General features: G+C 37.5%; 1 protein-coding gene across 2 annotated transcripts; it reads left to right on the top strand.

Moving 5' to 3' along the window:
* The first annotated feature begins 12,962 nt into the window (after window positions 1-12,962).
* On the top strand, window positions 12,963-39,973 carry LOC130923848 (COUP transcription factor 2-like). 2 transcript variants are annotated; one of them, XM_057849921.1, is made up of 3 exons: window positions 12,963-13,662; window positions 16,612-17,142; window positions 36,936-39,973. In XM_057849921.1, exons 1-3 carry the CDS (start codon window positions 13,251-13,253, stop codon window positions 37,208-37,210), a joined length of 1,218 nt encoding a protein of 405 aa, XP_057705904.1. In that variant the 5' UTR covers window positions 12,963-13,250; the 3' UTR covers window positions 37,211-39,973. The 2 variants fall into 2 exon arrangements, with proteins under 2 accessions (XP_057705904.1, XP_057705911.1); XM_057849928.1 differs by having other exon boundaries at window positions 16,573-17,142.
* The last annotated feature ends 12,234 nt before the right edge of the window (window positions 39,974-52,207 follow it).

The following is a 52,207-nucleotide window of genomic DNA, read 5'->3' as shown; positions in this document are numbered from 1 at the left end:
GGTTTTAATATAACATTTCTATAACTTGTACTAACTTTTATGTTTTAAGAACTACAAGTTTTTCTATCCATGGATCGCTTTAAGAGAATGTTAATAATGTTAATGCCATCTTGTAGATTTATTGTTATAATAAACAAATACAGTACTTATGTACCATATGTTGAATGTATATATCCATCTTGTTTCTTATCTTTTCATTCCAACAATAATTTACAGAAAAATACGGCATATTTTATAGATGGTTTGAATTGCGATTAATTACAATTATTTAATTTTCTTAGCTGTAATTAACTCGATTAAAAATTTCAATCGTTTGATAGCCCTAGTTTTTTCTAATGATCTAATGATTGTAATAACCATCTTCTAGTGTAGTATTGGGATTAATCGGGATCGAATAGAATCGTGACCTGTGTAATGTGATACTAATCGTATCGCCAGATATGAGGCAATCCACACCCCTGGTCAGACACTGCTTAACTCATCGGTTGCCATAGACGGTGCTAGAGGGCTGGCAACGAATGAAATTTCGTTCACCACCCTCCCACATCAAATTAGTTGGACATCTACAAGTGATAAACTCATTGAAATTCATAGCAGAGAATGATTAGACGCCAAACGATTGGACATCTATCATCATCTTGGGAAGGGCGACAAGCACTGAAATGAATAAAAATTGCATTAACACATTAGCTTTAATTGAGAGAAATAGAAAACTACATTTTATGTTAGCGTGTGTTATCTGTGTTGCATTTGTTGCCAGCCTCTCCCAGTTAAAATGCATTGGACGTCTATCGCCGTCAATGGTCGAGAATGAGTTAATGGAGAATAAGCTGTGCATGGGAGCGTGTATTTGATGTCATCATTAAATGGACTCTACTCCGCTCGGAGGAAAATGTTTTCTGTCGAAACAGCAAGTCGATCTGTTGTGACAGCTCTTTCATCCAAAAGCGCAGGTTCTACGCCACAATCTCATTTGGATCATCACCGGGGTCTAGCGGAAGACAGGTCGGAGACCGGTCGAGCCAGGTTGCGACGTGTCTTGGACGGGGGCGTTCGGGGGAGCGGTCGGGCGGAAAGCACGCCATTCTCTGTCGCCAGTGACTCCGAGAGGTCATGTCGCTGTTTGGGCGATTGACTCGATGACTCGGGACTGGATGCCAAAGACGAGGCTGACAGACAAATGTGTCTTCCACTTGTCTTCACTTTTCAAGCGCTCTGGCCTTGGCAACCCGCGGATCACCTCGCTGTGACCTTGCCATCTGTCACGCACCACTGCCTGGCCAATAACATTCGGAGTGTCATCATTAAAGATGGCAGCACGGTGTCTGCCTCACACAGCAATAGTATAATACTAGCCCTGTGAAAACTAGAAGAATTATAGTAGTGGATGGTAATAGTTGAAAAAATACTTTAGACACAGTTTATTATCATAGTTTACTCAAAAAAGTATATACGTAAAATGATTTTTTTTTTTTTTCATAGCGAACGATATATATATATATATATATATATATATATATATATATATTTTTTTTTTTTTTTTTTTTTTTTTTTTACTGGAATAAAACGTTTTTGTTTAAAATAAGTTAGTCTACAATGAAAAAAAAACTAGAGAGTTGTTAACCTTTTTCTCATATATGAAGTATTTACATCAAATTAGTCACATAAAACAGTAGACTAAATTAAAAACACAAAGTCAGTAAAAGAAATAAATTTAGGGCTGTCAAAATTATCGCGTTAACGGGCGGTAATTAATTTTTTAAATTAATCACGTTAAAATATTTGACGCAGTTAACACACAAATGCCCCGCTCAAACAGATTAAAATGACAGCACAATGAAAGGTGTACTTGTTGTGTTTTTCGGAGTTTTGCTGCCCTCTGCTGGCGCTTGGGTGCAACTGATTTTATAGGCTTCAGCACACATGAGCATTGTGTAAGTAATTATTGACATCAACAATAACGGGTTACTAGTTTATTTTTTGATTGAAAATTTTACAAATTTTATTAAAACGAAAACATGAAGAGGGATTTTAATATAAAATTATATAACTTGTACTAACATTTATCTTTTAAGAACTAAAAGTCTTTCTATCCATGGATCGCTTTAACAGAATGTTAATAATGGTAATGCCATCTTGTTGATTTATTGTTATAATAAAGAAATACAGTACTTATGTACCGTATGTTGAATGTATATATCCATCTTGGGTCTTATCTTTCCATTACAACAATAATTTACAGAAAAATATGGCATATTTTATAGATGGTTTGAATTGTGATTAATTGCAATTAATTACGATTAATTAATTTTTAAGCTGTAATTAACTCGATTAAAAATTTGAATCGTTTGACACCCCTAGAAATAATGTAAATCAAATGGAATAAATATATTCAAATATAATAAAATGATAAGAAAGAAAATAAAAAGTGGCACTTCACAAAGAAGCACTGACTGTTACATAGGGTAGTAAAAGAAGTGCCTTCTTCGTCTGGGCTTTCGGTTGCGGGGGCTAGGGGAAGGGGGATGGTGGTGGTGGTGGTGGTGGTGGGGGGGTGGGGGCTCCAGTCCAGCACCGCCCTGCAGCAACTTCTCGACCCCTTCCCTTTCTTTTCTGCCCGGGTATCCTTCTTGGGCTCCGGCACGGGTCGCTGGCTTAGTGCCAGTGGGTCGACAGGGTGTCGCCCACTCCACGTGGGGGCCCTGTCCTGCCCCGGGCCTATCGGGCCGTGGGGGTCCCGCGGTGTGCTGTGTCGGTTGGGGGGTTGTGGCGGTGGCTGGTGGGCCAGATGGACGGGCAGTGGTGGGCTGTCCCCTCAAACCTTTCAGAAGGCAGGTTAATGGGGGCACGGATGGTCCAAGAGACCACCCTGGATCCCGGGGGGATGACGACGGCCCTCTTGCTGGAGCTGTGAGAGGAGGGGTGGGCTGCGCTGGCTCACCCCCCAGATTTGCCGAGGAGTGGCCGTGACTCTGGGGCAACCCCTGCGCAGAATTTCCTCTTGCCTGCAGGACTATCACGTTTCACGCATGACTGGGTGCAATTCGACACACTCAAGTACAGAAACTATAATTGCCAGGATTGGCGTTTAGGCAGCATAGAATAGGATGTCAACATATCCGCACTTATGATTTACATAATACTAGGTTCTACACCTTACATTGCTGATTTGTGTACACTACACCCCACCTTATCACCTCATTCTGACTCTCCCCCTTCCTTTTTCTATTGCTTGGTATACCAGACTCACCGCTGTTCCAGGGATTGAGTCTGGCGACCGTCCGGCGGATCAAATTCCGAGGGCGGAGCAAGCCTTAGAATACAGACAGCAGAGTGGACCAATCAGTGACGGGCAGACGTGACGTTGTTAAAGTGACAAGTAATTAGCGTGAGTGGAGAATGGAGAAGTTTATTCAACATGGCTAGCGCGAGCCATGTTGACTGTTGTCAATGACTTGTTCCGATGTGTTTTTGGTAATTTAAAACTGGTTTTACCGTGGATTGGAACATATTCTTGGCTCTCCCGTTTGCCATCTGTGTTGTTGTAGACACAACTTTCGGCACGCAAGAGTGACGTTTCTCGTTAAGAACACGTCACGCCAATAAACGAATCTGATGGGATGATTGATTTTGTACCTTGCTCGACAGGCCGTTAATGGGCTGGGTCCCAGACTATTTCTCACAGTGTTTGAAAAATACAGGGAGAATAGTCTGGCTGTGCCAGGCAACTTTTTCTCCGCTGTCATCAGGCCCCCCTTATGGTGTCAACCGGAAATATAAATAGCTAACGATAGCATTACTATATTCATAGTTAGCGTAGGCATTGAATGTATTTCTTGTTGTTGTTTGTTCTTCTCGTCTCTCCTTTTCAATTTTCCTTTCTGTCCTCCCATAACCCCTCCCTGCTTGCTGCATTCTCGTAATAGACGAAACACAATAAATAATCACAATGGTGACACATTAATGTGACACATTAAAACTGTTTAGACCAACAACAAAAAAAGAAGTGCCTTTAAAGCTTGGTTGCTATAATTTATTTTTAGCAGTATACAAAACGCATGTGCCCGTGAGAGTTTTTATATATCTATTGCTTGAATGTTTTTGAAACGTTTATGAGTGAATATTCATGTTTTAATGGTTAATTTTGATATTGCGTCAATAGCGTCTTCCATTGTTCATGACAAGCATTAAGTTAACAAGGTTTTGGGAACAGCTTTTTTAATTTTTACATTATACTTGGAGTGCCATATATGATTTGAAAAACAGCAACAATAGATTCTTTTTGAGGGACTGTTAGCGATCTTAAAAACTGTAGGCTGGCTTCATTCCCGCCATGGTCATGGCTGATCACATCTCAAGTCTTGATCATAACATAAATCAAACGATAATAAAATATTCTTTATCGTCTGCGAAGAACAACTAATATTACTAGTGAGGAATTGTGACAGCTCCTTGGTGTCCATAATCTGTGTCATAGACACAAAACACACAAACACGATTTAACCCTTGCCTTGTTCTCGGGAAAACCAGTAGTCAAGTGGGATTACACGCACCTGGCCTGCACGTCTGCCGCGAACACGCTCATGTCAGTCCCAGGGAATCACGCTCACTGCAGCTACCCGACCTTGAAAATCACCTGTGTCACTCGTGCCCGGTGGTCTCAGTGCCACCTGTCTGATCGTATGGAGCGTCCCTGCCGATAACCTATCCAAAACTTCCAGGATAGACTTCCAAAAATCCTTTGTGCTGAGAAGCCTTCAATGTGCCGTTAAGATAATGTTCACACGCATCTGAGAAAAAAACAACAACAACCATTTACAATGGTGCCATCAGGGTGTTTCTGAAATGTAAACTGACCATTATTGACGGTGGAAACTTCACGCTCGACTTTAAGGAGCTTGACTTTTGCGCTTCTCCAAGTTTCCCAAGGGCCAAAATATCCAAATGAATCGCAAATTTTAATTTTACCTGAAAAGAGGATGTGGGACCAGTGGGCCATATCATTTGCTGATGTCACAATTTTCTACTACGTAAAATATGAGAGCACCTCATTTATATTCACACAGTGTGAAACTTGAGCCTGTTCAGATGAACACAAAGCCAATATCCTGGCAGGAATTGAAGAAAATCACACACAAAGCTTTTATAGCAGTTAGGCTTGAAAAGCTCAGAATGATCAGACTGGAGGACCTTAGCAATGTCTTTAACCACATCAGGGCCGAACATCTCGCTGACTTGCAGGCAGGTAGTATTAATGTCTCTGCCACAGTATGGGACTTTTTGGATTTAGCAACAAGTTCAGCAACAAGGTACAGTGGGGCAAATAAGTATTTAGTCAACCACTAATTGTGCAAGTTCTCTCACTTGAAAATATTAGAGAGGCCCTGTAATTGTCAACATGTGTAAACCTCAACCATGAGAGACAGAATGTGGAAAAAAAAACAGAAAATCACATGGTTTGATTTTTAAAGAATTTATTAGCAAATCATGGTGGAAAATAAGTATTTGGTCAAAACCAAAAGTTCATCTCAGTACTTTGTTATGTACCCTTTGTTGGCAATAACGGAGGCCAAACGTTTTCTGTAACTCTTCACAAGCTTTTCACACACTGTTGCTGGTATTTTGGCCCATTCCTCCATGCAGATCTCCTCTAGAGCAGTGATATTTTGTGGCTGTCGTTGGGCAACAAGGACTTTCAACTTCCTCCACAGATTTTCAATGGGGTTGAGATCTGGAGACTGGCTAGGCCACTCCAGGACCTTGAAATGCTTCTTACGAAGCCACTCTTTTGTTGCCCTGGTTGTGTGTTTGGGATCATTGTCATGCTGAAAGACCCAGCCACGTCTCATCTTCAATGCCCTTGCTGATGGAAGGAGATTTTCACTCAAAATCTCTCGATACATGCCCCCGTTCATTCTTTCTTTACACAGATCAGTCGTTCTGGTCCATTTGCAGAAAAACAGCCCCAAAGCATGAGGTTTCCGCCCCCGTGCTTCACAGTGCATATAATTCAGTATTCTTTTTCCTCCAAACACGAGAACCTGTGTTTCTATCAAGAAGTCCTATTTTGTTTTCATCTGACCATAACACGTTCTCCCAGTCCTCTTCTGGATCATCCAAATGCTCTCTAGCGAACTGCAGACGGGCCTGGATGTGTACTTTCTTCAGCAGGGGGAAACGTCTGGCAGTGCAGGATTTGAGTCCCTGGCGGCGCATTGTGTTACTGATAGTAGCCTTTGTTACTGTGGTCCCAGCTCTCTTTAGGTCATTCACTAGGTCCTCCCGTGTGGGTCTGGGATTTTTGCTCACCGTTCTTGTTATCATTTTGACACCACAGGTTGAGGAGGGAGTTGAAAGTCCGTGTTGCCCAACGACAGCCCCAAAACATCAGTGCTTTAGAGGAGATCTGCATGGAGGAATGGACCAAAATACCAGCAACAGTGTGTGAAAAGCTTGTGAAGAGTTACAGAAAACGTTTGGCCTCCGTTCTTGCCAACATAGGGTACATAACAAATTATTGAGATGGACTTTTGGTATTGACCAAATACCTTTTTTCCACCATGATTTGCAAATAAAAATATATTTTCTAGTTTTTTTTCTTCCACATTCTGTCTCTCATGGTTGAGGTTTACCCATGCTGACAATTACAGGCCTCTCTAATATTTTCAAGTGGGAGAACTTGCACAATTAGTGGTTGACTAAATACTTATTTGCCCCACTGTAACTGGCTTTGAGGGCTTTCTCATTTACCTTTGTAGTTTTTCTCAAAAAAGTTGATCAAAATAGTCCATCTACTTGTTTTGAAGTGACAAGTGTTTCGTTTGGAGATGACGTTTAAGCTTGCTTGGCACCATGGTGCTGTTGGATAGCTGCTCATGTCGCGTTCAAGAACTGCTCGGATTTCTAGCCATCGGCCACCTTGCTGTCTTCGACAATGTGTTGGAATAAAACACAGGGGCAGGATTGATGGTCAGCACATATGGATAAAATGGAAAGGATACTTTCGTTGACATCGATACTTGACGAGTCTAATCAAATGATGTACAGTAGACGTAGACGTGCTGGGGTCCACATTGTCGGGGATAGCAAGGTGGCTAATGGCTACAAATCTGAGCAGTTCTTGAACGTGACACAAGCAATACCTGTCATGATCCACTGCTGGTTAGATTTTGTTTCAAAGCCAGCTGTGGGAGCATTCTCGACGTCACACCGGCAGCGAGTTCCAGCTAATCAACACTAATATATAAACGGTGGCGAACCAACACAACGGTGCCGAGAGATTAGTTTGCTGGTCGCCATTCGCACATACTGCTTTCGAGCCGCTCTGTATTTGTCATCTAGTTCGTCAGACGTCTTAGCTTTTTGATCCTCTACCTTGTGCAGGTATCGAGTGTATTTTTGTTTGTCTTTTTGGCTATCTGCCCATTGCTCAGTTTTCGTGTTTTTGATCCCCGTCGACCTATATGTCACGGACCCCTTTTGTTAGTCCCCTTTTTTCCACGTTCACGAGTTTGTTTTGATTGTGATTAATAAATCCCCGAACGCTTTCCCTCTGTTGTCTGTTTTTGGGTCCAATCTTGTTCTCCGCATTCGCGGAACATAACAATACCTCGCTCATTACCTACTCCTTCTTTCCTACTGCAACGCCGGCCAACGATAAAAAAAAATATATGGCGTTGAAAACACTCAGGTGACTTGAAGTTCCGCTCTGAGACTCGCAATTTTACAAAATTTCAAAATTGTCCTACATGCATGTGTGATACATCATTGGAAAGCTGAAAATCTCCATTTTCTGGGGGAAGAAAAATGTTGAACAGGCGGGCATTTAAAAAAAAAATGTAAACAGCAAAACCCTAACTGCAGGCGAGAGCACACAAGCGAGAGCACACAAGAGCAGAATTAGAGACGCCATGATTTTAACGAGATATTACCGCGTACTTACCTTGTTTTCGATCCAAAAACTCCATGTATCATTGAAGTGTCAAGACACAGATGTGAATGGCCACGGCTGGATTTTTGGTGGATTTTATGGGTGGAACATTGTAATTTAACTAGGGGCGCGATGCAGAAATCGCAGACAACAAGGAGTAATCGAGATTTTAATTTTCATATATTTACCATTTTAAACTTTTTTTTTTCTTTTTTTTTCAATTTTTCATTGTTTGGATCGATTATTTATCATCTAACATATTGGGGAAAATGCGACAGTAACAAAAAAATATGATTAATCGATAGTTATGAGGTAGATATCTGTGACTTTTTTACAGACGCCATTTTTTAAATTGTGACATAATTTGTTTAAAAGTTTAAAATATGCGAGTCAATCATTTTTTGTCGTTTTTTTTTTTAACGAAATATTTGACATCAATTAATGATTGTAAGCTAAAAATGACAGACATTTTGATTAATAAATAAAATTACTTCTTTTTATGATTGGGTTGAAACAAAAGTGGTTGCGCTACGTCTGTAAATGGGGGTTTCCAGGGTAAAACGGGCAAATTAAAAATAGTTTGTGGGCTTAATGCGCCATGAAACTGCTATGGCAGCATATAGACATATTGTTCTATCAAACATAACAGTTCTTATGGCTTAAAATACAGCAGTTTATTTTAAAGTGTAGTGCAAGAGCAGAAACTGCTTTTTCAGTCTTGTCTGTGTTTTCCACCATATATATATGATATTGGATGATTTCTCGTGGTACACTTGACGATCTCTCAAGGCACACCGGTTGAAAAACACTGTAATGCAGTACCTGGTTCAAAAGCTTGAAATCGCAGTATTTGATTGGCCAGCAAATATGCCTGACTTGAACCCTATTGAAAATTTTTGGAAAGAAGATAAGGGAGGAGAAACACTGAAATCCGGATGATTTACAGGAAAATATCAAATATCAATAGACATCCAATTAATTCAAAATGGGAGGACTAACTCTAAATGCTCATCGTTCAGTGCCATTAACAGCGCTAGACGTCCAATTCTTTTTTATTGGGATGGATAAATGTTCGTCCAATTAGTTAATTAATACAATAGGAGCCCAAACAATGTACTGAGAGCATATTATTGTAATGAAATGCCAACCTTACTGTGTTAAATATCCTTATTTTGTTGGTCACATTTTTTTTTTTTTTTTTTTTTTAAAGTAATGGATTTGTTCATTTTTTTGTCTTGTACCATGATCATCAAAATTGACTGAATTGATTGAAATGATTGCCTAGATGTGTTGTTAACTTATATAACATACGTTTAACGTTTTAAAACAAATCATCAAAATACTTGGACTTTCCTCTATATTCCATAACGGTACTTGACATTCCTGTGCTGTATTTTGGTACGCGGAACCCTCGTGTCACACAAAAATTTTGCATACATTTCGAAAGTGCTCCAATATGGTGACAACGGATAAGTCATTCTAACATACTGCTGCTGTTTGTCACTGTTTGACAAGGTTCGATGCATTGTTTTGACTCAAGCAAAAAACAAGATCGCACTTGCTGTCATATATGTCCATCAAAGGCAAGACATCAAGGAGAGTGAGTGATAAGCTAGACTTGTATCTCCATTAAGTCTCCATGTGTGCCCCTTGTGTCCTTTCCCCTATCTGTCCTTGCATGTGTCAGTGTGTGACAACATGTCTGGACACTAGGCCGGAGGATGTGTAGCTATGAGTCAAACAGCATTTACAAGCGACTTAGCATTAACACATGGTGCCTTCTGAGGATAAGATGTGGACAAATCATCATAGGAATGAACACAATGTACATCAAAAAAATATTTTTGGGGCTGTATGAACAGTGGTGCCTTGAAACATGAGTTCATTTTGTTACATGATTATGCTCTTAACTTAAAACACTCATTTGAAATCATTTTTCCCCATTGAAATGAATAATAATATTAAGTCATTGGATGCCAATTGATGGCGATGGAAAATGGCATTTTGTGTTTACTTGGGTTGTCTTTGTTTTGTTTTATTGGTTTTTACTTACAGTATTTTTGTTGATTTTTTTTTTTTTTTTTTTATGATCTCCGAATTTGGGGAAAATTTTATTGAATAAAAATAACACTTTTAAAATTCATTAACAGCAGTAGGAAATGGCAGTTTATTAATGCTTGGGTGAACTTTGTTACATTTTTTTTAATGTTAACTTGGCTGTCAGTGCCCTCCCAGTCAAAATGGATTAGACGCCTTTTATCATCAGTAGAAGCCAACAATTTAACAAATTTGTCTTATGATGGCAACATATTGAATCTTGAACCTTCCTTTTTTCCACATTAGAGCTGTCCCGACTAGTCGACATCATCGATGAGGTAAATGCCTCGACGAGCACACCATCCCATCGACGGTTAATGAAGGTTTAAAAAAATATATCTGCGTGAAAAGTTGAGAAACACGGACGCTCGGGATGCAAGCGTGGAAAGTGGTACAAAGCCAAAAATAGCGCATCAGTGACCAAAGCATGGACTTATTTCAACGAAACAAAGGAGGGTGTGTGTGCAGTCTCTTCAATGCCAAGCTTGCAATTGCATATCACAGCAGGACGTCAGCCGTGGATGAACATTTGAAGCTCCAGCACCCAGTTGTAATTTTGGAAGACGACAGGAGACAAAAAGCTGGCAGATCGTAAGTCCATATAATTAACTAACGATATTTTTTAATTGAAGTTGCCTTTATGTGAGTCGTATCAACGTGCATCATTAAGTTATTTTCACATACTTCACTCTAGTGATTTATCTACTCTGCTGCTGCTCCTGAAAGCTGTAGGTTGTGAAAGAATATTTTATTCATGCTTATAAAACACATAACTGCTGTGATACTACATTCATTTGTGAGACTGTATCCATCCAGGTTTGTGTGCTGTGTGCTGCACATATAGTCCTTTGAAAATATAAATGTTTTTCTGTGGACTGCCTTATCTGATTTGATTCCCTCTTGTCCAAGGATGGGCTCTGGTTCCAAGGACAGGCTCTGGATGTTTTTTCTGTGGAAGACCACCAGAGTTGGGCAATAATAACCTTCACTTATGTTTCCGTAAAAGATATCGTTTCATAGTGAGTAACACCCTTTTTTCAGTATAAAGAGGCATGACTTGTATTATCACCTTGTACTTCTGCGTGATCACAGCACTTGACTGGATCACACCATTTGTACCCTTGATATATATCTTGTTTTTTAAGTCTTCGAAGCAGAGCTCTCCTCTAGAGCAGTGATGTTTTGGGACTGTCGTTGGGCAACACGGACTTTCAACTCCCTCCTCACCCCTTGGCGTCAAAATGATAACAAGAACGGGGAGCAAAAATCCCAGAACCACACGGGAGGACCTAGTGAATGACCTAAAGAGAGCTGGGACCACAGTAACAAAGGCTACTATCAGTAACACAATGCGTCGCCAGGGACTCAAATCCTGCACTGCCAGACGTGTCCCCCTGCTGAAGAAAGTACACGTCCAGGCACGTCTGCGGTTCACTAGAGAGCATTTGGATGATCCAGAAGAGGAATGGGAGAATGTGTTATGGTCAGATGAAACCAAAATAGAACTTTTTGGTAGAAACACAGGTTCTCGTGTTTGGAGGAAAAAGAATACTGAATTGCACCATACCCACTGTGAAGCATGGGCGTGGAAACAACATGCTTTGGGGCTGTTTTTCTGCAAAGGGACCAGGACGACTGATCTGTGTAAAGGAAAGAATGAATGGGGCCATGAATCGAGAGATTTTGAGTGAAAATCTCCTTCAATCAGCAAGGGCATGAAGATGAGACGTGGCTGGGTCTTTCAGCTTGACAATGATCCCAAACACACAGCCAGGGCAACAAAGGAGTGGCTTCGTAAGAAGCATTTCAAGGTCCTGGAGTGGCCTAGCCAGTCTCCAGGTCTCAACCCTATAGAAAATCTGCGGAGAGACTGCGGAGAGAGTTCAGAGTCTGTGTTGCCCAACGACAGCCCCAAAACATCACTACTCTAGAGGAGATCTGCATGGAGGAATGGACCAAAATACCAGCAAGTGTGTGAAAACCTTGTGAAGAGTTACAGAAAACGTTTAGCCTCCGTTATTGCCAACAAAGGGTACATAACAAAGTATTGAGATGAACTTTTGGTATTGACCAAATACTTATTTTCCACCATGATTTGAAAATAAATTCTTTAAAAATCAAACAATATGATTTCCTGGGCTTTTTTTTTTTTTCATATTCTGTCTCTCACGGTTGAGGTTTACCCATGTTGACAATTACAGGCCGCTCTAATATTTTCAAGTAGGAGAACTTGCACAATTAGTGGTTGACTAAATACTTATTTGCCCCACAGTACATATAGTAGTATACTATATACTATACATACACACACACACATTTATAAGTATATATTATACTTAATGCTACATATTTTTCGTGTTTTTTATTTATTTATTTATTTTTAAGTTGTTTTGATTCATGTTGGAAAGGCGAAGTCAGTGTTCTGAATCTGTTTACATTCCATTCTTTTGCACTAGTTAATGCTCTCAGTATTTGACCACATTGTTTGTGATTTATCATTGTTATTTATGTTTATTTGTACTTTAATCAAGAATTTAAATGTTCCAAAAAGTTTTTTCGAATTAATAAGCATCAACACAAATGTAATTGCTAGATTATTATTATTATTTATTTATTTTATTTTTTTAAAGGGGGGGGGGGGAGTTATTAGAATATCGACAAATCGTTAACAAGTCTGCTGAATAATCGGGAGAAAAATAATCGTTGGGAACAGCCTTAGAACTCATATTTGAATCCATAACAAAATGTGTTCATGCAGCTTGGTAACACTAGAGAGCGTCATAACCCCCCTCTTGGATGCAATCACAGGTCACGTGGTCTCGTACATACACTACACATCCTCTCCCCTCTGTCTTTAACCACGCCCCCTGTAACTCCTTCACGGTTGATGATGTCACAACATCCTCATCCTCTTCAGTCCTGGAGCCAAAACACATCATCAGATCCATCAGAACTCAACGCGTGCGTCTCCTCCACCTCTCCTCCTTTGCGTGATACTTCTGGACCATTTGGGGGGAATAAGACCTGGTTTAACAAGCTGGACGACCAGGACTTGGATATTTCTGCTTCCTTCTTTGTTATAAGAGGATAAACTCGCTCGGTGGTCTCCATGCACGCTTCCCGTCATCCTTGGTGGATGAGCTTATTTGATTTTTTGGTCACTTCATCTTCTTAAGAGGTGGTGATAAATTGAGCGAGAAAGGGGGAAAGTTTAGTGACGGACATGGCGATGGTGGCGTGGAGGAACCCCGACGAGGGGACACTGTCCTCCCCGGTGTCGCACGTCGCTCTGCCGGTGCACGTGAACCCCTCGCCGGCCTCTCTGGAGATGCCCCCCGCCGCGGCACCACCCACGACCGCCGTCAACAATAGTTCTTCTTCGTCGTCCTCGTCGTCGTCGGACAAGCAGGCGAGCGCGCACATCGAGTGCATCGTCTGCGGCGACAAGTCCAGCGGAAAGCACTACGGCCAGTTCACCTGCGAGGGATGCAAAAGCTTCTTCAAGCGCAGCGTGCGACGCAACCTCAGCTACACTTGCCGGGCCAGCCGAACCTGCCCGGTCGACCAGCACCACCGCAACCAGTGCCAGTACTGCCGTCTTAAGAAGTGCCTCAAAGTGGGCATGCGGAGGGAAGGTACGCGGCTCAAGGCCCACTCGACTCAATTCTCTCATCATTTCTTGCATCGAAATGATATTTGTTATTAAGGTTGCTCAAAGTTCCGAAAGTCACAGCACCAATCAATTCCAAATTTGACGCATTGACCTCAGTGAGCACGTATTGACAACTATTTTTCACAATTCCCTAATGTAATAGTTTCCCACAATTATCATGAAAAAAAAATCACATAAAAAAAACTCGTAATCTTCAAACTGTTGAGCCTTGTATTTTGAAAATACGCAATTTTCTATTCATTCTGTCCTTTTTTTTCCTTTTAAACGAAAATATTCCATATTTTCTAGGTTAACAAAGCAGACAATTTATTGATGTCTTCGCTCCGCATTTTGCAATCAATTCAAACCATTTGAACTGCTACTGCTGGATGGTCACCTCGATTTACTACAAAATTGCTTAAATTGCCTTTACTTCACATTTTCGTGACAACGTTCTGAAACAAATGTAGTGAGGATTACAATTATTTGCTCCATCTCCTACATTTCTTTTCTCCGGAAATATTTCAACTTCAAAATATGCAGCTAAACCAGGACATCTTGACGACTGTACGACAATTTTTCCACAATGAGATTGTCAAAGAATTCCTATTTGAAAAAGTTTACTTACAGGTCATTTGTGAAGCAAGCTCTCACATTTATAGCAGGACAACTCCATTTTTAAATGAAAACATTGTGGGTTTTCACTTATACTGATTATTAATAATATTAATAGCGCTATTGTATTCAACATATAGTGCTGTCCATTATATATATATATATATATATATATATATATATATATATATATATACATTCTATAATATTAAAGTGAGCTTGTCACGTTCACACACACAATTTTACAAATTGATTTTATGTTCAAATGAACCTTTTGTTCTCACATTCCACTTTTAGCATGCAGAAAATCAACCTATAGCCATTTATTCTATTTGGAAATTTTTAGTTTTACCATGTTTCTAAAATAAATAAAAACAAACGTCCTTCGTCCAGAATATATTAAACTAAAATAATTCTGGGCCCTATAATATATGTTGGTGATCACTAACTTTTATTAAACTGAAATTATATTCGAAAAAAATAATAATTCGAGAACAGAATAAAAGGGTTAGGGTTTAGGATATTTGAGATTTAATTACATATAAAAATTATAATACATTTTGATAAAATAATAACATACCATAAGCAATCAAAATGGATGCAGGCAGTGGAGAACCATGTGATTTCTCTCAGCCAATCTTTGAGGACAAGAATGAATAAATATGAGGATATATAAAACTGATATTATTTACCCAGAGGTTTAAACATTTCAAAATGGATATAGATATTAAAATCAAATTTTAAGAACTTTTATATATAAAACAAACTAATATAAAATAGACGAGGTTAAAATTGAAATTTCACAAAGTTTACAAGTCAAGTCAGTCAAAAAGAAAGCTTTTTATGACCCAAATAATATCACAAATGAATCTGTTTGGAGTCCAGACTAAACGCCATTAGTGAGTTTGGGTGCAGCCAAAGTTTGTGTACGTGTGAGTGTGTTTGTGGTGGAGGGGGTGAAACCAACCGGGACGCCAAGAAGACAGCCATTCCTAAATTTAGCACCTCTCCAAAGCCCCTCTGGCGTGACGGCGCAGAGGCTCGCACGCGATCCCCAACCCGCTTTAATCCTCTCCCATTCTTAAAGTACATGCAATTTATCACCTTTAAGTATAAACAACATTTGTAGTATTACATTAATAATGTTTTTTTTTTTTTGCTTTTAGTTTTATGACAGATGAGGAAATAAATTAACTCATTGGGTGCCAAAGACGGCAATAGACATCCAATCCATGCATTTTGACTGGCAGTTGGCAGCAATTATTATTTTACCTGCTCTTATTTTTTTGTTAAAGAGGATAAAGAATATATTCCACTATAACTGCTAAGAAAAAAAAGTATAACAGTAAATGAAAGGACAGAAAAAAAACGTATTTTTTGCTGTATATTTTCTAAAGCGTGCCTTTTAAAATTAAAATTATGTTTAAAAAGAAAGCGTTGAAACCTTCAATTTTGAAGCACTGGGGCAAAAATAGTTTTTCTAAAGAGCAAAACTGTTTTGCATAAATCTTTTGAATACAGATTTTGACACATGCAGGGATGTTAAGCTATGGGCCACTCAAAATAAATAAATAAATACATACATAAATAAATTAAAATTTTAACTTGAGAAAGCAACACATATGGAGAAAATTTGTTGACTGAACTGAATTGAAACGTGGGAGCATGTAGACTTATGTGGAATTCTATAGTTTAATATTAATGTTTGGAATAATACTGAGCAGTGTGGCATGGGCAGAGTTAAATAATGTGCATGTGAAATGTAAAATTTCGCAGTTTAATGTTTCTGTTTGGAATAATGCTGTGCAGTGGCATAACAGGATTCTATATATAGTCGTCTTTTATTTCTAAGGTGCTGAGATTGACTCTTCCTTGTTAAACAATGTACAAATAAAATTATGTACTGTCCGCCATATGTGCTTGCCAGAACTGAAACTTGAGAGAAAAACTAAAAAGCTAGTATATGGTCCCTTAGTCTTGCGAGAGAACAAGAACTCAAGATCAAGTTTTTTAAAAAATCTAATTAATTATACTGTAATTTATTGTTAAAAATAAAATTATGAATAAAGCTTGTAACAGCTAAATCAAGTTCAAATGTAATATTTGATAAACGTTTTACTGTTTCCTGCATGTTGATCACGGTATAAGTACTGGCAACTATAAAATGGCCCTTTAATTTAAAAGGGTCTCTCTCGCTCTCACTTTTCGTTTTACTTGTATCTAAAAAAACAAACAAACAAACAAACTGGTAAAGCAGGCCCCTCGTATCTCAAGGCAGGACTGTCTTCTGTGTTGTGCGTGTGGTTATTTGGTTTAGCGGTGCAGAGAGGGCGGCTCCCCCCGGCGCAGTCGTTCCACGGCCAGTTCTCCCTGAGCAGCAGCGGCGAACCCCTGCAGTGCCACTCGTACCTGTCCGGTTACATCTCGTTGCTGCTGCGGGCCGAGCCGTACGCCACGTCGCGCTTCGGCTCCCAGTGCCTGCCGGGTGGCGGCGCGGTGGGCATCGAGAACATCTGCGAGCTGGCGGCGCGCATGCTCTTCAGCGCGGTGGAGTGGGCCCGCAACATCCCCTTCTTCCCTGACCTGCAGGTGTCCGACCAGGTGGCTCTGCTGCGGCTCACCTGGAGCGAGCTGTTCGTGCTCAACGCGGCCCAGTGCGCCATGCCGGTGCACGTGGCGCCGCTGTTGGCCGCCGCCGGCCTGCACGCAGCGCCCATGTCGGCCGAGCGCGTGGTAGCCTTCATGGACCACATTCGGGTCTTCCAGGAGCAGGTGGAGAAGCTCAAGACGCTGCACGTGGACTCGGCCGAGTACTCGTGCCTCAAGGCCATCGTGCTGTTCACTACAGGTACGTGACGTCATCCACACGCGCCGCTGTCACACAACTGCCACACCATTTGACGTTTTTTTTTTGTTTGTTTGTTTGTTTCATATACAACGCAATTCTGTACTTTGGAATAATATGTTAGGGGGGGCACACATCCAACACAAGCACATCCAACTTTCTTTTTTCTCAATTCGGACAAAGCTCCCACATTATTGACATACAACAGGAATATTAGTAGAGCAGTGGTATCAAAGGGTGGGGGGTGGGGGGGGGGGGGGGAGTCACGAATCCCTTTGTTTTGCAAATTAGTTGTGCAGCACAAAATAAGTTTGCAAACAAATTACGTTTAGATATATTGTTTTACAGAAATAATAATATATAACAAAAGTTGTTTTTTTTTTGTTTTTTTTTTTAACTTTTTATCCCTGTCGCTGGACATTTTCTCTCTGTTCTGCATTGTTTGTTTCAGTGGTGTAAATACGTATGTACTGCTCATATATTTTCCAATACATCTGGAATATTTTGTTTCTTGTAGGCCTTAAGTCTTTCACTTCCATTGACAGTTATCCAGTTCAACTAGCTGGCATTAAGTGATCATGTATCACTGCAATTGACAGTGCTAGACGTCCCATCCAATTTGTCTGGGGGACTGGCAGTGATTGAACGATGGATGGAAAATGGGTGGGACGTCTAACGCCAGCAATGGAAGCTAATGAGTTAATACTTAAAAATAAATATGAATAATTGTATTTTCAAACCTCAATCTTTTACACACGATACTGATCCTCTGAAAATCACTTGATCGGACACGATTTCCTATCAGATTGGAGGAATCCCTATTTACATTATACGTATACACAACAACATTAAAAAGAAAAGATAGACTGTACAGGTAAATAGAAGTAAATGTCACCATTCACTGTTGCTCTCGGTGCCATAAAGACACATTTAAAAACAAAAAACAAAAAAGTTCACCATTTAATCAATTTCTGTATTTTATTAGGGATTGGAACCTCTAGTTTGCTTGCGGTACTTTGCGTTACAAGACTCATGATCACGACCGTGCCACGATACAGCAATACAACGATTGTCGATAACCAAGTCAGGGAATCAATATACGATATTCTATGATACAACTATTAGCCCTGCCTGCAAGACCAGCACCAAAAGACAACAAATCAAGCAAAGTTCTGCTGGATTTGTTTGGTTTTGGTGCTAGTTTTGCTGGTACAGAAACCAACATATGGTGATTTTTTTTAGTAGGAAAAGAGAAAAAGAAGATATATAAAATAAAATTAACACTTCATATTTTGCACCTGAATGGGCGATCAGTCCAAAACTATATACAGTATTATGATGTAACATTTATGCAAACAAATACGATGTATTCTTAACAGTTACACTATATCTTTGCAAAATTATTGTAAACCAATTAGCTTCCTTAACAGATATACTAGTGGAAAATTCTATCGAGCAACCATTGGTTCCTTTATCTTAAAGGGACATCTTTTGAAACAAAATATTGATTCTTGGCGGTAGCATATCAATAATCTATTGAGATACAAAGTATCGGAATATATCACCATATTGAAAAGTATCGCAATATATCACCATATTGAGAAAATTTTCATACAGCTAAATTTTTTAAATGTAATTTTACAAGGAATTCAACATGCCCTTTACTGTTGTTTTTATCTTTATTTATTCATCTTGTTATAGAAACCTGTTTTATTAGTATATTTCAATAAACTAACCAATCAGCAAATCCAAAGAACAATCTTGCCAAAAAACACCTGAGAACAAACCAAATTAGCAACTTCAAAAAGTACAAATATTTTTAGATATTCATTGACTGATTTCGAGCAGTAATGAAGAAACACAACAAGAGGGGGGGAAAGCAATAATAACAGTAATCATGATTATAACAAAATAAGAGCAAAATACATATGTAGCTTGAAAAGGGGTGAAAAGAAACTAAGCTTTTTTTTTTTTTTTTTTTTTTTTTTTTAAAGAGTTTTAGAGTTACACAATTCACACCTTAAAATTTCCATGACAATACAGTCACTTCTTTATATCGTCATCCTCACCATCACTACTGCCATTACTACCACCGCCATCATCACCACTGCCTTCATATATTGATCGTACATTCAAGAGTAATCATATACAGTATATAATAACAACTTTACTGGTGTTCAAGATGACAACCATTGTTCATGAGATGTGTATTATTCATTATCCAATGTTATATGTGGACCTGCTGCCAGAAGGGAAGCAACCCCCATGCAACACGACCACCCATTGCTAAATGTCCTAACTGTGCATTAAAAACAAGATTTAGGAGCCTGTGCCAAGGGGTTATCCTCCAGCATCAGAGCCCCCCCTTGCCAGCCCTATACTCCAAGCTACCGGTATATTGAATGTGTAGACATATAAACTTGTTCGTATAGTAGTTTTCATCTATATACGTGGATATGTATAACCATTTATTTTAACTATCACCATCAGCAACAGCATTTTATCTTGCTCAATGTATATTTGAATAACGGTGACAATGAAGATGACAGCAATAGCCACAACAACCATAATAATAGTGATGACATCAGCGATAACAGCAAGACACTTATACAACAACTATACTAATCATGATGATTACACCGATAATAGTTACAATAATCTTAAGAACACCAATATATTTTTATTAGGGCTGTCAAACGATTAAAATTTTTAATCGAGTTAAGTACATCTTAAAAATTAAGTAATCGCAATTAATCGCAATTCAAACCATCTCTAAAATATGCCATATTTTTCTGTAAATTATTGTTGGAATGGAAAGATAAGACACACGACGGAATATACATACAACACACTGTACATAAGTACTGTATTTGTTTATTGTAACAATAAATCCACAAATGGCATTATTAACATTCTTTCTGTTAAAGTGATCCACGGATAGAAAGACTTGTAGTTCTTAAACGATAAATGTTATAGTTACAAGTTATAGTAATTTTATATTAAAACCCCTCTTCATGTTTTCGTTTTAATAAAATTTGTAAAATTTTCAATCAAAAGTGGGGTTAATATAATAATAATAAGAATAAAAATAACAATAATAAAAACAGGGTGACCAAAGTCTAAGTTTTACGTGTATTTTGCATAGCTATTTTGATATGGAATGCCAGTTCATTTTGCATTGTTGTTTAACCGTGTGTCACAATAAGGCCTCATTACTATAGACTGAAGTGCTTTTCTTTTAGTGAACATTTTTTTTGTTTTTTTGGAGAGATAGGAATATTATTTTTGTTGTGCTTTCACTAAACGATACTTATGTTTGTTGTGAAGGAGTTGCCGAAGCTTATTCCAATAAACGGCGCGGTCCAAAGAACGCCTGTGTCCACTCGCCTTTACTGCATAACATATATCTGTACATATCTTACCCAAAATACAACAAGAGACACATAATTGCCACTAAAAGAAAGAAAACTTACCGAAATATGTGTGGAGCACAAATAGCAATTTGCATTGCATTGTGAATACAACATAAACATCTCACAACTACTAATTCTCCCACGTTTAGAGGAAATAACATGAGTATGGAACGGCGCTGCCCTCAAGCGGCCGGTATCATTCTCTTCACTCTTAATGTCCATAAACGGTCTCATTGTAATCTGTTTGAGGCAATATGCGAGCGGGTCATTCAGTGCATGCGTTAATTGCGTCAATATTTTAACGTGATTAATTAAAAAAATTAATTAACACCCGTTAACGCGATAATTTTGACAGCCCTAATTTTTATATATAATATATACAGCATATCGATTATCTATCATCTAAAATATCGGGGAAAATGCGACAGTAACAAAAAAAAATACAATCAAGCGATAGTTATGAGGTAGATATCCGTGACCTATTTACGACACTATTTTTTTTCACTGTCACGTAATTTGTTTAAAAGTTTAAAATATGCGAGTGAATAATTTTTAAAAATCGTTTTTTGAAAACTAAATATTAGACATCAATTAATGATTTTAAGCTAAAAATGATAGGCATTTGGAATAATAAGTCTTATTACTTACCTTCTCTTTACGGCTGGGTTGAAACAAAAGCGGTTGTGCGGTGTCTGTAAACGGGGGTCTCCAGGGTAAAACAGACAAATTAAAAATAGTTTGGGGGCTTAATGCGCCATGAAACTGCTATAGCGGCATATGAACATCTTGTTCTATCAAACACAATAGTTCTTTTGGCTTGAAATACAGCAGTTTATTTTAAAGAGGGGTGCAAGAGCAGAAACTGCTTTTTCAGCCTTGTCTGTGTTTTCCACCATAGAGTAATTAAATGTTTTACACACAAGACATTTAGGTCCCTCTTTCTTTATATTGTGACCAAACCTGATGTTTATAAAGCAGTTTGAATATCTGAATACTTACCTAATACAGACACACAGAATCCTTTACGAGTAGTATGAAATTTTGGTCGTGAAAAGTTGGCAAATCCCCTCAAAATATGAGATTGCTGTAGTACTGTAAAAAGAAATTATAAGTTGAGGGGTCATAATTTATGAAATGCTTTAAATATAAACATAGATATATATTTTTTTCAAATAAATTACACATTAAAAACTATAAATGTTTTCATAATTATAGGGAAAAACATCATTTAGGAAATTGCGTGAATTGTTATTTTTTATTTGGCCGGTTAACAAAAACATCACAGAAAATATTTTCTCTGTTAAAAATAAGTCTTTAAAATGTTATCTCACACGTTCAAATTCCTATGTATTGCATTTTATTTGACTATATGTTGGTGAAGGTTTAAGTGTCATCATTCTAGAGTTAAGCAATATTCCTACGGGAATCATTTAAAAAGGACAAACAATTATGTTATGCATTAAAAATGAATTGGTATTTCAAAAAGCAGCAGCAACTTATGTAAGTTCAGTCACCTCGCTTGACCTGGTTGAAAAAGGCCGCCCTTAAAGGGACAGGCTGTGTTTAATCTGTCAAGGGGAATAGAAATAACTCGACATCAATTATGTAGCGTGAAGGGAGAATCATAACCACATCCTTCATTTTTATATTCTAGCTTAACCCTGTCATGCACGAATCATAATTTTTTAAAACTCTTACAGAGCACCCATATAACTCATTGGCTGCCGTTGACAGTGCCAGACGTCCAATCCATTTTGACTGAGAGGTTGAAAAGTTTTTTTTTTTTTTGTATTTATTTCAAATATCGTTTTATTTTAGATTTTCCCTACTTGAAGGGGAAGTCAAGGATTTTTTACATGAGTCTTAATCTTCGAGTTATCGAGGGTTTCATTAGTCGATGGCATTGATTTCAACAAATTCCGTGTCATTTGTTAATTATTTGTTAGTTTTAGGGTTTTTGGTGGCTAAGCTAGCGCGAGTCAATTGGACCATCTTAGCACGCCAATAAAAAACAATAATTATGCAGACATGAAAATCATCGATGACCCACGTAATCAATAATGTTGGCTATGTTTTCAGGGTAAAGTTATTAAAATTTACCATTGCATGTCAATAATTGCAGTATGAACAGCAACATTTGTCATCCAGAATCTCTGCAGAGGAGCAGGGTGGAGTTAGCCTGGAACTCCACACTCACCGCTGTTCCAGCAATAGAGTCTGGGACCCAGCTCCTTATTGGCCTTTCGAGCCCGAACGAAATCGTCCGTGCAATCGGATTCGTTTATTTGCGTGACGTGCTCTTAACGAGCAACGTCACTCTTGCGAGTCGGAAGTTGTCTCCACAACAACACAGAATATGAATCCTGTCCTATCCTATATGTTCCTATCCACGGTAAATTCAGTTTTAAATGACCTAAAACACATTGAGTCGCTAAAACCACCAGTCTGTCTCGCGCTAGCCATGTTGAATATACTTCTCCCTTCTCCGCTCTCCTCATATGTTTACGTCCTCGCGCTAGTTTCTTGTCGCTTTACCAACGTCACGTCCGCCCGTCGCTGATTGGCCCACTTTGCTGCCGGTTTGCTGTGGCTTGCTCCAACCTGGGAATTTGATCCGCGGAACAGTCGCCAGACTCTATAGCTGGAACAGATTTTTTTATGTCGTAGCCAGCAGCAAGTAACCAGTTTATATTGTTCCTTGTTCTTCATAAGAAATTTGTAGAAAAGTTCCTTTGCCTGTTTCTTCTGTCTGTTTCCACAGCCTTTAAATGCAAATTTCACCATGTTGCGGCCATCAGTTAACTCAGCAGACTGATGCTGCATTCGAGGAAGGTGCAAAGTCAGAGTTTCCAACCTCCGATTTGAAGAAATATCATTGGAACGCCTCCATTATTTGATCACTTACGTTTACATTCTCTTGGAATGCTTTGAGGTTGCAATTGGTACCCTCCGAGCGGGATACGTCAGACTTCCCACCTTCCTCGAATGCTGCGTGAGCACAAGTGGCCGAAGCACTCCTCTTTATTGTGGTCGTATTACGCATCTAAAGAAAATAGTCCTGCAGAATGAAATTAATTACGGCAGTTTGGTGTGACAATGTTTTGGCCGCATGGGTGTTTTGGAACAGTGATCTGTGTTTTGAATTTATTTCACTATGTTGGATCTGTTCATAGAGCTGTATCATTTTTTATTGGCATGCTATGAAGGTGCCATTGATTCGCGCTAGCTTAGCCACTCTGGAGCCCTAAAACTAAGAAATAACTTGCAAACTGCATGGAATTTGTTGAAATCAACTCCACCAACTTATTAAACCCCTGCTAATTTGAAGATTAAAGAGCATACGACACCAGAAAAAAAGTCTTAAATGGCATTATTATGTGAATTAGAATCATATTTTGAGACGATTCGACCATATACAACAATTTAGCAAAGCGCAGATGACGAGAAATTAGTCTTTTAATCTGCCGGTTAGCCACGCCTACAATTATAGGGCTTTAGCGTCCCCAACAGGTGGATGACGTCAGCGGTAGACTAGGCTCATCGGTTTTACTATTCAGCCCATTGAGGGGGAATTGTTCAGAACGAGGAAAATGAGACGAAGAGAGCTGCAAAATGTCATTGTTTCAGTCTCTCTACTCCCAATATTTTTACAGGATATTCTTTTTATCCAAGTATTTTCCCCAATAGCTATATAAATGGCTTGAGAAGGACCAGTCAGCCCGTCGAGGGGGAACTATTCACAATGAGGAAAACGCGACGAAGAGAGCGGCAAAATGTCATTGTTTCTGTCTCTTTACTTCAATATTTTTACAGGATATTCTTTTTATCCAAGTATTTTTCCCCAATAGCTATATAAATGGCTTGAGAAGGACCAGTCAGCCCGTCGAGGGGGAACTATTCACAATGAGGAAAACGCGACGAAGAGAGCGGCAAAATGTCATTGTTTCTGTCTCTTTACTTCAATATTTTTACAGGATATTCTTTTTACCCAAGTACTTTCCCCAATTGCTAAATAAATGGCATGGTCATGACAAATAACTTGTGCTAAATGGAATATAAAATAATAAAAATCCATTTATTCAAGACGACATGGCAAAATTACTCCATAATGGTCAAAACAGTCGACTTTACCTTTACTGTCACACCTGCCGAACGATATTTTATGACACCTAAATCGGACATATGTCATTTCCCTTCCCCGGCTTCGGAGAATGTAAACAGACCAGAAGGAGTGACAGCTAGCCGACATGCTAACCCGAACCGAGGGATGTTTCAAAGTCTTCGAAGTGGAAAATCACACATAACTAGCCTGGATTATTTGACATGACGACCCGGTTGTCGAGTTTCTTTGCGGATCGGCAAACCGCCCGGCGGAGAGCAATTTACAGTTCGTTCCCTGGAGGAGGGTGGCTGGAATTGTTGTGTAGCTAACGTGCTAACAGCTAACTGCTAATGAGCGTGAGGATAGCTTTTTACATGCCTATCAATGATCAAACGTAAGTAGTCCTTTATTTAAAGGAATTTTATAGTGTTTACTTTGTAATCACTGTATTCGTATTTGACATAATACAAAACAAGATGTTTACTCACTTCCTTGTAAGTCCAATGGTCCCACAGTAAATATCCACGGTGAATGGGAACCTTTTGAAACTCCAAAAAGGCGCATACGCCTCTCCCGCATACAGAATGATTTTTCTGCAGCCGTTTGGCTGGCGTGATGCAAAAAATAAAAGTATTAATCCGCAAAATCAGCTGAATCCTTCGTCCTCATACACAACAGTACACTGTAGCGTGAAGAGGACGTCTTCTACCGTACACGTCACAGCGCCCTCCTCCTCAATGCGAGACCGAAGCCGGAAGTCACTCATTTTCCTGGCGCGGGATTCAAAAAACTAAATAAATATAGCGATCGCTTCCACACACATCCAAGCGGTCCATATCATTCAGGAGCATAAAATACCACGTGTATTATGAAATAAACATGCTTTTTCGTGTCACAAGCACTTTAAGCCTAATGTCAAAAATTCTGAACTTCCACTTTAATGTTTCATTTCAAAAACTACTGCTTGAAATATTTAGTTTCTAATCATAGGTTTAGTCATTCAAATAGTTTCTATAATTATTTGTATGGTGGGTTAGTTTCAGTTCAGAGTTCTACAGTTGTGTTTTGTGACAAATTTGAAATATTTTAGTGCTGTTTTGACGTGCAGTAACATTTCAAGTGTGTTTAGGTTACATTTTAGTGTTTTCTAACGGTACATTCAAAATATTTTGATTGTTATATCAAGGTTTATTTAAAGTAAATTGATTTAAAATCATGAAAAAAATGGAAAATTGCTTTTAGTGTTACTATTAATTATTTTAGTGGACAGGGTTGTCTCATGGTGTTTTTGTTAGAGTGTATTGTGTTATTTAATGCATGTTTGAATTACATGTGTAGTATTTTCAGATTTTAGTTGTGTTTTATAGTTTAAAGTCTATCGTTTGAGTACATTTAGTTGTTAGTAGTTAAACTGGTGTTGTTTTGGGGCGCATTTTAACCCTTTCAAATGCGAATCCAGATTTTTTTTTTTTTTTTTTTGTAATGAAATGGTTTTACTACTTTCATAATAGGACAGTAGTCTCAAACTTTTGGCCTGGGGGCCAATTACGGCCCACGGAAAAATATTTTGCGGCCCTCATTTGACATCCAATTGTAGTATTATACATAGTATTTTTTGCGATTGGCAATTTTATTTATGTATATGTATACACAGTATATATGGCAGAAAACCCTCAGGTGACTTGAAGTTCCGCTCTAAGGCCCCCAATTTGGCCAAATTTCAAAATTGTCCAATATGCACTTGTGATACATCATTGGAAAGCTTAAAATCTCAATTTTCTGGGGGAAGAAAAATTTTGAACAGGGGGGCATTAAAAAAAAAGATATATATGGAAACAGCGAAACCTTAACGAGAGGTGAGAGCATGAGAGAGGATAATTAAAGACGCCATGATTTTAACGAGATATTATCGCATACTTACCTTGTTTCGATCCAAAAACTCCATGTAGCATGAACCATTGAGTGTCAAGACACAGATGTGAATGGCCACAGGCGGATTTTTGGGGGATTTTACGGGTGAAACATGAAAATATAACAAGGGTCGCGTTGCAGAAATTGCAGACATCCAGGAGTTGTCAAAATGTTCTTTTTCATATATTTACCCTTTTAAACATTTTTTTTCTATTTTTCTTTGTTTGCATCAATTATTTATCATTTAAAATATCGGGGAAAATTCGATAGTAACAAAAAAAAAAATTATTAAGCAATAGTTATGAGGTGGATATCCGTGACTTATTTACAGACACCATTTTTTTCATTGTGATGTAATTTGTTTAAAAGTTACAAATATGCAAGTGAATCTTTTTTCAAAGTCGTCTTTTTTTTTTTTTTTTTTAAACAAAATATTAGACATCAATTAATGATTAAAAGCCATTTAAATTACGGACATTTTGAATAATAAGTATAATTACTTACCTTCTTTTTATGGCTGGGTTAAAACAAAAGTGGTTGCGGGACATCTGTAAACGGGGGTTTCCAGGGTAAAACGGACAGCTTAAAAATAGTTCGGGGGGCTTAATGCGCCATGAATCTACTATGGCAGCATCTAGACATATTGTTCTATCAAACACAACAGTTCTTTTGGTTTAAAATACAGCAGTTTATTTTAAAGAGAGGTGCAAAAGCAGAAAGTGCTTTTTCAGTCTTGTCTGTGTTTTCCGCCATACACACATACATATATATATATATATATATATATATATATATATATATATATATATATATATATATATATACATATATTAGAGATGTCGATGCCGATCGATCGGGTCCGATCACGTCATTTTCAAAGTATCGGAATTGGCAAAAAAATATCGGCCATGCCTTTTTTAATATATATATATTTTTTAATTAAATCGTTTTCTAAATGTATTTAACGTTACAGACATAATATGTTACACTCATCCAGAGTCTTTAGTTTAGGCTTAAGGTACCGATAACGGCGGTAATAAATTTTTTTTAAATGTATCACGTTAAATATTTAACGCAATTAATGCATGCATTGCACGACCCACTCACGCATTGTCGCACTCAATCTGTAATGGCACTGTTTTACCCTAATATATATACAGTGGGGAGAACAAGTATTTGATACACAGTCAATGGGAAAACCCATTGGCAGTGTATCAAATACTTGTTCTCCCCACTGTATATACAGTATATAGTGTATGTACACACTCATAAGGGACTTAATTAATTGACTGACCATTTAGAAAAAAGTTAAAAACAAAAACAAAAAAAACACAAATTAATGAAAAGCCATGAGTAATTTAAAAAAATATCAGTAACTCTCAATAAAATGAAAATAATTGGGGGGGGGAAAATTTAACTTTAAAACATCAATTGTAATATTTTTTGTTTTTAAAAAGAAGAAGAAAGACATAAACTCAGATAAGTGTGGCCCGTCTGTAGTAGTTTGCGATGGGAGTTTTATTTATTTTTTGTTTTATTAATCTCAGGTGACCTCACAAAGCTTTGGCTGCAAGAGACATCCATTTCAACAGTTGAAAAGGATTGGACGTCTATTGCCGTCAATGCGTTTTGTGTATATCAGTTTCCCTCTTTACTAACTACCAGATCAAATACTGTGTGACCCGGGCTTGCAGTGAATGAGTTAAGCTAATAATAACCTGAATAGATGTCCATTGTAGTGAACACTGTCCCTGAAAGGGTTAAAGTCTATTCAGTGTTTTGGTCTAAAGTGTTATGTTGATGTATATTTTGTGGTTTTTGTGGCATAATTATGCTAAATGTGGTGTTTTGTGGTGTATTTAAGCAAATTCAATGTTATACTGTAAAGTGGTATGCAATTAAATATGGATTTTATGTTGTTTTGTGGTAGAATCAGTCATTTTAGTGTTCCATGGTATAATCTAATTGAACCTGGTATAGATTTGTTTTTTTGGTGTTGATAGTCTTGTACGGTTGCATGGGGGTCTGCACAAGTGTATATACACATGTCATCAGAGCGGGATACATGCAGGCATACGTGGGCGCTCACAGGGTGCTTCCGCTGCCGCAAGTCACAACGCGGTGTCCTACATTTGACGGCGGCCATCTTGGCGGTGGCGTGCCGAGCGAGCGGGTCAAACGAGGTCGCACTGGATGTTTATCTGGGCGGCAGCTTGCAGATTTGCTGTTGTCGTCTCGTACGTTCACGCGCTGTTGCTCTAATAAAGCCGCAGACTTATGACGTGATTCATTTTGTTTACTTTTTTTGTCATCATATTATTTCGAATAGTCCCATTTTGATGAGTTGGAGGCAGGTATTTTATTTGATTTGACAATCAAATCCACTCAGTAAGATCAAATCTCACAGCAGGTTTTACTCAGAAACTTTAAATTACAATTCAGACTAATTACTGCCCGGCCTCAATATATAAAGATGTTTTCTCTCATTTACCATTACTTCAACATACTTTCTTGACACCGATGAATGCATGCATGAATGCATGAATGAATCTTGTGGCATTCAAGAGCAGTATTTTTGTCGAGAGATTGTCGTCAGTGGTTTTGAACTTTCACGTTTTTACGTGGCTTGAGACATACTTCCCTGAACTATTTGTTGTTGTTGTTGTTTTAGATTTACATGTTTATTGACTTCAGGGATTTAAGTTGTTTCAAGAAATCAAAAAGTATTGCTTATAAGCAAAAGAAAGGTCAAGGTTTGGAAAGACACTATGTTTAGTGAGGAGTTGTATGGGGAATACAAGTTTTTTCAAATTCCAGATTTTGCCATTTACTGAATCACTTACAGTCATACCATGAAGATTTTCTACCTGATTTTGGCGAATTTGCAAAAAGAAAAAAAAAAGTATTTCGTCCAATCTCAATTATTTTTGTCGTATTTTAAAACTGTTCATTATTATGTATTTTTTTTAAATGATTGTTTAAAGAAGCCGTACTGATAATTTAAGAAACTAAATAAAAATAAATAAATAAAATAAAAGTATAAATTAAATAAAAAAATAAATAATAAAATAAAATATAAAAAAATAATTTTTTTTTTTTTTTTTTTTAATTAGGAAACTAGAAAGTACTGATATCTTTCATTAACATATAAATATTAAACTCACCCCTTGTTAACGTCTCTGGCTATGTTTACATGGACACATTTATTCGTATTGAAAGCCTGATTGGAATAAAAATGCTTCATGTACACACTCCATTTGGAATATTCCAACCAAATCAAGACCATTTCGATCACGATAACATTCCAAATGAAAAGGATGATTTATGTCGATAAACAGTGGTACCTCGACATACGATCGCTTCGACACACGATCTTTTCGACATCTGACTTAAAATTTGACTTAACATTTGTTTTTACATCCGACGACACGCTCGAAATACGCCAACATGACATCGCCGCAGACGGACGCGCGGCGGATTTTCATGTGAGAGAAATCAACAGGTTCCAACGTTAGTGCAGGTGGTGAAACAAAGAAAAAGGTGACACTTACCATTGGAATGAAGATGGAAACGATAGAAAAATATGAGCTTGGGCTGCGCATCCATGAACGGGCTCAACAATACGGCCGTAGAATGTCTACGATCTCCACGGTCCTACTCAGACCTCCGTTCGCCAGTCTTTATAAGTTAAGGTGACAATTATTATTGTGGTAATGTCACCAATGAAATCGCCAGCTTCGTCAGGTTTTTATCATTTATTTCAGAACTCGTGCAACACAACACGCCTACTGTCCGCAGCAGTTGATGGTGTTCTCAACAAAACATTAAAAAAAGAGAGTAAAATGTCAACCTCTCCCTGTCACGTCAGCGACAAGGTGCGTTAAGGTACAGCACGCAAAACACGTCCGCCACATTAGAACCTGATTCGTTACTCTCTTATTATTCAGTTTTTTACTAATAATTTATTTGTTTTGCTATGTGTAATGGCCATTTGTAGTAGTACCAGCTGTATCTATTAAGGATTTATTGTAGGTTTCCGGGCTGTGGAATGAATTAATGGAATTATAATTTATTATGGGAAAATCCTGCTCAACGTACAACCATTTCGACTTACAAACACGGTCCTGGAAGGAATTAACTTTGTATGTAGAGGTACCACTGTATGATATGATTGGTCCGCTTGAAAACAGTTATTCCAAAATTCCAGAATAAACAGTCTTCACCAGGCATGTCTGTGTCAGTATACACGTTTCTGTTTTTCTCAGAAGCTAGTAGTAGCAGAGCGAGCAAAAGACTGAACTGGTATCCAAGACGAGCACGTTGCTGGAGATATTAAAAATATATACAACTGTTAAAATACCTGACGGTAGAAACACTTACCTGTCAACCCGAGGCCGTTGGCAGTCTTACAAATAGGGACATATGCGCTTACAAATTGGTGACTAATCTTACAACGTTGTATATAGCGTGCAATATGAAACAAAAATAAAACTCAATTTTTAAAATGATATGAATTTATTGGTAAAATTGTCACATATAACCTGGTGCAATCAAAGAACAATCAATATCTTCAACTACATCCTGATTACTAAAATTTAAGAGTGACTTTTTTTATAATTGTATGTAGCACTTTTGGCAATTTCTATCATGTCTTGATGGCTGCACTTGATGGCACTTCAGCTAGCAATTCAGTTTGACTTGAAGGTAGTTCGTTAGTGTGTCCAATTATAAATTAAAAAGGTCAATTGATAAAATTAACTTACCGATGCAATCTTAGAGTTAGGGAACATTTATTTAGCTAATTCTGAGAAGTGATCAGCAATAGTTGCAGGCTAATTGTGTTCGGCAACAAATTGGCAGAATGAAATCTCTGCGCTCGTCACTTTTCATTCTGCAGACTTCATCTTTATGACCAGTGTTGTTAATCTTACTTTAAAAAAGTAATTAATTAGTTACAAATTACTTAAGTTTTCCCAAAAAGTAACTGAAACTCAGTTACCTGAAGATAAGAGTAATTAGTTACTTGACAAAGTAACTGGTGTTACCTTTCATGTTTTTTGTCATTAAAAAAAAAAAAAAAACAACAAAAATATTAACTAGAGATGATGCCGATCGATCGGGTCCGATCACGTCATTTTCAAGTATTGGAATCGGCAAAAAAATATCGGCCATGCCTTTTTTTAATTTTTTTTTTTTTTTTTATTAAATCGTTTTCTAATTGTATTTAACGTTACAGACATAATATGTTACACTCATCCAGAGTCTTTAGTTTAGGCTTAAGGTAGGGTTATCCAATTTATCCCGATAATGGCGGTAATTAATTTTTTTTTAAATGTATCACGTTAAAATATTTAATGCTACTAATGCATGCGTTGCACGACCCACACACGCATTGTCGCGCTCAATCTGTAATGACGCCGTTGTACCTATATAGAGAGATAAAAGGCAGCGTAAAATGAGTAGAGTGAACTTTGGCAGCCTTTGGAGACTTTTTTAATTGGCTAAAGCCTTACAATCCCTCTCCCTATGATTAGAAATATCATGGGAAGCAATGTGGGGAAGCAAGGTAGCAATTGATCTTTTCTTTACACCTTATGTTATTTCCCAACGCAGAGAAGATATATCAATTGGTAGCACTACGCACAGTCATGGGTCCACTTCCTATCATGCATTTGGCTTGAATGGCTGCAGTATCATTTACTGAAAGCTCAACAAATACACTAGATGGCAATATTTAGTCACAATATACAAAGTCACAAGTCTTTCTATCCGTGGATCGCTCTCACAGAAAAAATGTTAATAATGTAAACGCCATCTTGAGGATTTATTGTCACAATAAACAAATACAGTACTTATGTACTGTATGTTGAATGTATATATTCATCCGAGTTTTATTCATTTTTTTTCTTAATGCATTGCCAAAATGTATATGATCGGGAAAAATTATCGGGAATGATTGGAATTGAATCGGGAGCAAGAAAAAAAAACTATTGGATCGGGAAATATCGGGATCGGCAGATACTCAAACTAAAACGATCGGGATCGGATCGGGAGCAAAAAAACATGATCAGAACAACCCTAATAGTAACCCTTGCTATGTTTGGAAGTCGTTTAATTTTGTGAATCAACTGTTAAAGTTGTTAAAATTGCTCCTGTTTTTGCATTAGTTCCCTTCTGTCTACTTTCGACATGTTAAAGTTTTAAAACCGTTTCATCATTTAAAGATAGATTCAAGTCAAGATTTTGCCGATTTAGGAGTATATTAGATAAAAAGTTACTTAAGTTCGCTGAGAAGGTTCACTACAACAGAGCCTTTCTGAGAGGTCTACTGCTTCAAAATGGCGGCTGTTTAATAACGCCGCCGTCTGTCATTTCGCATGTAGTTCTATAAGCATTTGATATCTAGGCGTAGATTGTAGGCTGTCGGCTACAGTCAGGAAATATTGGCGCCACCTAGCCTAGCATCGCGTTTGCTACAGCGTCATAACACTCTTCTCTCTCAATGTCTCCGACTTTTCTCACATCATTCAACCAACGCATCGTAACGCATGTTGTCTCGTTGCCGAAACGGTGACAAAATCCAAACGGAGAAAAAAAATGTAATGCATGAAAAACGTACAGATTTGAACGTACAGCGTACACGTTTAAAAATCTGTGCTCACTTGTACAAATTATGCCGAAACCGTACAACTTGACAGGTATGGAAAGACTACAGAAAAAAAAACATAAAACAACACTAGCGGAAGTTGCTACGGCTTTTTGTTGTTGTACTTCTATTTCTGGTAAATATAGTCAATCTGCGCATGTCAAAATAATTTGTTCCAACCGAAAGTAATGCTACAGTGTCCATGAAATTTAGTCCATTTAGTCCATGTGCATCATATTCAATCGCAAGTGCTAATTTTGTCCATGGTTCTATAGATAAGATATGTCATGGCTGATCACTGAAATCAATCAAGATTATTGATCACAAAAAAAGGTTCATTAATCGGCCAGTCCTATTTTCTCTACTTGTATGCTGTATTTCATAATTTTTTGAGCGGGTCAAATAAGTAGTAGTTTAAAAAAGTGTGCAAGGGAGCTCATTTTGGAATCTTGTGCCTTGACAGAAAATGTGATTGAAATTGCAAAATCACAAAAATGCACTGGTCAATACAGGCGTAAATGTGGATACTTTGGGGAAATCATAGGTCACTTCTCGTTGATTTTGAGTAACTCCCCGTTGATCTCTGGGCACTGAGTCACTTCCTCTTGCTTTCTTGTCGCTTCCTCTTGAGTTTGGGGCATTTCTGGGTCACAACGTTTAAATGTTGAACCAATTCCAAGTCAGTTCGTCTTGATTTTGGGTTACTTCGTGTTGGTTTTCTGGTTGTTCCGTGTCACTTCCTGTTTATTTCGAGTCACTTACTGTTGATTTTGGGTCATTTTTTGTTGATTTCAGGATTGGTCAATCCCTGTTAATATAGAGTCAGTTCTGGGCCACTTCCTGTTGATTTCGGCCCACTTCCTCTTGAGTTTGGGGTATTTCAGGGTCTCTCCTTGTTGATTTTGGATCACACCTTTTTTATTTTGGGTAATTAATTTTTGGAGGGGTCAATTCCTGTTGATATAGAGTCAGTTCCGAACCACGTTGTGTTGTTGAAGTGGATTTCAGGTCACCGCCTATTAATTTTTGGTCACTACATATTGACTCTGGTGCACTTTGGATCACTTTATTTCGGGTCACTACCTGTTAGTTTTGGGGCCTTTTTAGGTCACTTAGAATAGAATAGAATAGAATAGAATAGAATAGAATAGAATAGAATAGAAAGCTTTTATTGTCATTGTACAACGTGGTTTAAAGTTTCGCCATAACGTGCCCCAGATAAAAGCGAAAATACAAAATGGGTAATATAAAAACACAGGGTACACAGATTGGGACTAAAGTGAACTAGACTAGCAGCAAGTAGTTATGTAGTGGTAATAAAACAGTGCCTATTTGACAATTTACAGTACTCAGACAAGGAGGCAGATGGCTGACCTGATATGATAGTGCATAGATATTATGTAACAGTGCAAAAATATATGTAACTATAATGTAACTGTGCAACTATTGCATATGCAGTACCCATATTATACAGTACCTATATTGAAACAGATGTATGAGAACATATTACTTAGTGAGATGCATGTGACAATATTATGCAGTACCCAGATTGAGACAGATGTCTAACAACATATTACTTAGTGAGATGCATGTGACAATGTTGTGGCATTAGCAGTGCAATGACAGTGACATTCAGTGCAAACTTCTGGGTCACTTCCTGTTTATCATTGCGAAATTCCACATCACTTCCACTTAATAGTTTACCGCACGTAACAAGTCACCTTTGCTCATTAATATTCATGACGCTAGCGACTGTTGGTAGGGGGGTCAAACTCGCGCTTGTACCTCATGCTAGACGCATGTAAATTGTGTACGAATGTCTACCGAGCTAAACCTACTAATTCTGTCTGAAAATGATGTCTCTGGTGCCATATTCACTAGTAAAGATGTGGAAGAACATACAAGTGTTCAGAGATGGCTTGAGTGTAGAGGGCTGAAAAAGATGGGAAAAAGCCAACCAGATCCAGAGGTAGATTTTTATCGATACCTTTTTCTTGTGTGCGTTTTTTTTTTTTTTTTTTTTTTTTTTTTAAATTAACATTGCTTTACACCACTGACAATGGCATTCTCCTGTTTCAACAAGCTATCCTTCACCAACATATGCCTGTCTGTCTTATATATTATATCCTCTGGTTGTCTTACGTCTGACAGTTCTTGGGGTATTTTATATTGCTATTTTTATGTAGTGATCACAAATTCTACTCTGTGACAGCCAACGAACACTTTTAATTCTTTCATTATTTTTCATAATCTTAATTCTATTAATTGATTTACACTTCCCCCTTACTACGGTTGCTTCTTTACAACAAAAAAGGTCAATCTTTTAGAACTAGAGCAGTGGTTCTTAACCTTGTTGGGGCTACCTAACCCCACCAGTTTCATATACACATACACCGAATCCCACTTTAGTGTAAAATAAAATATGATTTTTTTCCCCCCAAATTCAAGACATCTAGTTTTTCTACTGCTGCACAAAATGAACCATGCAGAACAAAACCAACATAGTGCTGGAACTCATAACAAATTACATACCTGCTTTGCCATCGGGTATGCAACTTCATATGATGTTGTGAGGATCGGTTTGTTAATGGGTACAAATCAAAGAGCAGGCAGAGTGGCCTTATCATCAAATCTGGCTCTGTTCACCTTGAATTCAGCAAGCGTTGTGTTCTTATATTCTCCATCTCCATGCAGCTTCTCGAAGTGTTCCTTTAGTTTTGCCGGTGCGAGGCTAAAGTTGCTCAACTTAGCACTGCAAATCATGCAGCTAGGACGCCGACTCCCATCCCGTTCCGTGATGCATGAGAGTCTACATTGTACATATTCGTCCGACCACGGTCTTTTTTGCTCAACATAGTATGGGTTCAAATATGAAGAAAGTAATTATACAACATACTACGATGACATTCACATGTTGTATCGCTCCTGAGTGCGCTAAATTCTTCGCAGCACTGATTGGCCAAGCAATGTCACGTGATCATCTGCAGCCAGTGATGGCCAAGCTGGGCATGCCATCGCTTATAGACATGATTAGTCGGTGTGTCTTAACCTCAGCGGCAGAGGCTCCCCCGAACCCCTGAGACTGACTCACCAACCCCTAGGGTTCGATCGAACCCAGGTTAAGAACCACTGATCTAGATAGAGCCGCCTATATCCAAATGGCTCACCTCTTCAGGGCAGGCTGTGGATCAGGATTGTCATCTGTAGGACCATGCCCCACGAAAATGTTTACTACATATGAAGGTGAATGGCTTCACCTTGCTGGCGTTAAACTGGTCTTTTGGACGTCTGCACAAGTTCATCTATTGTTTACATTTATCCCTCTGAGATTTTGGCTTCGGGAAACAAAGAAGAAAACATCCTTCTTATGTGGACGGTCGTAATGTCTGCAGTCGTTTCTACAAGTTCCATTGCAGCAGTGTTTACTCGGCATGTTCTTTTTTGAAAGATTAACGCAGAAAACAAGCAGTACTTGCATCGATTGTATGCGAGCGCGCTTATATGTTGACCCCCTTCCGATTTACGATGGTGACGTCACGTGGCCCTGCGGTCTAAAAAATAGCACTCATGCGGTACGCTATTGAAAGACATTTGATAGCAGTAATAATCTGAGTTTCAAGCTTTGTCATTTGACGAATTAAGTTCACAAGTCAACATTTTGTTTCATTGATTACTTACTGCCGTTATTCTTCCTCCTCCTTTTCCGGTTCCCGTTCTCCTCCAGATGCTTGCGGCCTGTCGGACGCAGCGCACGTGGAAGGTCTGCAGGAGAAGTCCCAGTGCGCCCTGGAGGAGTACGTTCGAAGTCAGTACCCCAACCAGCCCAGTCGCTTCGGCCGTCTGCTGCTCCGCCTGCCGTCTCTACGTTCCGTGTCGTCAGCTGTCATCGAGCAGCTCTTCTTCGTGCGTCTGGTGGGCAAGACGCCCATCGAGACCCTGATCCGTGACATGCTGCTGTCGGGCGGAAGCTTCAACTGGCCTTACGTGCCCGTACAGTAGCGCCCTCTATAGCTTCTCCAGGAAGGATTTACAGAGCTCTAGACATGATGGAAGTCATTTTTTATAGTCATTTGTGCTATTGACGCCAATGGACGTCCAATCCATTTTGACTGGGAAATTTTGACCAGTCAAAATGGATTGGACGTCCACTGCCGTCAATGGCACAAAAGCATATCTGGCGCTCTGTGTAAATTTCTCCCTTTTTTGAGATTATCGGACATTTTTTGCAGTGTCATCAAATATGTATCGCCACCTGTATGTGTATATTTATCATAGTTGGGTTGTTTTTTGTTTCGTTTTTTTAAGCGGCAGGGCTTCTGCGTGATGTTTTTTGTTGTGGTTTTGTCAATATTTGATTTCATTTTATAAAAATATCTCAGATTTAGCACTTTTTTTTCTTTTACGGAATAAAAAGATAACACGCAAAGGAAGAGCACAACTCCACACAAAAAGCACACATAACCTTTGTGCTACTTCTAGCTGTCTTGCAACAAAAATGCATTGAAAGCGCGATAGTAATGCCATTACTTTTTTAAATCGTGAAAAGCAAGTCACATTGTCACTTTTATATACATTTCTTTTTACATTGTTGTTGGTTTACATTAGGGGTCAGCAAACCGCGGCTCTGGAGCCGCATAGGGCTTTTCAGTGCAGCTCCAGTGGCTCCCTGGAGCTTTTTCAAAAATGTTTGAAAATGGAAAAAGATAGAGGGGGCGGGAATATATTCTTTAGTTTTTATATGGTTTCTGTTGGAGGAAAAACATGACACATTCTTCCAATTCATTAATATTGTAATGAAGTTAAACTTGAGGCGTCATTGTAGAATAGATTAGTCACGTGGTGCGTCATTCTCTATAGGATTCACTGCAGAGAAAATGAACATTTAGTGTATTTTCTGCACTATAAGGCGCACCTTCAATGAATGGCTAATTTTAAAACAGTTTTCAAGTATACTAGTAGGGCGTAATGCATTATAAGGCGCAGTAGTAGTAGTAGTAGTGGTGGTAGTGGTTGCCCTTGCGTTATGCAGCCACAAGATGGAGCTGAGCTAAACGGATAACGGATTTATAATAAGTTGACAATGAGCGTTTTTTTGTTTCCCATCATTTATCAGGGGAATTCTAAATCAGGCTGCTTAGGCAATACTTTTCTCCAAGATTGTCATCCATTGAATATGGTATGCCCACTGGTGTCGTGCCAATGTAGTTACCCCAGTCAAAATTTGTATCCCCTGGGCAGAGCCATATTGGAGGTAGATTTGTGTCTTGATTATTCAATCAAAAAAAGTTGCTTCAATTAAAAAAAAAAAAAAAAAGTTGCTTCAATCAAAATATATATTTTCAACCAAAAAAAGTCACTTTAATTGAAAAAAAATAATAATAAATTTGAAACTCAAAAATAAAATGCATGTGAAAGCTATTTTTCTTTGATTTTTTTTTTTTTTTTTTTTTTTTTATTGAAGTGAAGGTTTTTTTGATTGAAGCAAGGTTGATTTGTGTTTGGGCCGCATTTTGGCTAGGACATTTTTGTCTTTATTATTCAATCAAAAAATAAGTTGCTTCAAAAAAACTTATTTTCAAAATCACTTCAATCAAAAAACGAAAAATTTCAATCATGGAAAGTTTTTGAATGCGAAAAAATATTTGAGATTGAAAAATTTGCTTTTGAACACATAATTTTTCATTGAAAAAGTTTCCTTTGATTGAAGCAATCATTTTTGTGTTTGGGCCATATTATGGGTAGGACATTTGTGTCTAAATCATTTAATCCCCAAAAAGTTGCCTCAATCAAAAAAAAAAAAAAAATTTTTTTTCAATCAAAGAAAAAAATCCTTTGAAAAATAAAATTGTCCTCCCCTATTTTTTTTTTTTTTTTTTTTTTTGAAAATTATATGCAGAGCAAATGACAGTCTAAGTTGCTAGTCACATGATCTGATCGAAAAAAATAATTTTGACCCCATTACAAAATTTTTTGTTCATTTCATTCATTTTTGTTGTAGTTTTATTGCTTTACAACTTTGATATACTGTATATAGAAAAGTCAATTACATGCAATGACACTTTTCGAGGGGCCTGGCCACCCTGCCCCCCCCCCCCCCCTTAAAATCTGCTCATGCTTATAGTGTGGAAAATACGGTAATCATGAAAGCTGTATTTGTAGAAAAATTTAGTTATTTTGATAGTCAGCTATTATAGCTAATATAGATACATACGGCATTTGTTGCCTTATTTATAAGGCTTTCAATTTTTTGGCGGCTCCAGACATAACTGTTTCTTGTTTTGTTTTTTGCTCCAATATGGCTCCTTCAACAATTTGGGTTGTCGACCCCTGGTTTACATTAATACTACCCACACATTGATACTTGCTTTTTATTGGACAGCAGTACCAACTAATTTACTAAAAACATTTAACCAAATGTGGCACATATTTATTTTGGTTTGATGATGTCACAACATACAAATGTGAAAGAAAGAAAAAAGACATTGCAAGTAATCATTTTTTTATGACTTAAAATCATTGAATTTATTCAATCTAAAAATACATTTGAGATGAAATTTTTTTTTAGAATGATGTAGCAAAATAATACCAATTTCTTGTATTTTTAATTCTTTTAACTAAAGAAGTAATGGCATTACTGAGATACGTGTGGGTGTGCGTGTGTGTGTACGCACACTCTTTTTGAATAAACACTGATGTAATGTGAAAGCATATTTGTTTGCTATTGTGTTAAATTATAACTCAAGATTTATACAACTAAATAATGATAATAAAGTGTATTTGATTGATTTTGACATGTAGTGTTTCTGTGTGTGTGTGGGGGGGTGGGGGTGGGGGGGGGGGTGCTTTGAGATACAAGGTGAATTTGTTCCGCAACAACATTCTTAATTCAAAACATCTCAAATCGTGCTTTAACTCCAGCAGTGGAAGTGAATTATTTAATACTGCATTGTATGTCTACTTGGGTTATCTTTGTGCCATTTTGTGTGTGTGTGTGGGGGGGGGGGGGGGGATTTTGGAAGATTTGATATGAAATAATAATAATTGGTCCCAGTTTGTTTGGTTGCTTTAAAATGTTTTGTTTGTTTTGTGTTTGACAGTAAACCGTTTCACGAGTTTATGCTAGCAAGCTAATTTTTTTAGTGTATGTTCTTTCTTGATTTTTGTCTTCAACATATTCATAGTTTCCCTTCTTTACCAAATTTTGGAATATTTGATTTAAAAATAATAATAATAATAATAATTCATTCCAGTTTTTTTGGGGTTGTTTTAAATGTTTTGTTTGTTTTGTTTTAGTTAGACAGTAAACATCTCACCATAGTGCTCTCGTTTCAGAAGTTTATGCTAGCAAGCTAATTTTTTTGGCTATGTTTTTTTCATGATTTGTGTCTCCAACATCGTCATAGTTTCCCTTTTTTACCAAATTTGGGAAAATTTGATTTAAAATAATGATGAGTTTCCTTTTTTTTTGTTTTGTTTTTTTTTTTTTTGTTTTGTTTTTTTGTTAAACCAAATTTTGGAAGATTTGATTTAAAATAATATTATTAATAATAACTGGTTTCAGTTTGTTTGGTTGTTTCAAAATGTTTTGTTTCGTTTTAGTTACACAGTTAAACCATCTCACCATAGTGCTCTTGTTTCACAAGTTTATGCTAGCAAGCTAATTTTTTGGTTTTATGTGTTCTTGATTTGTATCTTCAAAATAGTCACAGTTTCCCTTTTTTACTTTTAAATAGAGGAAGAGATCAAACAAACACATACAAAACACATGTACATATACACTTTAACTTGTTTTTACATGTTTATATATATTTCATTAATCTATCAATAACCATGAAAAACATTTTGTATGTTGATATTCTAATCAATATAGCGTGTTGTTGGCTAGATTATTGTATTTTTTTGTTCAATCAGTATGTGTATGTGGCTTTAACAGCCTCTTTGCTTAGGGGCGGTAATGAGGGCCCCCTGTGGGCTCCTGTCACTCCGCTTTAGCCTGAGGAGCATGACGCTGGGGGTCTTCTTGGGGAGGTGGGGTGCTAGGGGGCCAACACACACGGCGGGGGGCGGTGTTGAGACGTTCATCTGCACTTTCGTAATCAAGCTGCTCTTGTGAAGGCCTCGTCGTGCCCTAAACCAATCAGACGGCAGAATATAGGTTGCGATTATAGTTGCTCCTATACCATCATTGTTGGTTTGTTTCTTCGTGCAGTACATCATTTCCAAACGGAAAGTTCAACTGCGGTCTATATGTAAACTAGTTATGACAAACGCTTCAAAGAATGAATGTGGGAATGGAAATAATGTACCAATTTTAAATATTGTGCATGGTTGGAGTTTGAATTTATGAACAAGCATTCGTCAACATTACTTTTTAAATGTAAATTAATTCATGGAAAACTACATGTCTTAGTTACTTATATGTTTATCTATTTATTTGCCATTGTTTTTGGAACTTTAACATGTAAGAAAATAACAATTATTAGTAATTAATTGGGTAAGAGTTGGTACTGCCCCTTTAAGAGGCGAACAATGACTGAGCACAGTTGCTATGACGGCGTGATGCCCTCAGGTGGGCTCAGTCTTTTTTATTCTATGTTTGTGAGGTCAAAATTGTGTTGATCATACTTGGACAACACGATATCATTCTGTATTGACTTCAAGAGGCTGATTCCCTTTCAGAGAATAAAAAAATACATTTAAAAAAAATAAATAAATAACTAAACACATTTTTTAAAATAGCATTTGAACGTTTTTTTTTTTTTTTTTTTTTTTTTTTTTGAGAAAATTATATACTTAATTGATTAATATAATTAATAGAATGTTACAATTGAAAAACAACCCTTCATAATCTTTTTTGAATTCAAAACTGTAAAGTAGTGTGAATTAGAGATCCGTTTCTATTTAAGACACAAAACAAAATTAACTTTAACAAATTAACCAAAAAATATTGCAAATAAAAATAAGTTTATTGGGCAAAAAAAAGAAACAATAGTGTATTATCGTTATGTTGGATTAATAATAGAAGAAAAATAACTGAAAAAACGAGGATTAATCAATAACAATATAATTCCATTTTATTCATAAGATTGATGAGATTTATGAATGGCGAGCTTTCAGTTAAATAAATAAATCAATACATTTCTCCTTTTTTGTGCAAAAATAATAATAAAAAACATAACATTTTTGAGCATGGCAAATTGTTTTACGGTTTAATTTTCATGTAATTGAAAACAAAACAAAACAAACAAAAAAAAGTTTTCTTATCTGTTCTGATACATGTACAAAAAAATAGTTTTTATTTATTTACTTTGCGTGCAGCAACGATACAAAAAGGCCCAATTCCAGACTGCGCCCCCCCCCCCCCCAATCAGATTTATCGAAGTGTTGCGTTTAAAATAACAAAACAAAAAAAGTGAGCTGTTTTTCATTGCAGAGAAGCCAAAGTGAAAAATATCCGACACGTGCGAAGGCTCAGGGGCCGGCGCCATATTGTTTGTGTGCTGTGAACTTTGAACTGTTGAGCTCCTGGGCGCCCCGTAACCTCGTTTACGGATCGCAAGTGTGGGAATTCCTCGAGGTTAACTACTTGGAAGGAAACACCGAGGAAAAGTGTGCCCACCGGGTCGGAGAGGGGAAGGGAGGGGCGGCCCCGCATGCAGCGTCTTCACGCACAATTGGGTGCTGAATATGTGGAAGCTTTCAGACTGACATCAAGTGGGAATAAGTAAATTTTTCTTTCATGAAATTCAATGGGTTTTATTTGTTTTTTGATAAATAAAGTCAATTTAATTGCAAATTAATTTTTAAAAATGTACATTTAGACCTTTTTTAATGTATTATTTTTCTATATTTAATCCCTAAAGTTTGAATTTACATTTAACAAATATCAATCCGAAAGCATTGGAGGGATAATAAATACATGAAAATAACAATTATTATATTAAATTTAAAAAATACATCTAAAATTTTCAGTTAAAAAAACGATAATTAAAATGTTCATTTTTGGTTTTTAATTATATATTTTTAAAGTATATTTTCTTATGTACTTTTATTTATTATTATTAATCTGTTAAAATTTCTTATTTTAGAATTTTCTCATTTTAGTTTTTAATTTTCACTTTAACGTTCTATGTTTAGTATATTTGTTTTATGATAATACGATCTTTTCCCCCCCTGGTATATTACAAGCTTTTATTGATTATTTTTTATTTTAATGTGTTTGTTTGTTTGTTTTTTATTCTCACAAATAATATACAGTACATTGTACTTACAAGAGTGAATGACGTGGCCCATTTTTCGATTTATTACTTTTTTCTTTTAAAGGAAACAAACAAATAAACAAACAAAAAATTAAATCAGTGAATAGATAAAAAACAAACAACTTAAAACATTTGGGAGCACATATTGTTTTTTACCCAACAAAATAAGGAGGCAGTTTCTCTTTTGAGATGCTAACGTATTTCTCCAATGCTTTAGGTTATGTTAAAATGTAAATTCAGGTATCAAAGGGGATAAATGAAAAAGATAAATGTGTATCATGTAAAATAAATAAATTAATTAATTAATTTTTAAAAATTGACCACTTAAAAATTACATACTATATATTTGTTCTTGCATAATTGGAATAGTTCATGACGAGACTCAAGAAGTGGCTCCATCAGCTCAACAGGAGGAGAACGACCCGACCGTGCAATCCTCTGCTGTCGAGGCCCCATCCAGCACCAAATCCTCGCACTCCAAGACGCCACCATGCCGCCGACTCCAGGCTAAGGCCCCATCCAGCCCCAAATCCTCACACTCCAAGACGCCACCACGCCGCAGACTCCAGGATAAGGCCCCATCCAGCACCAAATCCTCACACTCCAAGACGCCACCACTCCTCCGACTCAGTCAGGCTAAGGCCTCATCAAGGCCTAAATCCCCACAGTCCCGGAAGCCACCCCGCCGACGACTTAGTTTGGATGGAATAATGAGTCAACCTGATTGGGACTCCATGGGTCTAGATAGCAAGGTTAACCAGTCTCTTGATCTCCTCAAGTTCATGTCTTCGCTTCCACCCTGTACCTGCCACACCCGACAGGTGCCAGGGGAAGATGGCAACAAACCAACCAGCCTCCACTGGAATTCTCTCGGGGCAAAGCCAAAGCACTACAACTCTGGAACTACACGGTATTATCCTTCTATGGAGGGAGCCATGTTTGCGACACCAATATGATGTGCACCGGGTCCAGGCTGTGAAAACATTACAAAGACTTTTCTGTCCCAGCAAAAGCCGGGGCCTTATGGAGTACAGTATGTATGCTCAACAATCCCAGTGGTGATAAACAACAAAAAAAGGGCTAGACTGGTGAGAAATAAAAAACGTTCAATAAATTCTGCCAACCTGTTAAACATAGTATGTCATTCCCAAAGCTCACCAGTGAATCCAGTCTGGCATCTCCAATTGGCTCTGCTAAATATTAGATCTTTAGCTGGCAAATCTTTCCTAATTAATGATTTTATCTGCAAACATAACCTTGACATGTTGTTCCTAACAGAAACTTGGTTAGATCAAGATAAGAGTTCGACAGTTCTGATCGAGGCAACCCCCGCAAACTTCAATTTCTTTAGTGCGCCAAGAACCCATAAGAAAGGAGGTGGGGTTGCCAGTCTGATCAGGGACAGTTTTCAATGCACAAATATTTCATGTGGTCAGTTTGATTCCTTTGAGTATATTGTCATTCAGCTAAAAAGCCCTTGCAGAGCTGCCTTGGTAACAATTTACAGACCACCGAAGTATAACACAATGTTTTTTGATGAGTTTACCAAAATACTGTCTTCCGTGTGCATGGACTTTGATTGTGTTGTTTTAGTGGGTGACTTTAACATTCATGTTGATAATCCTGAAGAAGGATGTGCTAGAGAGCTTTTAAATATTTTGGATACATTTGGTTTATCTCAGCATGTCACAGTTCCAACACATAACAGAGGGCACATACTGGACTTAATAATATCCAAAGGTCTTAACATCTCTGAGGTCACAGTGAATGATGTTGCTCTGTCTGATCACTACTGCATTATGTTTAAAATGACCACCCCTGTCCATCCTCTGAAAAGGGAAACAGAGTTTATTAGGAAGCGTTACATTCGTGATAACACATGTGCGTTATTCACACAGGCCTATGCCTCATTATTAACCCCTACAATAGCTCCAGTGGAAGAACTTGTAAACAGTTTCAGTTCCGGTGTGATGACTGTAATGGACACTATTGCCCCGATTAAGACAAAAACCTTGTCAAGAAAGAAGAGGTCACCCTGGAGAAATGCCATACTAGCTATAAAACAAAAGCAAGTTTGTAGACGAGCAGAACGCAGATGGCGAAAAAACAAACTCCTAGTTTTTTATGATATCTACAAAGAGAGTCTTCGCAAATACAACCAGGAACTGAAAAATGCTAGACAATCATATTTTTCAGAGATCATTAGTAGAAACACCCACAATACTCGCACACTATTTTCTGTTGTTGACAAACTGACAAACCCACAAGCATCAATACCTCAGGAATTGGCATCTGAGGTGTCCTGTAATAATTTTGCAGCATTTTTTACACACAAAGTACTAATGATTAGACAGACTGTGTGCAACTCCGGATTAACAAATGTTACACTAAATGCCTCCCAACATGTCCCCCACGTCAATCTTAGACAGTTTAGCCTCTTGGACTATGCCACTTTAACAGAAATTGTGTCGAAACTAAAGCCCACAACATGCTGCCTTGACATCCTTCCTTCAAACTTTTTCAAAACTGTTTTTCATTGCATAGCCCCAGACATACTTCAGATTATAAATACTTCCCTCCAAACAGGAGAGTTTCCTCAGACTTTAAAAACTGCAGTAATAAAACCTCTCCTAAAAAAACCTAATCTGGATGCCTCAACCATTAGTAATTACAGGCCAATATCAAATCTGACATTCCTGGGGAAAATTATCGAAAGGGTTGTGTTTGAACAGATCCAGACTTTTATGATCCAAAACAATCTTTTTGACTCATTTCAGTCTGGATTTCGGCCACAACACAGCACCGAGACCGTGCTTATCAAAGTCCTAAATGATATTCGTCGGAATACCGATGCAGGCAAATCATCTGTTCTGCTACTATTGGATCTCAGCGCCGCATTTGACACGGTTGATCACAACATACTACTCAGCAGATTGGAACAGTGGGTAGGGCTTACTGACACTATTCTTCAGTGGTTCACATCCTATTTACATGATAGGGATTTCTTTGTGTCAATCGGAAATTATCAGTCAGAACGAACCAAATTCACGTGTGGAGTCCCTCAAGGGTCAATTCTTGGACCACTCTTATTTAACATCTATATGCTTCCGTTAGCTCAGATAATGGAACAGTATGACATCTCCTATCACGCCTATGCAGATGACACACAACTGTACATTTCTGTGTCCCCACATGATTATAGTCCCTTAGTCTCCCTGAGTAAATGCATTCATCAAATCAATGAATGGATGTGCCAGAATTTTCTCCAGTTAAATGTGGAGAAAACAGAGGTGATCATTTTTGGGCCAAAAAAGGAAAGGTCAAAGATAAGCAGCCAACTTAGCACAATGTCACTTACAGCTACAAATCAAGTCAGAAACCTTGGCGTAATTATTGACTCAGACCTAAAATTTGATAGCCATCTAAAGTCCGTCACTAAATCCGCTTATTACCACCTAAAAAATATAACCAGAATTAAGGGGCTTCTGACTCAACAAGACATGGAAAAACTTATGCATGCATTCGTTTTCAGCAGATTGGACTACTGCAACGGTATATTTACAGGTCTTGATAAAAAATCAGTCAGGAAGCTGCAGCTAGTACAGAATGCTGCAGCCAGAGTCCTCACAAATACAAGGAAGCTGGACCACATTACACCGGTTTTGAAATCGCTACACTGGCTTCCAGTGAGTCAAAGGATAGACTATAAAATACTACTGCTCGTCTACAAAACACTTAATGGCCTTGGACCAAAATACATGCTTGACTTGTTAGATTCCTATGAGACATCTAGACCCTTAAGGTCGTCTGGAACGGGTCTTCTGCATGTTCCAAGAACAAGAACCAAGCAGGGTGAGGCAGCATTTAGTTATTATGCTCCTCACCTCTGGAACAAGTTACCCGAAGGTCTGAAGTATGCTCAAACCGTTAGCTCATTTAAATCAGGGCTAAAAACGCTTTTGTTTAGCACTGCATATCCATAACTGTCTATATATTTCAATCTACCTGCCTTCTATTCCTCTTGTGCTTATCTCCATTGCTGATTTCAATGATTATTATTAGTAGTAGTTTTTGCTTTATTTCTATTTTTGTTTTATTTTTATTTATTTATTTTTATTCTGTGATTAAATGCGATCTTTTGTCTTGGTTTTTACGTTGTGTTGATTTAAATGTGATTTTTATGGTTTTCATGTGATGTAAAGCACTTTGAATTGCCTTGTGTTGAATTGTGCTATATAAATAAATTTGCCTTGCCTTGCCTTGCCAAAAACTGAATTTATTGTAATGGCATTTAGATTTGTTTTATCAATGACAATTTCTGTTATATTTACAGCAGTTGTTTTTATATAAATGCAATTTTATAAAATGTGCCTTTATTAACTTCATATCTGACTTTTAGTAATTTGTTTATTAAATAATACTGTTATTTAAATATTTGGTTATTAATTAACTGACTTCCATTGACATTAACGTCCAATCAGGTTTATATTTGTTAAATCACGAGTAGATGTAAGGGCTTAGGTTTGGTCTCAACATTGGTAGGGACGAACAGATTGGGTGAACTGGGGGGTCAGAGTTACATTTCTCACGAATATTAGCCTAATTAATTGACAGGCTAAATGATTAGGGCAAAATAAATCTGTATTGACTTCATAGTACTTTCATATGTATTGGTTCAGAACCTTTGTTTTCAAGAATTACGTAAGAAACATTTTGAAAACTTCCAGAATAAATGTCTGGATGTTTGAGCATACTTAAATTGTAATATTTAAAAATACCTTACATACGCAATAAATACAAACTTGTTAATAATCTCTTACCTATAGTATCAGGGAATGCAAAAAATAAACATTTGTCTTAAGACCACTCAACATTGTCTAAATAAATAATTTAAATATAACTGAAAAACTCTTAGTCAGGTAAAACACTATTACTTTTGTCCACAAGCACAGCTAAACTCAAAAAAAAAAAAAAAAAAAAACATTTTTACCTCAACTATGATTAATGTATGACTATCTGAAAAATTGTCTGCATAGTCTGCAAATATAAATATTTTTAAATAAATAATGTAGCAAATAAATAAAGACATTTTAAATAAATGCAAGTGATCAGCCAATCAAACGTGTGTTTGAGAGGAAAAAATGGACCGGTACATTCAACAAGTGAAAAGGGGTAAATGTAAGTATAACCAAAATGAAAATAATTCACTTAAGATTGGTAGGGTCAATTCTGTCTTTACAACATATGGGAAAACAATCTAAATGACCCATATAACTGAACTCATGATATAATGCAAATAAAGTTGCCTAAACGGTGGTGGGGACAATTTGAATGTACTGCCAATTTTTTCATTGTGACGTAATTTGTTTAAAAGTTTAAAATATGGGAGTCAATAATTTTTTAAAGTCGTTTTTTTTTTTTTTTTTTTTTTCCCCAACTAAATATTAGACATCAATTAATGATTCAAAGCTAAAAATAACAGACATTTTGAAAACTTAAATATAATTGATTACCTTCGTTTTATGGCTGGGTTGAAACAAAGGCGGTTGCGCGACGTCTGTAAACGGGGGGTTCCAGGGTAAAACGGACAAATTAAAAATAGTTCAGGGGCTTAATGCGCCATGAATCTGCTATGGCAGCATTTAGACATATTGTTCTGTCAAACACAACGGTTGTTTTGGCTTAAAATATAGCAGTTTCTTTTAAAGAGGAGTGCAAGAGCTGAAACTGCTTTTTCAGTCTTGTCTGTGTCTTCTGCCATATAAAAAATGCATAAATATAGTTTCTTGGATTTCTCTCAATGGTTTTAAAAATTTTTCTACGGAAATTTGCCTGTCGTCGAACGAAAACAACCATGCTCGTTTTATTTATTTATTTTTTTAAATTTTTGTTTCATAATGCACGCTATATAAAACGGTGTAAGATTAGTCACCATTTTGTAAGGGCATATGTCATTATTGGTAAGATTGCCAACGGCCTCGGGTTGACAGGTATGCAAATCTACTCAAGTATGGCTTCGTAAAATTACTCTTAGAAGTCCATTTTTCTTAAAAAGTTACTCAAGTAAATGTAACGCAGTGTATGTAACGCTTTGCTACCCACCTCTGCATACACTGTACATCGTAAATGTATTATAGATATATATATATAATGCACGTTTGTAAACATATAAGGGACAACGCTAGGAAACGACCTGTGCTAACATGCTAACGGTTCACAGACATCTCACTAGGCAAGGGCTAGACAAACAAAATATGATCGTTAAACAATTTATTTACTTTTTGTCATTAGTCGTAAGCAGTGTTGGGAATAACGCCGTTATAAATAAGAGCGTTACATAACGGCATTATTTTTTAGCAACGGGGTAATCTAACTAATTATTTTTTCCGCCGTTACCGTTACTGACGGTCAAAAGCAGTGCGTTACTTACTTTGAATAAATTGAAGAAACTACCAGCCGTAGCGAGTCTACTCTGCTCTGTTTATTTGTCATCCAAGACTTGGGGTGCATTCAGGTTCTTGGCAATGAAAATAGTAAACACACATAGCCTAGCTTTGCAAGAACGATGGAGTTGCCGTTTGATACGGTCATAATGTGCAGGACCTGCACCCATCCGCAGCAAAACTGTTCGTAGCTTTGTAGCGATTTGTAATTTCGGAATCGCTGATGAGTTTAGTAACATACACCAAACAATAAATACAGCAGAATGTCCATTTCGCGTAATTGTGGAAGCCCGTCGACATCTTTACTCCATTTGTCTTCGGCTTGCTCGTAAGGGTCAACATTGTTCACATCCTTAAGTTTGATCAAATATCTGTTCTTCGCCTTAGTAACGAGTTTGTCTCTTTATCGAACTGGCAAGTTAAAGTTTAATGTCCCGCGAGCCAGACCTGCTTCCAATATGGCTGCGTTGTTGTTAAATCTCATGTGATCCCCCATTCTGTGATGTAAACGCACGAGCCTAATTACGCACGTACTTCAGAGCCAGTGTTTTCACACACAAACCAGAACAGTGCGTGCGGCAAACACACACACGCAAAACAGATGCAGAGGGATATGATGGCAGAGCATTCAGAGGAAAATTTGTCCTTTACGAGGTGGAGATATAAACACTATTTCAGGTTGGTCGAAATTAAAGGAAAGAACGTGCATGTAAAGTGTAATTTATGTCCTGGGGCAAAGCTTTGTCGACATCTGTGGTAAGCAATTCAAATCTGTTTATTTTTGTTGCACTTCAAGTGTAGGTGTTGGGTCTAAAACTCGTTCTTTAACTTATTTACTTATTTACCCAAGGCAAGCTGACAAAAGGCAGGGCACGGTGAGATAAAGTCAGAGAATTGACATTGACATTCAACCTGCAGGTTGGGAGAGCCAGGAGACATGTTCCGCGACCAATGTCTCTCATCCAAGTCTCTCTCCGAACTCTCCCGCGCTGCTAACTTTTATTGAGGGCTTGTTGATGGGCAGAGTACAGTTACAACACTGTTGTCCAACGTGGCAGTATTCTAGTCAGTGATTGAACAGTCACACTTCCTGATTAAACCTTCCTGATTGAATTACCTGAGCAGGGAAGATATCTTTGTTTTGAACTCACATTTTGCACTCAAAGTACTGCAGCTTGGTGGAAAAGTACTGAGACGTTGTTTGATGAATCAACATTTGTGTGTGTATCTACATATTAGCAGAATGTGATCAATCACCGGTAAGCACATGATTATGGGCTAAAACTGTATTCTTCATAATAGCTTGGGAGTGCACGTATAATAGCTGTGGAAGAGCAATATATTTGGCACCCAAAAACAAGCTTATCTTACAGTAGGATAAATGTGTTGCTGGTGAGGTGCAATAAATATTACAAGATTCTATAACACAACTACCTGTCTTTTCTTCTCTATTCAACTGACTCGAATACAGTCAGAAAATTTCAAATTCTTTGACATACAACTACTTCTTTTTAAAGTAACGGAAATTGTTACTTTTACTATAGAGTAATTCAGTTACTAACTCAGTTACTTTTTGGAAGAAGTAGTGAGTAACTATAATTACTGTTTTAAAGTAACGTGCCCAACACTGGTAGTAAGTAGGGTTGTTCCGATCATGTTTTTTTTTGCTCCCGATCCGATCCTGATCGTTTTAGTTTGAGTATCTGCTGATCCCGATATTTCCCGATCCGATTGCTTTTTTTTTTTTTGCTCCCAATCATTCCCGATAATTTTTCCCGATCATATACATTTTGGCAATGCATTAAGAAAAAAATGAATAAAACTCAGACGAATATATATACATTCAACATACAGTACATAAGTACTGTATTTGTTTATTATGACAATAAATCCTCAAGATGGCATTTACATTATTAACATTCTTTCTGTGAGAGGGATCCACGGATAGAAAGACTTGTAATTCTTAAAGGATAAATGTGACTTTGTATATTGTGACTAAATATTGCCATCTAGTGTATTTGTTGAGCTTTCAGTAAATGATACTGTAGCCATTTAACTGTCCTGCCCAAATGCATGATGGGAAGTGCAACCATGACTGTGCTTAATGGTACCAATCGATATATCTTCTCTGCGTTGGGAAATAACATAGGGTGTTAAGAAAAAGATCATTTACTACCTTTCTTCCCCACATTGCTTCCCACAATATTTCTAATTGTAGGGAGATCGATTGTAAGGCTTTAGCCAATTAAAAAAAGGCTCCAAAGGCTGCCAAAATTCACTCTACTCATTTTACG

Source organism: Corythoichthys intestinalis, chromosome 1 (genome assembly GCF_030265065.1).
Source record: "Corythoichthys intestinalis isolate RoL2023-P3 chromosome 1, ASM3026506v1, whole genome shotgun sequence".
Taxonomy (NCBI): Eukaryota; Metazoa; Chordata; class Actinopteri; order Syngnathiformes; family Syngnathidae; genus Corythoichthys; species Corythoichthys intestinalis.
Note: the sequence above shows the minus strand (reverse complement) of the source record. Positions and strands in the feature narration are given on the sequence as shown.

Coding starts and splice junctions, on each gene's coding strand:
- LOC130923848 (XM_057849928.1), top strand. CDS start 13,251: ATGGCGATGGTGGCGTGGAGGAACCCCGACGAGGGGACACTGTCCTCC. Junction 13,663..16,572: donor AGTGGGCATGCGGAGGGAAG/GTACGCGGCTCA, acceptor ATCTCAAGGCAG/GACTGTCTTCTGTGTTGTGC. Junction 17,143..36,935: donor CATCGTGCTGTTCACTACAG/GTACGTGACGTC, acceptor GTTCTCCTCCAG/ATGCTTGCGGCCTGTCGGAC.